Source organism: Papaver somniferum, chromosome 5 (genome assembly GCF_003573695.1).
Source record: "Papaver somniferum cultivar HN1 chromosome 5, ASM357369v1, whole genome shotgun sequence".
Classification (NCBI taxonomy): domain Eukaryota; kingdom Viridiplantae; phylum Streptophyta; class Magnoliopsida; order Ranunculales; family Papaveraceae; genus Papaver; species Papaver somniferum.
This window is the reverse complement of record NC_039362.1, coordinates 215,099,353-215,171,223: the sequence shown is the minus strand read 5'-3', so window position 1 is coordinate 215,171,223 and position 71,871 is coordinate 215,099,353. Positions and strand designations below refer to the sequence as shown.

Genomic DNA, 71,871 nt, shown 5'->3' with positions numbered 1-71,871 from the left:
ATCCAAGAGGAGTTAAGTGTTCTCTCAAAGGTGAGCTTAAATCTGTAATTCATTTACGTCCTTAATTTTTATAGTTAGGGATTATAATTTTTTTAATCAACTATTGAATTGAATGGGTTGGTTTTGGTTTATAGGATGTTTTCAGTTTCATGGCAAGCCAACAGAACAATGCCAATTGTCAAAGCAGAGCAAAAGTCCCTGATATCCATTATCCCGTCGTTCAACCTGGCGCTGCTGCTAATACTATACCTGCTGAAGGAGAGCCTCAAGTTCGTCATGTTAACAGAAAAAGGGAGACAGTCGCAACAGGTTATGTGGTTACCGTCTTGCATGGAGAAATATGTCACGGGGTGAGTGTTAATCGTGACGAGAGGAAGGTATGGATTGAGGTTGTTCTTGATGGGCACTATCATGTACACGATGCTCCTCAAGGCCCGGAAAAATGCTTCACATTGGATGATTATGTTATAGGTGGATTTTTAATCTGGCCTACAAACCGGTTGGTCTTGCAACTGGTAGATTAAGCAGTTTGGAACTTATCTTTTGGTGCAGCTTTCCTTACTTTTTATACATATGCTGCTCCTTATATTATGTTGTGTTATTTTGATTTAGTCACTCTTTAGTTAGAGTGCAACCTCTGAAATCTTCTTAGTCTTGCCTGCAAACTGGTTGTTCCTGCAAGATCTAGACTAAGCAGTTTGAAACATAGTTTTTTGTGCATCTTTCCTTACACTAACATATACATACTGCTTCTTATATTTTGTGGAGTCTTTTTCACCCTCTAGCTAGAGTGTACCCCAGAAAAGTTCCTTTCATTTTTCTGTCACTTTAAACATTTCTTAAAAATTTACTTTTCCGAGTGTATCGCGTTATACTCCTTTGTTTGTATATATATATGGATGTTTTTTATTTACTTGATTTTATTCCCCCCCTCCTTTTTAACTCCGCCATTTTAAATGTCGGTCCCTAGCCCGGGTAAAGGAGGAGGGAAGAGTGGCAACCTTGTATCCTCTTCTGATATTTCATATCGTTTTTTTATCTGTTTTCAGGAACTTTGGTGTGGACAAGAATGTTGATACATAAGTTATCAGTTGTGTTTCTTTCATATATGCAAATCCCATGAGCATGGGATACCGCAGGTCGCCTTTTTAATCTCAGGTTTGTTACCCATACCTATTATGATCTCTTCAAATATGTCATTTTCTTATTCAGATGCCATGCATCTGACCGATGATTATTTTTTTTTCAAGGTTTCATGGATTCTAACACCCGAATCTGGAGATTACCTACTATAGAGAAAGTTGGCAAGCTTTTTTAATATCAGGTTTGTTTCATTACCTATTATGATCTATTCAAGCTACATCTATTCATTCTTTTGAAGTATGTGTCTTACATGATTTCTGCCAAAAAGTACAACTTACTACCATCGAGTTTTCAGAGTGGAGATGTTATGGTCGTTAGGTTTGCTGTAATTGAAAGAGATTAATGCAGCTAACCTGACGAGCAAAACATTCTCCTCTCTAATTTTACTGGTGACTGAACTATTATAATTATTAGTTTCCTTTTTATCATTCGCTACCTCCGGTTGATACACTTACATGCTACAATTATATTTTTGTTTGGTGAGGTTTTACTGATGCTAACACCTGAAGCTGGAGAATACCTACTGCAGAGAGTTGACAAGTCATTGTAATCTCAGGTTTGTTTGCTTTACCTATTGTGATCCCTTTGAGTATGTGTTTCACATGATTCCTGCCAAAAAGTTACAACTTACCACCGTAATTACAGTTGGTGGGTAAACTCTTGACACACTAGAGTTCCTTGCATTACTTACTTAAAATTTGGTTGAATGATGGTACCATTATCTTTGTTTTTCGAGAATCATTGATGCGAACACCTGAAGCGGATCAGTCCCACTGTGTGGGGGTCAATCATGAAGCTGGTTAAACAAGCGAGACAGTATTGGCCTTGTAAAGTTGTACCAAGCGAGGGAAAGAACTTGTACCAAGCGAGACATTCTTTTCTCTAATTCTATTAATTGGTGAGTAAAGTCTTGCTATATCAGTGCATTGTTTGTTGTCATCTTAATTTAACATATGGAACCATGTATATAAATTCCCAGTGACAAGTCTGTCAAATATAAACTTTTGATGCTTAGGTCGCCATGTTCATATAAAAACAGTGAGAATGTATGCATTAGAAACTTGCTTACATTGGAATTTGCTGAAACACACAACCTTGTCATTTTCTTATAACATAAGGAACCATGTATGTTTTTTTCCTCAAGTAGTTGTTTCACTCACATATACTTAGGTATCTGAATGAATGATGAGACAAATCTTGGTTCAATTGGTTGGTCTATAATGAGAATGCATGTATTGCAAAATGACAATGAACATGTAAGTGAATTTCCGAAATTACTGAATGGATCTTTCTCTCCTACGAGAGTTGTTTCTAATTTGAGTTTATGTTTCATTTTTGTTGTTTTGTCAGGATACTGGAGTCGATGGAAATAGTTGATGCCATGAGCTGGTAAAGGCTACTCTGATGTCAAAGGAAGACTTCTATTGGCTGATAAAAACTTTTTTTCAGCCAAGGTATAATGCAGAACAACACTTTTATATTTAGAAACTGCTGAAAAACACAACTTTTGTCATTTGATTATAACCATGTAGGGAACCATGTATTTTTTTAGGATTAAGCAGTTCTTTCAATGTAAGTATAACAATTGTATATACTCGCGTTTGTGAATGAATTAGGAGACAAACCTTGGTCCAATTGGTTGTTATATGGATTTGTGAATGAATGAATTCCTTATTCTGCTAGAATGATAATGTATGTACTGTGAAAGGGGAAATGAATTATGGGTTTCAGATTCAGTACTGCAGGTTCATAAATGAATTGCAATGCATCTTCAGAAACTAATTGTATTGCAGCTTCAAAAATGGATTGCATTGCATTGCACGGTCCAATTATGGGAGCTTATTTATAACAGTAATTTTTTTTTTTTTAAAACTATTTTTTTTACCAACGTCGAATCAACATTATAATATCTGTTAGTAATTAGCACACCTGGAAAATTCATTACCGTTACAATGAAATGTTAACGTCTAAAGCCGTTAGTCTATATGTTACAAGAGATAGACACGTGGCAGACGACAAATGTTACAGCCAGCTGTTACGAATCGAATCGTTACAGCAAGCTGTTATATCCAAAATGTTACAATTAATCATCAATGATTGAAGCCGTTACTTTAAACGTTAAAATAGATTGACACGTGTCGTACGACAGCCGTTACACTAAGCTATCACGGTAGGGAATCGTCACAATAACTCTTAAACCCAATTTGTTACAATTAACCAAACAATGATTAAAATCGTTGTTGTATCTGTTACAAGGAAGGATAGTTGGAAATAAGTCAACCGCTACGCACAAAGTCGCCGTTACAGTATCTGTTACACCGAACTGTTACAGGCCAACCGTTACGATCTGCACAATAAAGACTATCTGTTACAACAAAATGATATCAGACAAATCTTGTGCTGACTATATAACCGTTGGTGTATTTATTCCAACGAATTAAACCGTTATTTAATAAAATTTTATTGTAACGAAATGAACCGTTGATAAAATATTGTAACACTAATAATAACGACACATTTCCAACATTTTTTTGACGTTATAATATATATATACTAACGTTTTCTCAACATTACAAATTCCCTGATTTCGTGTAGTGTGCGAAGTCAATGCAGATCCTTATCCTTTTGTCTTTCTTCGGCACTATTACCATGTTTGCAATCCACTTCGGATATTTCACTGGTCGTATAATTTCCGACTTTTTAAGTTCCTTTTCTATTTTCTCATGGTAGGTGGTTGTTATATTGCGTATTCTTTGCCTTATCAATTTAACCGCAGGATTCCGATCTAGCTTATGGCACGCTACCAACGGATCGATCCCTGGTACCTCCTCCATACTCCACGCAAATACACCGTGATATTCCCTTAATAGATTAATCATCTTTGCTTCCTCATCCGCCTCCATTCTCGTCCCTATCTTTATAAATTTTGGTTCTTCGTCCGTTCCTAAATTTACTTCCTTCGTCAGTTATACTGCTGCGAAATTCATAATTGGTTCGCCGAGTGGAGTGGGCTCCTTAAGCTGCCGTACTGGGTCACCCTCCTTCTCAGGAATTTCACTAGGTATAGACCACCCTTCTTTTGCTTTGGTCATGTACACCATCAATTCTTTTTCCTTTTTTTCTTCTAGCGCTTTTTTCTTCCGTTCCTTCTTCTTTCCCAACCTTCCTTCGTAATTGACGTATTTCTCGTTGCAATCCCTTGCCTCCTTCAAATCTCCTTTTATTTCGCCGATTCCGCTTTGCATGAGGAACCGTACTGCTTGATGGAAAGTTGAGGCTATACCTTTTATCCCATGTATCCATGGTCTTCCTATAAGGGAATGATAAGGTGAATCCACCTCCACCACGCAGACAGTAACTTCCGTCTCCAATTCTCCCGCGAAGATCTTTACGACTAATTGACCTTTCTGTTTTGATGCAACTCCATTGAATACATATATATCGTATATTGAGGGTACGAGGTTGAAGTCTTCATATCCAATATCCTTGAACGCGTGGTAGAAGAGTATATCAACTAAACTTCCCATATCTACTAAGATCTTGTCAACCTCCCAGAGCTTCCTTCCTTTGATTAGGTCGTCTTCCCCTTTTGAGCGCTTTTCAAAGGTTAATGTCACAACCAACGGGTCCGTATGTGAGTATCCTTATTTGGGTGCGTCCAGGGCTGAGAATGAGATCACCTTATTTTTCCACTCCTTTAAGAGTTCCTTCTTCGCGACGCTGAATATTTCGTTCCCGTCAAAGTCTCTCTTATGTGCCCTATTAATCACGTTATCATGAAAGTCCTGGATGTTCTTAGCCAAATGTGTTACAGAATTACAATTCAACCTCTGTACTCCTCGGTTTATTTCTATTTGGTACACCTGTATTTGACCTTGGTTATTACCATTCGGCGGAGGTGGTGGCGGTGGTGCTTGGTTCTCCAGAAAGTATGAGAGCTTTCCTTGTTATATCAAGCGAAGTATTATTCTCCGAATATTCCTGCAGTTTTTCGTGTGATGTCCGTAAAAGCGATGATACTTGCAAAACTCGTCACCCCTGCTCCCCGGGGTTGGTTTTTTCCCTTTATTCAATGGTAAAGAGATATCTTCCGTCAATATGATTGTCTCCCATATATCCTCCATAGTCGCATTGAACCTAGGAAGCTTCATATTATTAGATATTGATGAACTTTCCCTTCGTTCCTTGAATCTTCCGTTGTCCTTTTGTTGGTATCCGTCGTGATTATCTCGCGGCTTTTTGTTTCTTCGCTTTGATACTTCGCACTTTGAATTCTGGCCAAATTGCTCCCGATCTCTGTCTGATATCGTTACTAACTTCGCAGGAACCAAAAAATAAATTGTTTTTAGCATATGTGTTTCTGTTTGTCGTAGCCCTCCTCTTTCTTGCAAGTTGTCTATCGGCTCCCTCATACTTCGTAGCTCATTCAGGATCATTCGACTCAGATCCTCTTCTCTCTCCTCGTGGGTTCTTCTTCTCTCTTCTTCACGCTTCCTTTCATTTTCGCGTCCCATTTCTTCCTTGTATCTCTTTTTTTTTATCCTCGCATCTCATTTCTACTCGCACTCTCCTCAGAATCCTTTCTTCGCTACTTTCGCTTCGTTGCCTCTTTCTTCGTTCCTCACTTATCCTTTCTTCATATTCGTTATCCTCATATGCATTGTCCCTTTAAGTTACTTCTTCCTGGTGAAGCCATTCTTACTCTTGAGTCTGTATCTCCTCCTTGTGAATCGTTATTCACCCTTTCTTCATTAAGTTGACGGTTTTGCAACATTAGCGTGACGTTTTTTCTTGCTAATCTAGTGTTTTGTCCCACTAAATCTCTTTCTCGTTCTCTGTATTGACGAAGTATCTCTCTCAGCTGTTCTGACGTCACGTTCTCCTCATCGATGTTTTCTTTCCTCTCCCTGTTGGCTGGTTCTTCTCTTATGACAGCCTCGGCATTTGAGATATGGACAGTTCCCTCTTTAAAGTTGTTTTCGTCAGTATGACCGTCCTGCTGCCGATTTACTCCATGCCTTTCCCCTGAAACTGGCATTTCTCCCCTTTCCGTTATTCCTCATCTCTTTTCCTCCAAGCGTTTGCTCCTTCTTACCGCCATCACACGTTTCGTCCGATCTGGTACTCTTGCCATTAACCAATCCTGATTCGATATCTTCAAGTCGACTCTCCCTTCAGATCTTAATGAACTTTTGAAAGCAGTGTTCACTGATTATTGTACTCTTCAGGTTTCCACTATGAACTAATTGTTTTAAGACTCATGAAATCATACTCAACTCGTTTGAATTTCTAGACAACAATAATTCAGGAACAACCTCAACCTTTTCTTCAAGATCTTAGATGAGAACGAATTCTCAATCTAAGTTCCCTGTTTCTGGACGCTAAAATGTAACTACCGGAAATCCAGTAGTACACCCAAGTATGAATATTATCAATCTAAGACATAGATCTAGTTAATGAAATAGAAGTTTCTTTCTTATTTATTTAATCCGAATAAAGATGTTAATACACTATAAATTCAACCCACAGCCCTAGCTCTCACTTTCCACATGAACTCTCTAAATACTAAAAATCCAACCCCCTTTACAATGAATCAAGGTCTCTATATATTGGAAGAATCATGTAGTGGGATACAACTCATTTTACTTCGCTCGGATTCACGCTCTTCACATGAACTTGTTTTATATTTCGCCCCAGCCATTTTCAATAAAGTTATTCCTTTCTTTTCACTGATAACTTATGTAGCCTGTCGGGATAGCTGTCTCATTTCTTGCTCAGCAATTCATGTACCTCGCTAGTTATCTTCTCGTCCAAGTAATCTCGTTTCGCGGGTTAGATGTTCTTGTTCAGATTTGCACATCGCAAATCTAATATTTGTAAAAGTAACTCTGACGATTGATTTGATTTGTCACTGACATCTTCCTCGGGGTTAGTAGGAGATCTTCTGTTTCAAGATTTACTTTGTACATTTCGTCCAATCCTATTTTAATCACGTGGCGAGTAGGATTTCAGTACCTACAAAATTCTTTATTGATTAAGATAAAAAAAATATCCTTGCGTATTCAGGTTTAATGCTTTTGTGTTCATAAGTCTAGTACCTTAATAACTCATAGGTTAAGTAAGCCACAAATTACCGATTTAAGTAAGCCATTTGTATGTTACTTGATTATTATTATTATTAGGTTATGGTTATGTAAGGGCATAATTATAGATCTGAAATCCAATTATGAATCTCCAAAGTATTTATATTTTACCTGGAGAGATTGGGCTACACCCAGATTAATTGGGGTATACCCAGATTTATATGGACATAGTGCCCTTACTAAGAGGAGGCCAAATATGGGTGTAGTTAAAATACTACCCTTACCCTATATAATTTCAAGTACCCTAAATCAGTTTTATTCTTTTCATTCCATCTTCCTTCTTCTTTTGTTCTTCTCCTCCACACCATACCGACCTCCCCCACCACCAACATCAAAACTCGACGATTAAATCGACTGGATCATCGATTCAAAAATTCCGATTAATCTTCAAAAATGGATCCGCCGCGACCTCGGGGTAGTCGTATGAAAGGAGAAAATAGAAAACCCAATGAATATAACCCTGAATTTGCAAAATTAGTTCAAAGAAAAGTGAAGAAAAAAACCGTCGAAGAAGAAGAGATCAATGCCGCTGAAACCGAAGAAATTATGCGATTAAGAAAGTAAGGGCCTACTTAAACTCACTCCAGTACTTCAGTTTCATGTTTGCATGTCAAATTAGGTCAGAAAATTCGAATTTGTGAATTTGCAGTTATTTAGCCGGCAAGGTGTTTGTTCCACGACCTTGCCGACTTTTCATGTTTAGGGTCAGTGGGCAAGCTCTTAGGTTGAAGATCTTGCCGGCTGTTTAGTATATGTAACCGCTACTTGCAGAGTTGGCAAGGTATTCAACCTAGGACCCTGCAAGCGTCAGTTTTTTTTTAGCCGGGTTGGTTATAAATTTTTACCTTGCCGGCTGTATTTCAAGTTTTTTGTGTCTCCTGATGGCTTTAAAAATTAAAAGTCAGAATGGTATTTGGATAGAACCATGTCGAATGTTTGTTAGCCGGCAATGTGTGGGTAATGGACCTTGCCGACTGGTTTTGTGGAAAATCCTTGTATCTGTTGTGTTCATATTTGTTATAAACCGGCAGGTTATGTGAATAATACCCTGCCGGCTGTTGTTTAGACGTCATGCATTATTTAGTCGACGCTTCCGACTTTTGTGTAGCCGGCAAAGTTATATTTGTCGACCCTGCCGACTTATGATTTTTTTTCTTAATTGTTCTTTTTCAGGTTGCAAAAGGCAAAGAAGAAAGATTTGAAAGCTCTTAGTCCTCCTTCAAGACCTCCTCGTGTTGGTGAAAAACTCTTGACTTCAACACATTGAGGGGAATACGTTGTGTCGGGAACGCTCAAGATCCGTGTACCGAAAGATTCTGAACCACCATCAGAACCCAATGATTCAGACAAGACTCCAGATGAAGACCAAGAAATTTCATCTGGTAGAAGAGGTGACGATGTTGATGAAAGAACTCCGGCTGCTGGAGGAGATAACAATGATGATGATGGTGATCAGGACATGCGTAATATTGGAGGAGGTAATGATGATGATAATGATGATGATAATGATGATGGTAATGGAGATAAAGATAAGTATATCGAAGAAGAATGTGTTGAAGAGGCAGTGGAAGAAGAAGAAGAAGAAGAACGAGATAGAGAACAAACTCTAGCTATTGTTCAACAAACCCAAGCTTCAACTTCAACTGAAACCGGAAGACCGAAGAGGGTTATCACTAAACCAGTTGATTCACACATGCCTCCCCGTCACTTGATGGTTAGACTAAAACCATGTGAGACCCCAAAAGATGGTGAAAATGTTCTTTTTGGATAAAAAGACTCATGGGCATGTACGATCCATAATACTATCGTAAGTAATCTCAATCCGTCTTTGTTTTTTATTCAAGTGTGCATCTATCTTAAATTTGCGTCAAGTGTTTGTATTTCTTTTCATTTTTTTATTTTTTTTTGGTATTTAGGATCACAAGCATGTCATCCGTATCATGAGGCGCCAAGCTTCACGTTCAGTGACTAAGAATTGGGATCCTGAGGATGAATGTGAGGAGGTGAAAGTGATTGTAAAGAACTCCGGGTTGTGGCCTGTGGTGGAGAGTTCGAATTTTGAGCATGATAGAGTTACAATATATGTATTTTGTGAGAGGTTCTACAGAGAGAATTATATAATGTTATTCTCATTTGGTGAGATGGCGATAACTCCCGATGATGCTCATCAAATTCTAGGCCTCGAGGTTGAGGGAAAAGAAATCAGTGACGGGTTCTATAGTAAACTTTCTTGGGAGAAGATTTACAACTTGGCCAAATATTTGTTCGGTTGGAATCAGGTTGACACGGAGTCTATGCTTGTAATGAAGGATGGTCGTCTAAGCAAGAAGTTTAATCTGAGGAAGTTGAGGGACACATTATCTGGGACCAAGAAAAACTTTGATAAGGAAGGAAGGGTGAAATAAGTGCGAATCAATGCTACCGTGTCAGCTTATTTGTTATACGTCCTGGGCAAATGTATCTTCCCCGACAGCTCCGGAAGCTTGGTCGACGCCAGTTATATGCAACTATTGGATCCCTTAGATAAGATGCATGAATATTCTTGGGGTACTGCGGTGGTCGCCTTCTTGAACAATGAGTTGACAAAGGGTTATAGGGTACTCACTGCGCAAGTTAACGGGATTATATGTGTCTTCCATGTAATTTTATTGTCTAAATCTTTTATATTTGCAAAATTCTCGTAAAATAAGATTCTTACTAAACTTTGTGTTTGCATAGGTTTGGATATATTTACACTTCCCTAACTTGTTCAAAGGAAACTCCTACATCAAAGTGGATGAGAATGTTGCAATTGATAAGCCAAGAGCGCAAAGATACAGTTTTAAGGGTGGTCAAGATAAGGAAATGCCGCAACATCTTATCAAACTCCGAATCACCATTGACAATTTGACTGCGGATGAGGTAACATTTGATCTGTATCGAGATGCTAGAAATCAAGGTTTGATCCAAAGGAGAGATGATGTTGCATTATACTACGGTCCCTTGATGATCACCTATGGATATTATATGTACGATCCACATCGGGTAATGCGACAGTTGGGTTACGTCCAAGAAGAACCTCATTTCGATGAAGATCGGCCGTTCTTTAATTTGTTAAGGAATGACTGAAGAACGTCCCAAAAAAGTATTGTAGTCGCTTACGTTCCAGCGCCAGCTCTAAAACATTGGGACGATAGACGTGGTTGTAACATCGATGTGAGTCTTTTGGACGAGGTGACCAAAGGTCATGAAGCTAGTGAGAGATACATGTCGTGGTACTTGGTTTGGGCTCGTCCTATTGTGATTAGGAAATGACTGCTGAAGATTTGGCTCGTAAGAAGAAGATGGCAGCGAAAGACTCGGCAAACAGTCTTAAGTTCTTTGTAAGTATTTTAGAGTTGCTCTTACTGTTTTAAGATTACATTATCGAATCATTCTATTAATTGTTTGTTGTTTAATTGAAAATAGAAGGAGCATTTGAAGACCTTTGTGAAGGTGTTGTGTTGTGCGAAAGATAGAGGAGAGCCTTTGTCGATTAAGGAGCAAAGCAAGCACATTAACTATGCTTGAAATATTGACAATGAGGATTCCTATGAATTTTTCAAGAAAGCTGATGTTGAAGTAAAGAGGGAAGAAAAATCCAGGAGGGAAGCACAAGCCAAGATGAATGCTGACATAAAGTGGGATCGTAGTGGTCGTGGTGGTGAAGGTAGTAGTAGTGGTGGTGCTCCTAAACGGGGTCGTGGTGGTGAATGAATGCAGTCTCTATTTTATTTCTTTATGTTGTGTTGGACAAATGTTAAGGTTAACGGTTGAACAAATGTTTACTTTTTAAGGTTTATGGGACATGTTTTCGTATTTTGGACAACAAGTGTTGGATTTTTAGTTGTTGAATGAATGGTTTGTTTATCTATGTAAAGTTTCAATACTTATGCCGGCATGCTTTTTTTAAGTTACAGTGCTGACCACACCAGGGCCGGCAAGGTTTTGAACTGTCAGACTTCCGGCCCTGACACCTGAAATTATTTGCATACCATAGTCGGCAGGGTAATCAGATCAATACCTAGCTGGCTGTTACGAAGCCGGAGGGGTATTATATATCGACCCTGCCGGCTATGTGTTGCATCAAATACCTTCTCCTGATGCCTAAAATCATCATAAGGTCGGTAGGTTATAAATTATGTTCCTTGCCGACCATATCATAGCCGGCATGCTAGTGACCAAGTACCGTTCCGACGGTTAAACAGAAAAAAATGAACTCCTGATGCCTAAAAGTCATAAGGTCGGCATGGTAAGAAAATTTAGACACTGTCGACTATATCATAGATGGCATGCTAATGACCAAATACATTTCCGGCGCATACACAGAAGAAAATGTTCTCTTGATGCCTAAAATCATCATAAGGTCTGCATGGTAACAAAATTCCGACCCGGCCGGCCAGACGTAGTCGGCATACTAGGGAAACAGAAACCTCGCCGGTGTTCAACATTCAAATTTTTGCAAGTACAATTGCATTGATTGACTTGTACTTGGGCACTATAACGGCCAAATTTGGCCACCATCCTATAAATACACTACTTATCTCTACAAAACAACACACAACTATTTACATATACTCTCCAAAACTCATATCATCATACACTCCATCTAACTCACCCGGTAGCTCTCTACATACAACAATGGCATCATTTGATTCAAATGAAGATTTGGCAATCACCAAGGCATGGTACGCGGAAACGCGGGTTAGACACGAGTCCTCCACAAGGGTGGATGTCATAACCTTTTGGGCTAGGGTACATAAAAAATTTAGGCAAGAGTTTGGGAATCTTAATGGAAGAAGTGTTCAACAAGTCCATGATAGTCACCTAGTCATCGAAAATGCGATACTCGCTTTTTTAGCTCTCCAACCCCGGATTTTCGACGCTACCAACTTCAACTTGTCCATTGAACCATTTGTAAGTATGTTTGTGGTTTATTTTACGTGATCCATGTTGTTTGGTCTTCCTACTAAACGCCACTAACAAAGTAAGTTTGTGTTTTGTTTTTGTAGCATGAAGTTGTCAAAGCGCGCTACTTGGAGGAAAAGGGGGAAGCATTCGCATTCGATGCAAGCTATGAATTCATGGTCTCCAAAATCCCGGAGTATGCCCCGGACTTCATGCAGGACGGAGATGAATGGGATTCCTCCAACGAAGATTGATGGTTTTAGTGTAGGTTTTGTGGGCAGATCTCTATGTAAACCCTCACGAGCCTATAACTCATCCACTAGGGTCTCGTAGGGGTTCAAAGGCTTGATGCACATGCTAAGTGCATTTGTTTTTCCGTCGACAAGGAGTTGTATTTTATGTTTCAATCAATGTAGTAACCAAAATTGCATGAATAAAGTGAATTGCATCTATTAGAATTCAGTTTTTTTTTTTTGGATAACCAAAGTCGGGAAGGTTGTAAGATTACTATAGTGCCGACTAAATGCTAGCCGGCAAGGTAAGAAAGTTAATAAATGCCGACTACATAAAGCCGGCAAGGTAATCAATCAATACCATGCCGACTACCAACGCATTTATAACATTCTCCTGTGTGTCAAAAAAATAATAAAGCCGGCATATTCTTCATTCATATACCTTGTCGGCCATATTAAGTCGGCACTTACTTCATTCGTATACCTTGCCGGCCTAAAATGGCCGGCGTGATCTTCATTAGTCGACCTTGACGACCTTTCATACTTTCAGAACTGAAAGCGTTGATTTCTTCTTTGATTTTGAGTATGATTTAATACAACAGATTTGCAATCCCCTTTTTAGAAGTGTTTCGGTTGTGTGCTTCATTTTCGTTGCAAGAGATATTCTCAAAAAAAAAAAATCTCATCAAAAATCATCCCACAAAAGTTCAATCAAAAACAAAATTTCATAACTTAAATTCCTAAGTTTTAATCTATTCAATCAATCTAAACTCAATTAATTAACCTAATCAGAATTTTTTGTGTTAATTAAACAAGGGCATATTAGCCATTTAGAAAATACAAGGTTAAGAGGTGGCTTCTTTTACTTCAAAATGTCTTGAGTTTTGTCTCATTAAGTATATACCCAATTAATCTGGGTATACCCCAATCTCGCCGGGATATTTTATTTGTATTTGTATAAACAAAAAAATTCCATTCCAAATTCTGACGCTAGCTTTAGGTTCAAACATGTGTCTCCTACCGATGTCCCGATTAAGTAAACACCAGTAAGGAAAAAAATAATCACCACAAGTAGCAGTGGACTGGTGGTCCAATTGGGGTTTGCAGGGTGCAGAAATTCTGATGATGGAGATGCTTTTCCTTTCGATTGTTAACCGTGAATTCGTTTTTAAAAAACAATACAAACTGTACTTTGAGAATTTCTTAGACATGTAAATTAAACAAGCTTCTTTCTAATTTACGTGTGCTTGTTAAGATGTTGTATTTTATTTTATTTTGTTCCTTTTACGTATGATAATAACCAAAAGAAAAAAAAGAATGATAATGTTAAGAACTTAGAACAGTGTGTTGCTGCCTTAAACGGAGTCCGAGTCTCTGTGAAGTACATTATGATACCGGGCATGTGTGAGTTGAGTAAATCACTACCTATTTGGGTGATCAGCGAAAGGATGTGAGCTTCTTTTGCCAATATGTCAGCTTCTACTGCATATATTAGGACACAAATAGTAATCCATTATCCATGATCAGGAAGCGAAAATGATGTATGAAAAAATTTGCCAGTATCATCAGTATTTCACCATACTGATCGATGCATTTTACCCATGATCAGTACTATATCAGGAGTTACTCCACGTATTTCTTGACGTAAAACGGTAATTCTCTGTCTTTTGTTGAATAGTTTCAGGGCTCGATAGATAATTTGATACCGATACGATAAACCATGATTCTAAGGCTTGTTTTTGTCAAAGAGTGTATCTAGTTACTACTTCTTCTCACGTCTATTACATCATTAAACCATAGAATTGTAGAAAGATTGATACTTAGCCAATTATTTTTTTTTTTTTTGATCGATAGACATTTACCAATTATAGAAAGCCACCACTTGAGTATCAGATTTATTTTATATCTATATAAGTTAGCGCGTAACTGTAGATTCGTAACCTGCTTTGAATCTCCGAGATTCTCAAAAATCTGTTTTCTTTAATAAATAACTTCTTATGCCAGCTACATTCAAAGCCGTCTCTTGTACCCAGGATCGAATCTGTCTCTTCTGCCTATGACCGAATCTTTTCTCGACTCTTCTAAGTAAACAACATATCCACCACAACCTTAAGGATAACGGCAAAATTCTACCACCAAGATAAGCTTAAACTTTAGTTTTCTAGAATAGAGCAAAGTTGTCACAGGAGTTATCAAATTCAAACGGAAGATTACAAGCACCAACTAAGTAAAAATGACCTTTCAATCATGAGGAATTTGGTAATCCTCCGTACCAGAGATACGCTAAAAGTATGATGTATCTGATGATGTTTCAAGCTACTACCAGACACCAGTGATGGGGATGCTTGGTGGAGTTAAAATCACATTGGGAGAAGGGAAATGAGGGAACGGGGTGCGTGTGAAAGGGGGTGGCATGGAGCGTCATCTCAAGTGGGAAACAAGTGCAGGTTATACTGCCAATGTTCGACAATATTCAACTTCATGACCTATACTTTTTTGGGGATAGACATCAACATTTCATCAACATCACCAAAGCCAGCCAGGACAGACTTGCCAATTCGAGTAAGCCACTTGTGTATGTCAGATTAGTAATTAGCTACTTAATTTAATTATGTTATCGCACGATTGTAGATCTAAAATCATATTATGAATCTCATTTTAGATTCCAAAGTCTTTGTTTTCTTTCCTCTTGTAAACAAATTCCAAATTTGTGACGCCAGCTTGGGTTCAAAGCTGTCTCCTCAACCAATGACCGAGTAGGGTTTCATTATTTTTTATACGTTCTGATTTAAGTAAACACTTGGTGACAACCCAAGGGAAAAAAATAATACCAGTAGTAGCAATGGTGGTCCAATTATCTTCTGATGGAGATTCGTTTCTTTTCAGTTTATGACCGTGAATTTGTTTTCCAAAAAGATATACAAACTATACTTTGAGCATTTCTTGGACAGAAGAAAAAAATATAAATATATACAAAGTGTACTTAGAGAACCATGTTCACGAAAAGGCTTAATTATATTGCAGTGGAAAATTTCCAACAGTTTTAGACATAATTGTAATCGCAGGAGTTTACATAGTGGGGACAGCTAATAAATCCCTTATTTTCGGATCCGATGTGCGTCAAAATCGCTTGGACATTTATATTGTCGCACGGATTCTTCACTGACGTATAGATCTTCACGCTTTCATCGTGACTTAGTGACATCATCAAATTCGTCATCCTGGATATAACGAAATATATTAATTCGCGTAACTAATGAGTGTGCAGTATTTTGCATCACACGAATCAAAAAGATAACAATTTCAAATTTACAACAACTAGTAACGCCTTGCTCAGTGTGGATCTATGGGTTTGGCGTCAATGTTCTTCTTGGGCTTGAATGGACAACACAGTTTTGCCATTTCCATGTTAGAGTTTGACAGTTTGCTCTGATTCTAAACAAGTTCCCTTGATTTTGTGGACTTAATTGCTAATGACAGTGGAGAGGGATCATGCATGTCTTTGTCTTAAGCTTTTGTTAGTCAATTATGTAGGCTGGTGGGTTACCATCATTGCTTACTTCAGGGTAAAAAAATTATGTCATGCATTGCACTCTATTAAAAGGCTTGATGACGTATTGTTGCGGTTGAACTAAAGATTCCTCCTGGTCATTGGAGCAAATGTAAATGCATTCTTGTTTATGGACCAAAGATTTCGAATGGTGTAACCAAGCAATTAGATTTGATTGGCGCTTTACATTTAACAAGGTAGGCAGAAAGTGATTCCTATATGCACTTGCAAGGTAAGGTAGGCGTAAAGAAAGTGAATAAAACATGTAAAATAATATACCTTTGATTCATATATACTTTACATTCTACATTTGATACAAGTTAGCTCTGACGGCCAAGTCATGCCATCACATTTGTTTTCTTTAACTAGTATAGAGTGACAAGTCCATGGCATGACATATCGTTTGTGTTAAGTGTTCAGGTTTAATGTTTTCGGTGTTCCGAGTTTCAGTTATACGAATCCATTTTTGTGCACCCTCCTCTAAAAAGTGTTACTTAATTTGATATGTTCATTTGATACATGAAGCAGACAATGGATGGTTCAACTACTATAGTCGTGCTAAGAATCTTGTTCCTTCTTTCCTAATTCACAAAATTAAGTTAAATTTTGAGACGGAAATGTCACACGCACACAGACTCCGGTAGAGAGCGAGCACATAGGCAAGACTCATCACTCGTAGCTTAAATTTTAGTAAGCCACTTGTAAGTTGTATACACTACCTTATTATTGTTTATGTAAGCAAACAATTATAGATCTGAAATCTAATATTGAACTCCAAAGCCTTTGTTCTTTTCCTCTTTATAAACAAATTCCAAATTTGTGACGCCAGCTTAGGTTCAAAGCTGTCACCCTGCCAATGCCCGAAGTGAATAAAAATATATAATCACCGGAAGTAGCAGCGGTGGTCCAATTGGGGACCAGGTTGAATGAGGTTCAACGTGAATTTGTTCTTAAAATCAATAGAAAAACTGTACTTAGAGAATTTCTTGGACTTGTTAATTTAACAAGGTTATTTATAAGTCTAACCACTCTAGATCGTAGTGTATCTGTTTGTTCAAGATATTTTTTGTTTTATGAATCGACGAAAGTGATGAAAGAAATAGAAAGCATTCATTATGGCGCTGGTCAGGAGGAGGTGATTTTTTTTTTGCTTTTTATTCTTATAAAGAATTTGGTCTTCACTTTCATGACTAATCCGAAATCTTGGATATACTTACTCATGAAATGATCCACATTCTGCATCACTAATGTTACCATTGCAACGAGGTAATTAATTCCGGGGGATTACAGGGTCCATTAGGTGTAAGACAAGTGATGCATTGGTTGATCTCGCAGAGACCAAATGACACACATTTAGTAGGCAACTGACATTGAATATCTGATTTGTAAGTTACCTCCCATGAGATTAGTGTTACTCATAGCTTCATGCACGGTGTTAGAATCGACTCCCATGAGATTGTTATTTATGAATAGGCAGGATATGGCCTTGTACAGAATGACGAAGAAGTCTTCTATATCAAGTGAACAATGAATTGATAAAACTTAAAGCCCGTTTTCATGGTTGGTGAGATGATCGGATGCCCCATTTCGTTGACTCAGATAATAACAAAAAAGTGATGTGATATCTGTAGGGAAACGGCGGTTTTCTACCGTATTAAGATGGGATACCTAAATTGACCATGTATGGTTTCCTAGTATGATTCGGTTTCCTAATCCAAGGACTTGGGAACCAAGTTTGTGACTCATATATAAGGAGATCTAGACTAAGTGTTTTAGTCATGAAATACTCAATGTAAATCAGTGATGGAACCACGCCCGGACTAGGACTGGCTCAAGCCAGCCCTAGCCAAAAAAAAATTTCTTACTTAGTAGTAAAAGTCAAGCCCAATTTGAAGCAAGTCCGATCCAAGCCAGTCCTAGTCTTTATCAAAAAAAAAAAAATCACGGGAAAAATTTTCTGTGTGAGCAAGCGGGAGAAAGACTGAAAGAGGGAACTGGAAAAGCCGTAAAGGAAAATCCTAGGCTAGGTAATAAGATGAAATTTGATGTTATATTATTGGGTTATTAGATGAAATTCTATCAACTTATTTGCTTGAATGTAGTATGAGTTTTTGTTAATTTGCTATCACTAGGGTTTCTTGGCTGGTAAATTGTAATTTTTTGTAATTAAAAAGATGAATGTTTTCAGTTTAATCTTTGATGTTAAATTGTTATCTACTGTTCTACTTGATTGAATTGTTGTTTAACCTAATTTTGTTGATGCTTTGGATTTTCTGATTTGGGGATTTTATTTGGATTTGTAAGGAATGTTTGTTTTAGGATTTTCGATGGTACTTTAGATTACTTGATTGTATGAGTGTTTATGAGAATTGGGGCTCAATTGATGTATACCAATAACAAATTAAATAAATTACCAGTACTAGCTTGGATTTATCAGTACGAGCTTGGATTTGTTTTGTCAAATGTATGCATACAACATCAAGTGGAGAATTAAAGAGTCATTCGCCAGAAACTAGTTGTGTGGTGTGTGGACCTTAGACGGTCAAGTATAATCCTGGTTACTTATGCGACTTAAGAGTTATATTTCAGTGATGCATAGCAATTGAATCAAATTCATCAAGTGGAGAATTAAAGAGTCATTCGCCAGAAACTAGTTGTGTGGTGTGTGGACCTTAGACGGTCAAGTATAATCCTGGTTACTTATGCGACTTAAGAGTTATATTTCAGTGATGCATAGCAATTGAATCAAATTTTGTTATTGTGTTACAGGAAACTTCTGTTATAGGTTGATAATATATGACGCCGACTCATCGTATACCAAGCAAACGAGGAAGATTAAAAGCATATTACAACCTTATACCCGGAGTAAATGGATCAGAAAGTGTTGTTGTTGTGCCAAATGTTGAACTCAATGAAGTAGTTGTTGATGCAGATGCAGTTGAACCCGAAGAATTGCACACCCGAAGAACTGGAATAGTAGAAGACAGACCTGAAGGGATGGAAGTTACTCCATTAGAACGTGATCTGGGGTTACGAATTCCAGTAATGCAACATCCTGTTAACAAGCGTGATGAAGTTCGGAGAACATATTTTTTGTTGGGACCTTATCCCCGCTCTAAATTCGGAACGCAAAATCGTGGGTTTAATTTTAGTTGGTTCGCGCAACATCCTTGGTTGGAGTATTCACCTTCTAAAGATGCTGCATATTATTTTGATTGTTTTCTTTTTGAATCAGATCCACCGAAACACTCAGCATTCACCAGTGAAGGTTTCAAAAGATGGTAACAAGTGCAGGCTACTATATCGTTAGCAATGGCAAGGCTAAGCATTTTAATCGGGTAAATCGTTGAAATATCATGTATGTTGATTAGGCAATTATTATAATTCATTTGCTAGTCGTGTTGTCTTCATTGAATTGTTTCCCAGGAGGCAAGAAAACAACCAGAAATACATTAGGGAGCCACTGCGCCAGGTCAGGTGGAAGCAAAACTCAATTGCCCTAAAATTAAGGTAATTTTTTCTCTTTTCTTTACTTGTGCGCAGAAAAAAATAATTTAAGCCACCCCTAGTCTCTAATCCTAGTTCCGCAACTGATGTAAATCTCGTAGAGATGTGAGGGATTCATCCCACCTATTGAGGTGGTTATATGAGAGACCTAATGGTGGAAGGAATACATCATTATGGTGTTTATGGGATACTTATCGATGTTGGAAGATATGTTGTTACGGAGTATTCATATGGAGATGTTAGTAAGACATCTTGTTAAGGAGAAGATCATCTTGGTGGTGCTAGATTAGATTATTGGTGTTGAGCTGAAGGCGTCCATGATAATCTATATCAGGGTGTGCAGAGAAGATCGTCTCGTTGTGGTAGATAATGTGGTAAACATTATCTCGTATGGGTGAAGATGCTACTTTGGATCTTATAGGGTGCTTGTGAGAGTTCTTATATTCGGTCACGTTGTGGTGAGTCGATGGATTGATTTAGTCAATCAGTTGTGTAATTCTCAGTGGTGATTCTATAATGAATAAAGAGGTCGTAGTTGTTTGGTGGATGTAGACAATATTACACACATTGTGTATATTGTTGAACCATGTTAAATCCGTGAGTACTTTACTTCTTGTTGCTTTGTTTATGGCTTGCATCTATGTGGTTCTCTTTCTCTTCTTCTTATCCTAGATCATAGTAAGGTTCATGAAGCAATCCGAGAGATCAAGTGTTTCTTGTTAGCTAATATGTTTCCACAAGATTAGCACGTAGATGGCTCTGAATATCAACAATATCAGAGCATTAGGTTAGATACCAATTGCCCCAACAATTGGTATCACAACTATAGGTTGGGTAGAAGATTTGAAGAGAAAGTTTTGGATTTTCTGGTTGGAAGAAAATTTTGAAGACGAAGGATTCGGTTTCATCAAGTATGTGAGGATTTTATGTTAAAGCTTCTGAAGATGCAGAGTTTGATGTTATCAAGGATGTGTAGGATTTGATTTCATCAGTTTTGGGAATAAAGTAAAATAAAGTGTACCTCTAAAGGAATGTGATTATATTAGATGATCTGCATTCGACATGGTCAAGATTTATGGTCTTGATGTTTATGGTGCTCTACATTGGAGATTTGACATTGATACTTATTGGAGCGTAAACCCTATGCATGGATTCAAGTAAGTTTATTTATTCTCTATACTTCGTACTATTCTTGGAACTGTTTGAAAGACCTGCATAGATTGGTTTTCAATTAATCGGTGTTTGCTTGGAAAGATACAAGAAGGCAAGAATATCGTGGTTGGGATACAAATATTGATTTGTATGTTTGTGGAAGTAAAGACGGAATATAAGCATGTCAAAGTCTCATTATTGTTCCAAACCAAGAAAACAATAATTTGGTTATCAATCGTCATCAATTGGATTATGTTGCTGCTTGTATTTAACCCGAAGTTGAAGAATGTGAAGATGGATTCATACTCGTTCTGCCTTAGTTGTTTGTTACAATAAGGATATGGGAAAATCTCGTTGTAGGTTTCGTTTTGGAAGTATTGTCCGTTGGCCAGGGTTTGATATGTTCCAGTTGTGAAGAGTTTGATTTCAGTCTAAGTATTTGAAGCGTGTGGTTACAAATAAGCTGCATGACATTGATCGTTGGATGAGATGTGATATTGGTTGTGGTGGAGCTATAGATTCTTCTTATTGTATAAGAAGCAGTTTGTCGACACAGTTTGTTAGGGTTTGTAAGGGTTTGTTTGTCTCTGTTGAAGTTTGACATTGTTTCGGGTAGAACAATATTTTGGAGTTTCTCTCGTACTGTTTCCGATGGATAAGCTAGATAGTTTGTGATCTTTTGATTCTTGTCGATGAAGTTCAGTCGAAGAGTTATTTTTGGTTGTACACCATTTGAAGTCGATCGAAGTTGGTTGAAGTGCAAGACCATTGTGAGAAACAGGTTGGTCTATTGTATTGCGGATACGTTCCTATTTTGGTAAAGACTCATTGTGAGGAATTAAAAAGGTATCGCTTGGACACTTCAAGAGTTTAAAGAATAAAGATACAATACTACAATGTGTATGGTGGTGTGGCTACGGGAGCTAGCGCATACTACTTGGAGAAAACACGGTGCATGAATTCGAGTGGGCTAAAATTTCGGCGTGTTTTTCCATCAACCTTTTATTATGCATTGGCTATTTGATTTCCCGATGATCAATGTGAGACTTTCTATTGGAGAGAGCAACATTATAGCAATGATAATATTTGGGGGTTTGCTCATCTGATATAGTTATTGAAATTGATTTCAATAGTGACAGAGCCTGTAGAGATGAAGGTAGAAATTTCTATTGAGAAATTTTGTTTAGCAACGATATAGTTTCCGTCAAGTTATAAAAACAACAGCGTCTTGAATTTCTTGGAGATTGAGGAAGTTACTGAAGGTTTCAGATTATGGCTGGGTGTGATTGGGTCTTTGTGTGAGGTTATCAGATTTCGAATGTTGGTGTACGTTTTTTGAAAAAGATTGGAAAAGGGATATGCATAAGACAGAATGTGTGACTTTATGCATTGTTACGAGGGTAACAGTGAATTCTTCGACGATGGTCACAGTTATATCCGAGTCCGATTTTGTTGTGGTTTGACTGTCATGAAGTCGAAACTACATGCTTGCTTAAGAAATTGATAAAAGACTATCTTGACAATTATGCATGTAAAAGGACATTGTTGTCAAATCCCGTTGAAGTTGCTGAGATGATGTAGAAAATGATGGTGTGTCAGTTGTTGAAGTATTTGTGAAGCTGGACACGTGTTTGGTATGTATGCAATGGTTGAAGATATGATGAGTGTTTTTTTAAAGGAGTAAAACTCAATGGGGGAAATATGGTCGTAAAATCATGATCCAATCGAAGATAGGCTTGTAAGGCAAGATTCATAGAGATGAGCTCGAGATTGGCACGCAAAGGCAATGATCTATAGATTGGTTGTATTTGGTGCGCAATTAGAATCATGCTCAATATGCTTTGGTACATACAAGATAGTTAGTTTCCTGGAAGCTAACATGGAGGCTGGTTTATTATAAACTAACCTGAAGTATCTCGTTAACTCGCTTTCGTGGACATGCTCGTGGAAAGGAGAAAGTGTGTGATCAGTTGTTTGAAGAAGCAATTGGCTTAGCTGGAGTTTGGAGACGAAGTTGGAGACTATAGTTCTGCTAAGGTAATGCTTAGGCAGACGCATGGATGCTACTGTGGTAGTTTTATTTGGTTATCGAGTAGTTATGGATGTAAACCCTAATGGATGTTGTGCGTAACCTGGAGTTAGTAGAATAGAAGAGCAGAATATTAACTCAGGTGGATCAAGGAAGGACAATACCTAGCTGTGTTCGTAGTATGGAACAAGTTCGAAGGTCAAAAGGCTCAAGGGCGCATAATGCCTATAACTAAGTTCGATGGAAGCATATAAATAATGATCGTGTATGGTATGATTGAGTTGGCATGCAATACACCTAGAATGATGCCAATCAATGTGGAGTTGTGAACATAAAGGAGTAAGGTGTTTCTAAAGATGTTGCATAATGGATGATCATATGATGATAGTTGTAAGATGGTCAAGATTTTTCGCTGTAGTGGAGATTTGTACAATCACAGATAGGTTGGATTGTTAAGTCTGAGTTGGTGACGTTCAAGTTTGGTTTGCTCTCTTCTGGTGGAGGTTCTATGGAACAATTTGGATGAACTACATTTCGGTTTGATTCCTATTGAGGATATGTAGGCAACCAGTGATGGTGTAATCGATGTTCAGAAGATGGAGGGATAACAGTTGATCGTCTCATGCATGAATGCATGATCCGAGGTGGAGAATTGTAGGGAAACGGTGGTTTCCTAGTTTAAGTTAAATTCTTAGTTTGAGTTAATTACCATATTAAGATGGGATACCTAAATTGACCATGGTTTCCTAGTATGATTCGGTTTCCTAATCCAAGAAGGCCAAGACTTGGGAACCAAGTTTGTGACTCCTATATAAGGAGGTCTAGGCTAAGTGTTTTAGTCATGGAATCCTCAATGTAAATCTCGTAGAGATGTGAGGGATTCATCCCACCTATTGAGGTGGTTATATGAGAGACCTAATGGTGGAAGGAATACATCATTATGGTGTTTATGAGATACTTATCGATATTGGAAGATATGTCGTTATGGAGTATTCATATGGAGATGTTAGTAAGACATCTTGTTAAGGAGAAGATCATCTTGGTGGTGCTGGATTAGATTATTGGTGTTGAGCTGAAGGCGTCCATGATAATCTATATCAGGGTGTGCAGAGAAGATCGTATCGTTGTGGTAGATAATGTGGTAAACATTATCTCGTATGGTGAAGATGCTACTTTGGATCTTATAGGGTGCTTGTGAGAGTTCTTATGTTCGTTCATGTTGTGGTGAGTCGATGGATTGATTTACTCAATCAGTTGTGTAATTCTCAGTGGTGATTCTATAATGAATAGGGAGGTCGTAGCCGTTTGGTGGATGTAGATAATATTACACACATTGTGTATATTGTTGAACCACGTTAAATCCGTGAGTACTTTACTTCTTGTTGCTTTTTTTATGGCTTGCATCTATGTGGTTCTCTTTTTCTTCTTCTTATCCTAGATCATAGTAAGGTTCATGGAGCAATCCGAGAGATCAAGTGTTTCTTGTTAGCTAATATGTTTCCGCAAGATTAGGACGTAGATGGCTTTGTACCCCAACGATATCCATCGAGATATGTTTTCTCGTGTTAGCGCAACACCCAAGTTTCAATCGATGGATAGTTTTGAGCGTGAGACATAGGTGAAATCTGTTACGCAACCGGGATTCACTATTAGGCCTATTCCTATGTACAAGGTTAAAAAAGAAATTTGTTTGACATACTAGGTGGCATTTTAAATGAGTTGCGCCATTATGGGAGAACAACTGAGCGATAGAGTTACTATCGAAAGTTATTTATTACAGCGTTGGCGATATTATGAACATCGCTGGCGTCGTTGTCCCCATCGCTCGTTCATGATAATATCGCTCGTCGGATACTATATCGATCAACAGCTATTTTTTAACGATTATTTCCCCTGCCTAGTTCCTTTATATACATCCTTGAATTTCTTCAAATTACCCATACCTACTTCTGCATATATTTTTACCAATTTCTTTATCTGTATTCTCAATTTCAAATTTCATAATCATCAACGGCGAGATTCAATGAAGAGAGCAATGTTATTATGAACCGGTTAAGATTACAGCAAGAAATGCATCGACAGAGGTTGCAAAAACTTGATGATGAGGAAGCTGAAGATAAACAACTAATCGACACTTTGGTGCTCGTAGATTCGAGGCAAATACCTAGAGATCCATAGCTAAAAGAAGTATTCTCAAGAAGATATACGGATCGAGGGAGGGAATTTTACCACCAGAAGCTGATGCACGATTATTTTCTTCTCAATTATGTGTATTCTGATCAAGACTTCCAAGTTGATTCCGCATTGCCCCGATACCTGGTGAAAAACATTATTGATGAGATTTGTCGAGTAGAACCTCAATTTAATTATCAGTTTGATGCACTTAAATATTAGAGGTCATAGTCCTGAACAAAAAGTTATTTCGTCTCTAAGGATTCTAGGTTATGGCAAACCCGATGATGAGAACGGTGAGTACCTTCGTATGGGCAAAACAACTTCATTCACTTATCTTACATTGTTTTGCGAAGTTACAATTAATCATTTTGGTCCTACATATTTACAAAAGCCAACTGAGGAAGATGTTAGACAAATATTAATTATGGGAGAATGAGGATATAGGGGAATCCCAAAAATGCTAGGTAGTCTTAACTGTATGCATTGGGTATGGCAGGAATGCGTTGTTTATTGGGTCGGTCAATATAAGGGTCACTACCCCGAAACCAGCCGTCATCCTTGAAGCTGCTTCTTCTTATGATTGTTGGATATGGCACGTTTTTTTTGTCTTCTGGGTTCACAAAATGATATTACTGTTTTGCACAAGTCGCCTTTGTTTAAAGATCTAAAGTATGGGATTTGCCCCAATATTCTTTTCACAATCAACGGGCATCAATACACACATGGTTATTATCTTGCGGATGGTATCTATCCAAACTGGTCAACCTTGGTTCAATGTTACCGTCAGCCCCATGCCGACACATCAGGTAATTCATACCGATATTTTAACGAACGCCAAATGGAGTTGAGAAAGGATGTGGAACGGGCTTTTGAAATTTTGAAGAGAAAGTTCTCTATCATTTTTGGGTCATATCATGGTTTAAGTCCTAGTGAAATGCACAAGACTATGCTCACTTTCATAATTCTACATAACCTGGTAATTCAGGAAAACCGTCGCGATAATGAGTGGACTAACTATCAAGATGAAGATCTGAGGCATGAGATTCAACCACAAAGAGACGTTCCTGCAAGAACTATGGGTAAATGACTGATTACATTCAGAAACAGAATCTGTGGGACAGTTTAAGAGAAGATCTGAGAGTGAATCTTTGGGAAGAGTATGGAAGAGCCGGTGGGCGTAGTTATTAAATTTTCTTTTTGTATTTTTAATTGTTAATTTGTTTGTAGTTTGTTTATTCAATATTAAGTTAATGATTAGGTGTAGATGCAACAGAATTTCAAATTAAGCAATTTTTCATTTCAAATTAATATTGATATTAAGTAGAATGCAAGAAAATTTAAAATTAAAATTCAACATTTCAAATTAAAACTAAAATTAATACATCAATTATTTAGAGGTACTACTACATAAAACTCATCATCCGCATCATCATCACCAGCTTGGTTGTTATTAAATCCATCATGTTGTTCAAACTGTGCTTGAAACCTGTCAAATTCGATTTTCCACCCATGTTTTTGATGGGGGTTCATAATTGAAGTATCAACTTAAAGGATGTGATACTTTTCATAGTCATTCACAAACTTTTCTTGAGAAATACGACTTTTTATAGTCACCCGGTTTGAAATTTACTGTCAACCACTCTTTGCTTCTTGACAGTCTTCTGATGTTCCATAAACTCCGCCATGTTAAATCCATCGGAGCTTCTTCCTTCTTGATCTAATTTTCTAGCCAGTCTTGCATTGTTTCTCCCTAGTAATTTTCTCTTACAGTCATTGAGAACTAAGTTGGAATTTAGGTTTATCGCGATATCTGATGAAGAATTTGGATTTGAGGGACCTGCTGAGAATGGTGACGAATTTGGTGTTGAGGGAGAAAAATAGTATGATGACCTTTCAGGTACTTGTTGATTAGCTGCTAAGATATCTGGCTTATATTTTTTCAACACCTTCAAAATATGATAACAACTTTCGAATTGGAAAATTTGCAAATTTTGCGCTCCCATTCTATACGAACCTGTCTGCAAAATATGGACATTCTATCGCTCGTTGGAAACTCGATCGTGTATGCCTATCTGGTATAATGATACAACAGTTTCTTCAATGTGAAAAAGGTATAAGGATGGTGCTTCTCGACCAAAACATCGATAAAGCGACGTAATCGCTTGTGTTCTTCATAAATAATGACTACAAATAATTTTCTACTCGTTAACTCATCAGTTTCAAATATCTAATGAAAACTAGTACAAAATAAAATAAGCTTACAAGAAACTAGTTCGAACCCTAGCAACAAGTTGGCTCAAACACCTTTCTGTATGACTACCCTAATATGTGAGAAAAAAATCTTCAGTTGTTTCGGACGATCGGGCTTAAGAAATTCTTCTCCCTCAAAATTTCCCTGATGTTTCTTTTATCGTGATCAAAATAGTTTGACTACCATACATATATGCCTTATATTTCAATCCGATTAAACCTGAAAATACATGTGTGTATAAAATTTTAACGCATGAAAATTATTGTTGGTGTGTAGAAACTTTTGTCAATTAAAATATGGGTCTGTAACCATTAACCTATGAAAATTATTGCATGTGTGTAGAATTTTATTTTATTATCATCATGCCCTCTCTCATTTTATATGTTTGTAGGAAGAAGCTAGAGGTGAATCAACGTTGACAAAGACTGAAGATTTAAAGTTTTTTTTTTTACTATAAACAATTCTTGTTATCAATCGATTTAGTTGTGTAGGTACTCTGAAAACTGAAGATTTAATAATCAGAAGATTTACTTTTTGCGGTATTCTGATATTTGTGATAACTTTGTGCACACTTGATTTACTGGCATCCGACAAGCTCATTTATCTTGATATATATTTTATAGCTTGTTGAATAGATCGAAAATCTCTCTTTGGGTGTTTTTAATTGAGATCTACTTTGATGGTTTTGTGGACTAATATTGATCATTTCGGTAATCTCGATGTTAGTTTGTCTAGCCGACACAAAAAGTTTATATTAGTTACGCGGAAGAAGCTTTCTAACTCAACTGCATCTCTGATTAACTTGTTGATCTGGGAGGTTGATAGAGCGCTTACTAATATAGATTAGTCCCTTACTGTTTTGGAATACGATATAAAGAAGTTGAATGATAGAATTCTTCATAGTGAGTGAAGCGGCTTAAGATAGTGGAATCTGTCTTAAGAATCACGTGCGTGTACCAGATTGGTAGTAGGCATAGAGATACTGAAAACACTGGGGGTAACAAAATACACTACCAACTTTTTCGTAGGCAATTAATTTATATGGACAAACTCAACACATTCGGAGAGTAGAAACTCAATCAAGGAAAGTGTCTAGAGTTATATTTCTCTCTCTTTCTTGTTGTTAGAACGTTTACAGAATTGAAGCCATGAACCTAACTACAAAGAGAGTTCTTGACGGTACCAAAGACTAATATCCAAGGATCAATCAAGTCTTATCCAACAAACAAGGTTGAACCTAGCTACTGTGATTGATCAACACACAACCTGTGATATTTCAATTATAAAGATAAACAATATAATGCGGAAAAATAAATAACACGGACACTAGAAATTTTGTTAACGAGGAAACCGCAAATGTAGAAAAACCCCGAGACCTAGTCTAGATTGAACACCAAACAGTATTAAGGAGCTACAAACACTATCCTACTACCAATTAACTTCGGTCTGGAATGTACAGTTGATCCCGAACTCAGTCTCCCACTGATTCAGGCATATTAGCGCTCCTTAAACCTCTTGAATCCCAGCAGGACTCCGCGTAATTGATTCCCTTAGACGGTCTCACAGCAACTAAGAGTTTCTTCAACTCAATTGAAGATTTTAAACCAAATCTTCCTCCCAAAGATAAGCCCATGATTGATTTCCTGATTTACGATCTAAACGGATGATCGTATCAAATGAAAGATCTAGGTGATGGAAATCGATAAAAACTTGACAAAAGTCTGGTTACCCTCAAAATTCGGACTTATATATGCAACCCGAAGTGCATCCTAGATTATTATTCACGTCACAAGTATAAAACTTGTGGAATCAACAAAGCATGAGTCGAAGATACTTTGTTGATTACTATTTATCTTGATTGATGGAGCAAGGCTCAACAAACAATCAAGATCAGGATACTCGAGTTATCAAGATAAAAGATAACTGGACCTGGCTTCACGAATCTCAATGAAGTCTTTGTATTCGCTAAACCCTAAAAAGGTTTCTGGAGAGGAAGACTCTACATAAAACCAGGACACACCAGAAAGTAGTGTCAGGATTCAAAGATCCCAGTTTCTAAGGGTTCCCCTTATATCGACTTCAAAGCCTAGGTTGCTTTAGGTTTAAGCTAAGATAGCTTCGGAACCAAGCAATCAATATTCACCGTTAGATGAAAGCTTTGAATTTTATCACATATACATGATATACACTATGGTTAGGTAAACTGTAACAGAACCGTGTATAAAGACTATGTCCAACATAGTTAGACGAAACTAGCCGATTTGAACTTTAAAAGCTTAACACTCGTTTTCATGTTCATCAAGACATTAACATTGAGTCACAATAATGTAATCAAATGAGTCTAGTGTTAATTATAGAATTGATCAAATGAAAATCACTTCATAGAAATAATTTAATTACACTTGAATCATAATCGACATAGTTGGTAAATGTACAAAGTACAATTACTTGAACCGTTCGTGAATCGGACAAGTCACAGTACACGAACCGGTTTTCAAACTTATATGCAATGGTCGAGTTCCGGAGTTGACTAACATTTGCATCTCACATACCAGTTTGCAAACTTTGGTCTAACGAAAGTTCCGGAGTCGACATACCTTTTTCAGTTCACGTACCGGTTTGCAAACTTAAGACTTTTCAACCGATTCCGGAGTTCACAGAAATTTTTCAGTTCACGTACCGGTTTGGGTACTAAATCGGTTCTAGAACATAGAACTATTTTGGCTCGCATACCGGTTTGATTATTTTAATCTGGTTCCCTTACCACAGTTCCAGAATGGTTTGTATACGAATATGCTTACCTATCTGGATCACGAAACAAGCATATTTTCCCATGATGTACATACAAATATATAAACCACACAAATCTAAAAAAGTCGGTATATAGCTACTCTGCTACATGCACGAATACATGTGACACGACTTCAGACATATAACAGTTTTCTCAGTTTGTAAGACTGATAACACTTTCTTGTATTCTGAATATAATTGTTCTATATTTCTCTAAATCAATTCGAAACATTCATGAATAACATCAATGACACATATCACCGTTCCAGGATATTTTCAAATGATAGACTGAATCATGATTTGGTTCCGCACAATAAATATTTCTCCACCGAAATTTGATCAAGTATGAACAAATGTCCACGAAGCTTAGTCGTTATATTTCGAGAAATTCGTAAACTAAATAAATAGTTCTCAACTCGACATTCTTGTCTATGCAAGCTAGTTTAATTAGTTACGCGACAACCGTCTCAAGGATAGGAAGGTGAATATAACTTGAGAAATAGGTGGTTCAGTCTGCACTTAACTTTTGTTAATGATGTTCTCCAAAAGCTTCGGTTGATCTTCGCCTTCAGACGGTAGAACGCAAATGATGATTGTCTCGTTTCTCAACTACCTCTATCCTAGACCGAGACTTAACTAATTGTAGACTAGAAATCAAGATATAGTTTTGACAATTAAATTTGACAACAATCTTGATATAGCAACACTTGTGAGTTCGACCGAGCAATGCTCTAACAATCTCCCCCTTTGTCAATTTTAATGACAACTATTTAATACATATGGATAACAAATATAAAGTTTGAAAAACTCCTCGATCCATCATGCCTTGATTTCCTTGGTTTCTTCAACTCTCCTTGGACTCTTCATTGTTCCAAGTTGCAATGATTCTGAACGTGTTCAACTCAACATCGTTGTTGTTGAAGAACCGATTCCACAGCGATAACAACTTTGAAAATAATATTCTCAATTGTTGTTATACAGAAACATAATACCACTGAAAAACTACATATTCATGACTCCCAAACCTCCAAGGTTCTTAGGTTTGCAAATAGAAGTCCAAGCCTTAAGATAGACACCTTTTGGTTAATCAGGATCTTTCCCCCAGATAAAGTCCCTTTGAATTTTATTGAGTTCATTTCAAATGTATTTCAGAAATTTAAAACAATTCATTTGATAGATACTGCATGTGGAGTTAACATTGGTTACCATACTAGCTATTCCACAAGAATTATTTTTCTTATTGGTAAAAAATTTGATGCCGATGAGTTTCGAAATCTGGTAAATGACGAGGCAAACTCAACAACTCCAATCCAATACCCCATCCATTTGTCAATATCACACTCCCCGTACGTACGCATCGTATCTCGCACACTTATTCAGAAATGTAAAAGACAAATAAAAATAAAATTATTCCCACAGTCATTTTCTTTTGATTTCTCTCCTAAAATTTCTCCCAAAAAAAATTTAATAAAAATAAAAAATCCCCCCTTTGTTGAAGAAGAAGAAAGAAAAGAAAAAAAACGGTCTCTGTTAATGACGACCATACTCTTCTTGAGCTCTCTCTGCATCACAGCAGAGATCTCAATTCCCAACCCTAATTTTTTTAGGTAAGCAAAAATAATTTCTTTCATTCTCCCAAATTTCAATTTCATTTTGATTTAGATCGAGATTTACAGTTGGGTTTTGTCCGATTTATAGATCTTTTGATTCATTTCTGATTTGGGTTTTTGTTGTTGTAGATGATTAGAGAGTGAAAATCAAGAAGGGGTTTTCTTATTATGTCTGATATTATTGAGGGAGGAAAAGAATCAACAAAAGAAAATAATAATAATAAACAATGGGGTTGTGGAGGAAAGTCTGGTACTATTGTCAATTTACAACGTGTGAGTTCGATCGTCAAAGATATTGGAGAGCCTTGTCTTCATCAATCTCCCACAAAAGTAAGTTCCTTTTTTCCTGACTATCCGTAATTCATTTCTCCAAGAAAATGGGGATTTTTTTGTTTGTTTGTTTCAGATTTCTTGCTTGTGAATTGAGATTTTAGTTCAGATGTGTTGGAATTTAGTGTAATGTGTTGTGCGAGACACTGCACGGTGGTCATTTCGATGTAATGTTTTACTGTAAAATGTGTTAGCTTCACAAGAATCGATATGTTTTCAACTTAGTAAAACATTCAAAATGTATGATTATGGGGGAAATGAGAGTTTTGTTTTAGATACTAGGAGACAGACCTGTAAAATGGTGTTGTCCTTGTTGTTCTTAGATACGAAATAGGAAAACAGTGATTGGTGGTGATGCTATTTTCATTAGTTTGCCTAGAACTACAACAAGATAGGTTTGTTTGAGGATTTATAGTGTCTTTTGAATGGATATGCCGTTGCTACTTCATTCTTGATAGGAAGTGTGGCTCTGAGACATTACACTTTTTCTATCAGATTGTTCGGTCAAAGCAAAGGACCATTCAACGGGACATCAAGTGTTCTTTTGGACAGTTGAATTATTTGAAGAATCGGTTGAGGAAGCTAAAGATTTTTGCCTCAAGTTGCTTACCCTGTCGTAGTCGTATCATGGTAGGACCAACAAAAGAGTCTGTGTGTCTTACAGTTCACACTAGTAATCATTTGATGCATCTCCATTCATTTCCTTTATACTGGCTTAATAAAGCGTCGAATATGTATGAATGTGGGCCATGCCATTCATCTTATATCAAGTGTTAGTAAATTTTTGTACTTATGATACCGCTTAAAAGTGATTGATACTCATGGAAATTGGATTAAGCTAGTGGATTGGTTGACAATCTCACCTTTCCGAGAAGGAGATACCGATATAACAGCTAAATTTACTGGAAAAAGAACAAAATGGGATGTGAAAGGTGAACAGTTTGTATAGCATCTGTGTGATCCATTTTTAATGTGGAGTGGAGCCTTTATTTTACTAAGAATTATTGGAGTCTGGTTTTAAGTATCTCCTTGCAAGAAGATGCTCTTTAAGTGTTGACAGAAAGAGAATCCTCATGTTTTTTATTTCATGTTCTTCATTAGGTTCCATATGATCTTCTATATATATATTTTTTTTTTAAATTTACATGTACCATGAAAATAGATCACATAACAGTGTGCCTTGAAACACTGCAGTTAGGGAATTAGAACCGGAACTTGCAACAGTATAAACGGAAAAGTCACTTAACATCCTATTGTAGCTCAATGTATCCCACACCAGAGTCTGCCCTGCTTTTGACTTCAACTAGTTTTTTTTAGCACTTTGTTCATTCTGTATTCTGTTTGAAGTTAATAACTAGCTCTCTTGTCTCAATTGTGCAGAGTAGCAAGATGCTCAGGCCAGATAAGTGGCGAGCCACATTTGATAGTGATGGGAAGGTTTTCGGATTCCGGAAGGCTCTTAAGTTGATTGTCTTGGGGGTAAGCTGTTTCACAGTTAAATTATTGTTACTTTAGAAAAGTTCTTAGTTGACATGCTTAGGTTTGGTGCTGGTATTGGTAGTGTCTTTCCACAATTAGTGAGGTCAGAATGCTACCTTCTACGGAGTACAATTATTAATTACTTATGCATTTCCATTTGCTAAATATGTTTTTCCTTGCTCTCTGGATGTTCTCCGGCATTTGGGAGGGTAATGTGAATATATATTCTTTAGTAGCAATACCTTTGCGTTTTGTGTTTGAAATCTATCTTGAGATTTTCGAGACTCACATGTAGCAGGTAAACCCTGTGATGAAAGAGATGATCTTAAATACAAAGATGTCACAACCCTTGATCAAAATAATGTTCTAAAGTTACCACTAGATATTCTGATACGCTGAAGCCTAGTAAGTAGGTCTTTTGTCGATGTTTATGTCCCATCTCATTAATCTAGTGTATACGAGGTCATCCACGGATGACGGATGGTAACTTTATAATGGCAGACTTGTAACATATGTTTTATTTTTAAAAACCCTGAAATTTTGTATTATTTTAAAATCGTGTTCATTGGTATCATGTTATCGTTTTCTATTGCTTTTCCGTTGATGTTAAAGAATTCTATATACTTGGCAACTGAATTTTAAAAACCTTTATATCTGGTGAAAGGTCTAATAGATATGCCTTACTTTTTGCACTATCAGGGTGTGGATCCATCAATACGGGCCGAAGTATGGGAATTTCTTCTTGGTTGTTATGCGTTGAGCAGTACATCTGAGCACCGAAGGCAGCTGAGAATGGCCAGGAGGTTAGTAGCGTTTCCTCTTCTGAACATAGCATCAGAGCCCGATAATTTGCTTATATGTAAATTAGTTCTGATCGTTAACAATCTTTCTTGGAATATTCTAAAAGAACTGTTTTGGATGTATCTTGCAGGGAGAAATACAAAGATTTAATCAAGCAATGCCAAAAGATGCATTCAAGCATTGGAACTGGTTCTCTTGCTTATGTTGTAGGTTCCAAGGTGATGGATGTCAGGACTTTGTCCAAAGACAGTGGTACAAGGGAAGCAGAACCTGAAAGTATATCAGCTTCTCATGATGCTGCAAATGTGGCAGAGACTTCGGATCAGAATAATAATTGTACAAGTACGTCACATGTCTGTCAAAGGGAAAGCTCTATTAATTCAGCCGAGCTGTTGAGCGTTAGAGGAAGCAAAGATAGCGCTGCATATGATTCTTCACGAGCTATGGGTTCTTTGGATCCACCCAATTGTGTTTCCCCAAAAGCTGGGAGAGAAGTTCATGTGTCACATGATGATACTGACAGTTATTTTGATTTTCCTCATTTACCTGTCACAGATTTATTTGATAGAAGTGACAGTGATAAGAACGAGTTTAGAGGAAATGATGATGATAGATTATCTTCCGAAGAAAAACTAGACTTGGTGGACGAAAACATGCACAGTTTTCAAATTAACAACAATGTAGAACTGTTTTTGGAATCAAGTGGTCTACACTCTGATGATGTCTCACATGCAAGTGAGTCTGAGCACGGATCTTTTGGTTCGGATTCTCACAAACAAGTAATACAGTCAAGAAACTTCGAACATGAAAGTGAAATAAATAGGTTGAGAATATCTGATGTGCCTGAAACAGCAGTGATGAGTTCAACAACGTCTGCAGGAGAGCGTGCCAGTGAAGAAAGAGTTTCTGAATGGCTTTGGACGCTTCACCGAATAGGTAATTCACTTATTTTGTTTGTTGAAATACTGATGCAGGGTAGAATTGCATATCTAGGTATGCTAATTGTAAAGTGTTTTTTTAGCAAGTCTTACGGTTTCACCTAGATGATACATTTCCAGTTGTTGATGTTGTAAGGACGGATAGCCATCTTGAATTTTACGAGGATGCCAAAAATATGGCCAGGATGTCAGACATTCTTGCTGTATATGCATGGGTTGATCCTGGTACTGGATACTGCCAAGGTTGAATTTCTGAGTTCCTTTCTTCTTCTGTTTTCCTGTTTATGCTCTTATTTCATTTATTCTCAAATTAATCACTCATTTTCTCTCTTTTATATATTAATTTTTGACAATGTAATGCAATTTGATTATATAGGTATGAGCGACTTGCTCTCGCCTTTTGTTGTGTTGTATGATGATAATGCGGATGCTTTTTGGTGCTTTGAGATGCTTCTTAGAAGAATGGTACTCTTGGACCCCAATCATTATATGTCATTATGTTATGTTGGGTTCTGTTACTATGTTCATGAGATATTTACATTTATTTGATTTTTCTGCAGCGTGAAAATTTTCAGATGGAAGGACCAACTGGAGTGATGAAGCAGTTAGAATCTTTGTGGCGAATCTTGGAACTGACAGATAAGGAAACATTTTCCCACCTGTCACTAATAGGTGCTGAAAGCTTGCATTTTGCTTTTCGGATGCTTCTGGTGCTTTTTCGTCGGGAGTTATCCTTTAATGAGGCTCTTTGTATGTGGGAGGTTGGTTCTCCTAGCTCATCAAGCTTTTTATAAGTTATATTTGGTTAAACCCTCAAGTGGTCTTACAATACATCTATGACACCAAGATTTTCTCATTAGGCATACACTATGTTCCATAGTTTTAACATAGTGACTGTCGCTTTGGTCCCTACATTCCGGAAGGAACTCTTTTATAATCTTATGAAACTGCCTGGCTTGTGGTTAGGGTTAGACCACTTTTGGTTGCTTTAGCAACGACCTAGGGAAGATGCATTTTTCTTTTCCTTTGCTTGACCTTGTAGTGGTAGTTATAAGTTTCAACTTGTAGCCTTTGGTTTAGAAATTATGAGGTTTAAGCGCATTCTCGTTTCACGTGTACGATATTTTCTTAGTTTTTAACCCATTTTGTTTCTTTGTCTTGTTTGCACTTCTGCAGATGATGTGGGCTGCTGACTTTGATGAATCAGTAGCTCGAGACTTGGAGGAAAACTGTCTCGAACCATTAATTGTACAGCTTCCAAGGTATTCCAGTTCAGAAACAGCAGAAGCAAGTGTAAAGAGTAATGGAAGTTCAAAAACCGCAGAAGAAAGTGTAAAGAGTATTGGAAGTTCAAAGGGAGATCGCCCACAACCAATAACTGGGTCTGTTGAACATTCAGTCTCTAATGACAGTGGAATGAAAGCGGAAGCTAGTTATCCTTTTTGTGGCTTGACTAGGAGTTTTTGGTCAAAGAACGACCGCATGCAAAACTGTACTATAATTAGTTCAACACGGAATGGCGACGATGAATTACCTGTCTTTTGCGCAGCAGCAATTCTTGTTATCAATCGCCACAAGATCATCAAAGAAACTCGTTCAATTGATGATTTGATAAAGGCAGGTGCATTTCTTTAGTTTGAATTTCAGATGTTTTTTTGTTGACTGCTCATATCTAGATTACAATCACTGGATTTTTCTCCTGTTTGAAAATATTCAAATAGTTTTGTCATATCGTTCAAACGGTTACGCAACAAGTATCCTTGTCTAATAGTTGAATGAAGTTTTTGTTAACCAATTAGGAGATAAAATCATATTTAATTCTGTTGCAGATATTCAATGATAACTTGCTGGATATAAACGTTACAAGATGTGTACGTACGGCCATCAAACTCCGAAAGAAGTATTTTTACAAGGTAAATATATGTTTTATCGTGTAATTATAAATTTATACTATTATACGGAAGGAGTACGTGATATGCCAAATTTCTAATTACCCAAAATAAGAACTGTATTTTTACATGAAACAGCAGTTTTTGCCGCATTTTGATTTAGGTAGAAGAATAAAGCTTGGTGTAACTGATTGACACCTCTCTTTCCATACATCTTTGCACATATGCGATGCATAAACTAGTTACCAGTGTTACAAGAAAGTTGATTATCTTTGAGAATTCCATCTGTCATTTCTATTCCAAGGACTTGAATAATTGCCAACTCAATTGTTCATTGGTTGGTTAACCTTGGCAATGAGAAACAGTAATATTATTCTTGATTTAGTGATTTGTTATCTGAAAGCATGTTAGAAACTAGAACATTTTTTCTCTTCTAGTATACGAAAAAGTTCTGTATTCAATCCAGATACTTAGCTCATATCTGAAAAGTTAATGAAAGTCCTTTGAAAACTCTGAAAGTATCATCCTGCTGAAAAAATCCCGGTATTAGCTTTTTCAAGTGCTATTTTTTTTTAATATAAATTTAAGCAATGTTTGTTTTTTAGATAATCAGGCACAAAAGAACAGGCAGTAACCCAGAGAATATATAGCTGTTATAGAATTTCCAATTGTTCACTACATGGAAGAGTCAACCGTTGCCCCCATGTTTCGTGTATTTGCTATGGTGGCATTCTGAGTTGTAAATTGATCCGCATTTCCATCGAGTTCGACGTGACAGAACTGTCATTTGTCGCTTTTATTGAGAAGTTTCAGAAGCAGGAAGAATAATCAGCCATTTTGAAGATTCATCCAGTTGTTTATACTACTAGTTCGTCTTACATCTTTTTTCCAAGGTAAATTACGTACTCTGTTATGTTCCATTATCCTAATCTTAAGTTTGGGTGAATGACTAAATAATGCGATTGCCTTCAATTTTGTGATGGATGCTGATTTTTTCCCATTTGGTTATTTGAAATCAACGAAGGAACTATGCGGAAATGAAGCCTTCTATTTAGTTGCAGAGAAGTCCGATTTACAGAGCTGCTACCATTTGACAGATAGTATTGTTGGTAAGTGGCCAAAAACACGACATATTCTTTTTCCTTTCTTTGTAAAAGGAACATGTATCACTTGTCATTTCTTCTTGCTTCTTGTATATGTGAATATGTTCAAAAATTTTGTATCCTGGAAAAAAAAATCATTGGGTAGATTCCAAACTGTAACTATGTTTTAGCATTTATAATATAGAGCACTTTTTGAAGGATATCTATTCTCATTACACTTTTCGTGCACCCAAATATTTTTCCTTGTCTGTGTAAAAATTAGAAACAGCTTACTACTCTCTTTAGTATGCTGAAAATTTCCGAGACTTCTCTTAACATTACAAACAAATGGTAAATCATCATCTTTATTCAGTTATGATCCACTTTTGGTATTGGCAATGCACGGATCAGAAGAATATCTGCATTAGTTATCTATATTGGTTTGGGGTGTCTTTGATGCACCAGGTTTATCCGCAGTTGATTAATAACTGCTGGATAACTGTAATCAAGAACCAGAATGTTCTCAGTAAAACAGTTTCAGTCAACCTAACCTGGTATACTGTAATCGGGTTGGTTTGGCTGAACTGTGAAAGTCTGAAATATACCAGGGTTGTTCTGTCATTGAAGCATTAAAGAGGAATAAAATCCCAACTTGCGCAGAAGTTTTGTACTGTTCTCCTGTGTCTGAATTTTTTGTTGTTGTAACCCAATGTTTTTGTTGGGATCCTAGTCCCACATTGGTTAGATGGGCTTAATTGGTAGTTTATAAGTCAATGAGTTCCCTCGTCTAGTCAACCGATTTTCGAGTTGAGTTCTACTCATGGATTTATGACGAGTTTAGGGTCGGTAGTTTTGTTAGCAGAACCATACTATTATAAACCTTGCACAGTACTTGGAATGGCAGGCCAGTGCAATGTTGAACTCCGTACGTAACCAACTACACAATCTTGAAGTTTGAATTATTGGGTACGTCTCCGAATACAACTTGTACACAAATACGTCGCCGTACAGTCCAGTCGTTTTCTGATGCTGATATGTTATTTTATTGTGTGGAGTTTCGATAGAGTTATCGACTCATCATCGTATGGTACCAAGGATAAGTATCCCAAGCAAAAAATAACAAATCAAGTGTACTATTATTCGAATATCAAAAACTAGATTCTTTATAAAACAAATAACAATACAAGCACAGAATCCGACAATGCACCATTTCTTCATTGCTTTGAAAATCTCGTGTGTGAGCCAAGTCAGCCAAATGTCAAAAAAATAATAATCTGACTCGCACCGAGTCAGACATTAAATCAGATTGCGAGTCAATGAGTTGGTCCCATAAGGCATACGGAGCAAGTTTGAATTAAATTGCAAGTCAGATCTGACACAAACTAAGGATCATGTTTGTTTTCTTCTGACTCACACAACTCAACTGGATCTGACTGAAATCACATGACTCATCTAGATCTGATTCGATACGTTTGTTTTTTGAATTAGATCTGACTCATTTAACTTAAAAATATGAGTTAGTAGCTTGTTCACATGAATCAGTGGTATTTTATTACCTGACTCAAATTGGTCCGAGTCAGAGACTAGGTCTGACTCAAATCTCAAGTCAGATCTGGCATCTGACTCGAAAACGAATCAGGTACCAAGTCAGAAGAAAACCAACATAGTCGGAATCGGATCGAGACAAGCAAGGGTGTCGTCGTTTAGAGTTGGAGTAGTAAAAATACAAAAACACACGTAACCGAATCGAATCATTATTCAAACCGATCCATTACAACTCAGCTGAGTTTCTCGTGAGTATTTTAATTATTTTTCCCGATTCGTTCATCTCAAAAAATCCCAGAGAGATTCTAGTCAATACGTCTTTCCCTCAAGGACAAAATCGTAACTTGTACTACCTCCCTTTTCTTCCTGAGCAATTTCTCATTTATATAAACACTTCTCAATTTTTCCATTAACAGAAAAAAAGAGATTTAAAGCAACTAAAATTTCTCCTTTCTTGGTTCCGTACAAATCTTTCCCTCTCAGACAAAGCCTCTTCTGTGGAGCTCCCTTCAGTCTAAAATTCCCCAAATTCATCCTCTGTTTTTTTACAAAATTTCTTTCTTTCTTTCTTTTTCTTCAGTCTCTGGGTTTGAATTATGAGTTTCTAGGGTTTGGGTTTTTACGAGAGTTAAAGAAAGCAGACAAATTTGGCGGGAATTATTGAGATTTGGTAGACAATTCTGAAATTTGGGGTTTTTTGGGTTTTCTTTTTCAGTTGATTTTTGGTTACAATTATGGCTGCAAGTGCAAACCCATCTGGGAATCAAGAAGCTGGTGGTGGTGGTGGAAACAACCCTAGTAATGGTCATAATCATAATTCTAATGGAGCTGTGAATGGTGGTGGTGTTGGAAACCCTAATAATACTAATGGAAATTCAGCTGTTCCGGTTGATAGTGAAGATTATATCCGTATGTTAAAAGGGCTAAAACATGCTCCTGTTCCTGGTTTAGCTTTAAAATGGACACCTGAGGAGCTCACAATCTTTGAAGATGGTCTTACCAAGTAAGTACTACTCCAAGTCCAAGATTACTTCCAAATTATTCAATTTTTGATAAGATTTTGTTGAATTACTCCTGTTGAATCTTGGATTTGGTTGTTTATCATGGTTTTTGACATTGGATAAGTTGTATGCTCACTTATGCATTAGCTTTTTATGGTAACCTAACTTACTGGGAGATGTCTTACATTTTATTGCAATTATCAGGTATGCCGCGGACACGTTTCTAGTGCGTTGTGCAAAGATTGCAATGGAATTGCCAGATAAGACGGCGCGTGACATTGCACTTCGTTGCAGATGGATGACCGTGAGTTCTTCCACTTAGTTACCTGCTTATTATTTGTAGTAACTTTGATTTCTAACAAAGAAGTCACTTGCATGTTATTTCCATTTCGTGTTAAGTTTTGTTGTATCAAGGATACTTCTGTTTTCCAGAAAAAGGAGAATGGCAAGAGAAGGAAAGACGACCATAATCCATCGAGGAAGAGCAAAGACCGAAAGGTAAGATGCATTGTTTTATTTTTTGCTATGTGCGGGGTATTTATGTGTATGTACTCATGCTTGTGCTTCTGAGGTGACTGTAAAGTGAGTATGGATGTAGTAGCAGCAGAGATTGACATTCATAGTTGCCGTCCAGTGAGCTGCTTAGGGATTTTCACTTCCTGTACAAGAGATTGATTCTCTAACTTATGCAAGAGAAAGTGATATCTAAGTGCTCTGAAGTATGTAAATGTGTGAATTTTGAGTCCTCGCATATGCAAACTTTGGCAGCAATAGGTGCTCAAAAATTTGGCTTTATAGTTTCCAAAAGACCGACTAAAGCATCTGAGACTTTCCTACATCAGCCAATTCCAACTTTCAGTGGTTCTTAATTGAGATATCCTTTTCCACTCATCAAAACGAATCTTTATCAATGGACATGTAGGAAAAAATTGCTGATCCCTCAACAAAGTCAGCATCTCACCTAGCAGTTCGACCCAATGTTCCTCCATATGCGATGCCCATGATGCCCATGGACAACGACGATGGCATTTCCTTTAAAGGTATGTTCATGGATTTGATGACAGTTCTTCTATTGTGAAAGAATATAAACATGGCCAGTTGATAAGGGAAAGGTATATTTGGATTGTACGCATCACTGACAAAATGTGTTTATTTATTGCCTCCAGCCATTGGTGGCGCAACAGGACAGCTGCTTGAGCAGAATGCACAGGTCTTCAATCAAATATCTGCAAATTTTGCGTCTTATCAGGTAAGCTCATTTTTGCTGTGGCTGAATTATTTTTTTGGGTTTGAGGAGATTCTGGATTGCAGGTAAGAATTCATCGAATTGTTGAATGAATTAGCCGAAATGATACCCTGAGCTTATCTTTTATCTTTCTGTTTACTGCAGTATCAGGAAAACATCAATCTGTTTTGCCAAACTCGGGACAACATTCTTAGCATCTTGAATGAGTATGTTGCTGTTTCTTTTCTTTCTTCATTATCTTATGCTTTTGTTCTGTCTTTCTGGGACCCGAGGATGTGAACCTGGGTTGGCATTAATTAACAAATAAATTATTATCGTACATACAAGGGTGGAATCTGTCTAGGTTCTTTCTCTCGTTTAGTACCAGACAAACGGAAAATTGAATTAAGCCAAATTTTAAAACTGACATAGATCCTGGTTTTCTCTTGCTATTCATCACTGAGTTCGATTAGACCAAACTCAGTGGAGTTGCTCTCGAGGGTGCCATTTTATTGGGACTTCAGGAGTTATATTGTCTAACGTTTTGTCCAACTTTAAGTTCCGAAGAGTTGTTGAACTTCCTTTTTTTTGTTGTTACTTACATGACCAGTCTATTACCCTACGGTTCACCCCTTCGCCTTACATTTAAGTTCCTAACTATACTCTATCACAGTTGCGTTGCTGATATTTAGTTATCTGTCTAAGTAGCAACCAGCACGTGATCAAGGATGATGTTGAATTCGAGATTCAAAATCTCAGACTTATTATTAAGATGGTCCTCTCGGTTCTATTTTGACATGTGTTTTAACTTTCATCCCATTTGCATGTTGTACAGCTTGAACAACATGCCAGGAATAATGAAGCAGATGCCACCACTTCCAGTGAAGATGAATGAAGAGCTAGCCAACTCCATACTCCCAAGGTCGTCCTTGTCCATGCATCAATAACAATAACCGCAAGACATCATATCCCTTTCTCTCCCCAACTGACGCTTTCCAGCACAAAGAACCTAAGGGAGTTTGTAGCTGATGTACAACAGTTCACGTTTCACATTAGAGCAGGACTGTAACACCACATCAAAGCCCCGCCCTCACCATCATAAAAAATTTCACTGTTCGATAGAGGTGAGTTATCCATTAGGTCTCCTTACTGTCAGTCTCTCTGTTGAAAGTAATAAAGTAGTAGTTCAATTGCCCACTCAACGTTTCCAGAAAAGTCTTTTTTTTTCCTGCTCTTTAAAACCATGGTTTACTGCATTTTGGTGGTTCTGGGGTATATATATAAATGTGGAATGGATGCTTAGCAACTGTTAAGAACAAACTATACAGAACTGATGAAATAGAATAAATTAGTCTTTCATTGTACCTGTTCTACTACCGTTTTAGGTTATTTTTCTTTCCGTATGTTGTGTCTTGGACCCTTGGTGGCTCTGGCTTACAGTGCGAGTCTTTTTATGAGACGTTTTAACGCCCTACTATGTTAGGACTTGGCTCTCACTTGGGCATGAACTTTATGTCTTCAGACTCTGGAACTGTAAACCCCCAGTCAGGCTCAAGGGATTTTATGTTCTATACCTTGGCTCCAGTCGGGCTTGGGAGATTTCGAGCTTAGCAACTGTTAGTTTTTTTTTGCTACTAAAAAGCTCTAAATTATGATAATGTTTTCTATAAAGATGGAGGGGTATTCAAGCCTGAATTTGTTTCTCATAATTGATGTTTTGAGATGCAATACAACAGCTAAGAAAATACAGGAAAAACATAAATATCTAGTCGATGTTGTAGCAAATTTGCTCGAAGAGCGCGAGCTGTTGCTGGAACAAAGTTACATGCACATCTATGCTTCTATCACCTGTAACGGAACCAACCAGGTATATTTGACCCTCCCAAGGATCAAATGAAGGCATTACAGTGAACGGCTTGCCCGTGCCGAAATCCAAATCATTGAATGGAAAGCCAAGCCAGCTTTGGACTTCCACATTGGGCCATACGGATGGCACTGTCATGTGGTCAGTTTTCAGTGGCATCAGACTATCATCGTGCAGATTTTCATTTGCAAAGTCGATAAAAGATTTGAAGTAATCATCATTCACCTTCGTCACTGCTTCGTGTATCAACTCTGTTGTTTGGCTCAAACATTCATCCAAAAGGTTCTTCCCTAAATTGCCAATGTACTCATCGGGAACTCGAGGGCTCAACCCACTCCTCCCGTTCACTGAGATCTTCACATATGTTTTCTGAGAATCAGGAAGTCCTCGAACCCTTGTAATCACCCTCCATAAATGAGCAACCAAGCACTCAAAGGTGCTATAGGCTGCCGTAAGGCCACCACCATTATCATCTGCAAAAGGTGATGAAGCCTTGCTCTTTAGTTTGGCTATAAACTCCGGTGTGCAGTGAAGAACTTGGTGTATCAAATCATCTTGTGTAATGAGGCATCATAAAATCATTACTGAGCTTCCTCTTTGCTATCTCAAAACTTGTATGATCGAACTTGATATTGTACGGGTTTCGAGGAACAAATATGTTTCTGTCATGCAGAGGACGTGGGTGGATCTCGATTCCACGACAAGCTTGTGCCCAAGCAGTCATGAACTTGCTCATAAGTAATCCATCACCCACAATATGGTTCGACGAGAAACTCAAAACTAAGGACCCACAGGTGAATCTTGTGACCTGAACTAGAGCCAATTCCTTCAGTCCCTCGAAGCTTAGGCTAAGCTTTTGAAAGGTGGGAACTGTAAAAGGCATAGCCTGATCAAGGGTGCAGTCAGCTGATGCTTCAATGAACCTCAAACCTTCATCACTGAGTAAAATTATAGTCCGGCCATTATCATCTTCACCGAACCTACCAGTCCATTCTCGGTACTCCGATAACGCCTTCTGAGGTCCTCGTTCTAACACTGTGATGGGTTTGGTGGTTTATAAGCATATAGTGACGGTACATATTGGTCGTATGCTAGCCTATCAAAGATAGTAAGAGGGACGTGCATTGTGGTTGAAATTGGCTGATCATCACTGTAAATTGGTTGCAAAAGCTTTGAACTCACTTGTTCGATCATCACAGGCGACACCATATCTGCTAAACACGTGCGCTCTCCACAACAATATCGAGCCGAGTGAAAGCCTAGATAGTACCTCCTGATCAGAGGCTGAAATGTCTTCAGCTCTTGTCATCAGCTACCTGTATATGTAAAGAAAACTTCAAAGTTTGACAACAACCTTTCAACCGTACAGCAATTTTCCGGAACAATAGATGGATAATAGTAACAACATCTACGTTTCTCATCAGTTCAAAAGAAAGGTGGATGTTAATTTAGGAGTTCCGTACAACTATGGTTCTGCACTTGTACTGAAAAATCAACCATTCCCACCATCTTTTCTTTCCTTTTTTGGCTAAAAAGGTAAAAAGATAGGAAAACAACAAGCACTGAAGATTATCAGCCAATTTCAAGCACCTGAAATAAGGGAATGGACAGGTCAGTAGAAGACAGTGCACATTTATATTAGTCCTGTTCATCATGTTTAGTAACTGACCATGAGATACATGTGCAGACTAGACTGGTGATCCGATGTGCAGAGCATAGCTGCTCAAGCACAATTGAGGAGTTAGACGAGCAGATTCTTCGGGTAAAAGATAACTTTGATATCCCTCGTTGTGAAACGATGTGTGTAACGGTCTACCTTTAAAGGTCAGACTAACTGCTCATGCAAATAGGAAGGATTATAGAAAGGAAGAAAAGAAAACTATTGATGCGAGATAGTACCCACTTCAGGAAATGAAGCAAGAGATGGTATCAAAAAAAAAATTCGAAAGATTTACCTTGAGCCAAATGAACTTGACCTTGACATCAATCCAGGAAAACTGTACATGGATGAGCATCGTGGCCTAATAATACAAACCCTACATAAATCAATATTAGACGCATCTTTCAACAAGGAGATGAAATCATATGACTTCAACATTGAACAAAGTCATAGAAGTGGTGAGATGAATCAACATGGCACCAAAAAAAAAATCACCAAGACCAGATCCAGCAGAACCTGATCCTCTTGCCAAGGAAAGTTGGCTCTATAAGGTTTGTTTGGACTGAGTAGATTTTCTGTATATGCATGCGGCGACGAGGTTAGAATTAGAAAATGGACACTGAAAAGTAGAGAACCACTCGAATCATTTTATTAATCATAAGTCCCTTTCTGAACTTTACTAAAAAAACACGGAAAAAAAGATTCAGAGTACTCTATAGAAGACATAGAACTTAAAAAGGGGAAATCAACATAATGAACATCTAGAACAAGCAAATGATTTTCCCTGTGAATTGTTGTTCTTCCCAATCACTTCATGTCGTTAAGATCGTATAGTTCATATGCCAACTATGTATTGCATCTCAAACCAAATTTTCTGCAACATAAAAAGGGAAAAGATACGTTAAAAAAAGAGGTTTTAAAATTAAAAGGGAAGGACTGAGCATGTAAGAAGGCTAAAAGTGAGCTACTAAGCGATTTATATAGCTAAGAGAAGCTAAAACCAAGAACCACTGGGGAATCCAGACGTCTATTCACACACCATCAGAAGAAGAAAACTATTGATGACAGATAGTACCAAAAATCAAAAGGCTTATGAAAGGGAAAGAAATATTTCTTCATGTCTGCACATGTGATTCCTTAGACTACAATATAAATATTTTATAATTTGCATGCAGAATCGAAGAAAACCGAAATACAAAGACAGTTGATCAGGTTATTATATCTATTCACCCGAGTGTATTTATCTGATCGACTTTTATTACTAATACAGTCTTTTTTCTTCTTTTCTCATTCAAATTAGTTTAACTATTTGGTTGCTGTACAAAGATTTCACACACTTGCAGGCTGTATGTATGACGCCATGGCTCCAGTTAATCATGCTATTCAACACATTCCACTATATCCCCAATCTATAAATCTATGACCATAAGGCATTCTTTCTAGTTTAATGAAACAATAGAACAAAGTAACGCAAGTAGGAATAATAACACGGGGGAGAATAGAGATACCATTTCGAGCCACGGTCGGAGAGAATCCTTTTCTTCATTCCACCTAATACAGCAACCAATCCATCTAAACACAAAACAAAACCCAGCATGGAAACAAATAATCAGAATGAGAATAAGAGCTTCTATCCCTCACACACGCATACAGGCACACACACAAAAAAAAGACAAAAAAAAGAGAAGGTAATTCTTTATCTTTGACCTGTCTTAAGAGCACCACTCTCGTGCATTTTGAAACATTCGCAGCCACGGGCTAGGGCCTTTCTTCTCCACGTCCCAGTGCTTCGGATACCATGGAAACTGCCACATTAGGAAACATCGCTCTGGATGAGGCATCATCGCAAGGTGCCTTCCATCTTTAGAACATATTGCCGCCACTCCCAAGGGAGACCCATTAGGATTAAAAGGGTAAACCTCTGTTACCCTCCCACTATCATCACAATATCTCACTGGAGCTAGGTTAGAGTTAAGGACATGATCCTGAATTCCGACGTCAGGGAAATAAGCTCTCCCCTCACCATGAGCAGCCCACACACCCAATGTGCTACCCTCCATTCCTTTGAACATTATTGCAGGTGAATCCCCAATTGTCACATTTGTGAAACGACATTCAAATCGACCTGATTCATTGTGGATGAACCTCGGCTGTGATGGGTCACCACCCTCACCAAGGACGCCACCAACTTGGGCTCCTGGAACCCATCCCAGTAGGGCCATGAGTTGACATCCATTGCAAATTCCAAGGCTGAATGTGTCAGGCCTATTGTAGAACTCTTGGAATTGGGTTAAAAGAGGTTGATTAAACCGTATAGAGGCTGACCAACCTTTCGCTGAGTCCAATACATCTGCATAACTGAAACCTCCAACAAACACAATCCCCCGGAACTCATCAAGGGAGATGGCTCCACTAAGGAGATCCGACATAGTGATGTCCCAAGGCTCAAAGCCAGAAGCATAAAATGCAGCAGACATTTCCCGATCTCCATTACTCCCTTCTTCTCTAATCACAGCCACCTTTGGTTTAGATTTCACAGCCAGCCATTTCTTATCTGTAAAAGCTGGAGTGAAGGATAAATTCCATGAAGGTTCATGCCTACTTTTCAATCCTGTTTTTTCCAACTCAACACATGAAGCCAGTCTTTGGAACCCCTCAAGCTGAAAACTAGTTTCCTCCCACATGTCCCTTAGGTGAGATGTCTCCTGTTCCAACTGAGTTACCCCATCTACAGATAGATTTATCATGGGTGATCCAGTTACTTGCCCTATGACTTCAGCAGTAATATGGGCCTCGCGAAGCCTTCCTCTAACTGTATCCAAGTTCTTCTTGCTAACTTCAAGGACAAGACCAAGCTCTTCTGCAAAGAGAGTTTGGAAGAGGCTCGTACCGTGTGAATTCAGGTCAAGATGCAACCCACAGTTTCCAGCAAATGCCATCTCAAGAACACACACAATCAAACCACCATCACTAATATCATGACCTGCAGATATCAATCCATCTGTAAGCAGCTGCTGTACAACTTCGAAGGCTCTTTTGAGGTGCGGAAATCATCAATGTCAGGGCATCATCACCAACTTGGTCGAACACTTGTGCAAGAGCGGAACCTCCTAACCGGCGTTTTCCCTTGCCCAAATCAATGTGTATCAGGACACCATCATCTGCAAGCTTCAAATCCGGTGTCACTGTCAATGTTATATCTGGGCAAGTGGTGTATACACTGATGACAAGATTTCCAGGAGCCTTTACGACTTCGTCAGAAGCATGGGCAGCCATGGACAAACTGTCCTTTCCTCCGTCTATCGCTATACCAAGTTCAATCATCGCTTCTGCCAGAGCGTTAGCAGCATCAAACATCGCTGCTCCTTCCCCATCAAGCTTGGCCGCATACATCCAGTTCCCACTAGCCTTAACATCAGAAAGAGAAGTAATCTTAGCCCAAACAAGATTTGTAAGTGCTTCCCCAACAGCTAATCTAGCCATAGCAGTTGGGTCTAGCAAACCCTTGATTGGTTGCTCCCCGATAGCACATGCACCACCAGTATGCCCAGTATATGACTGAGCAATGACTGCAACATCAGCAAGAGTAAGTTGCAACGGCCCAACCGTTTGCTGCTGTGCTACAAGACCCGTTACACATCTGTCAACTTTTGTTGTCAAGAAACGTTTCGAACACACAGAAGGAAGTCGCAATACCCTCTTCAATGAATCCATTAACGTCGTCCCTGGGGCAATATCAAGTGGCTCTCTTATAGGATCAACCCTAGTAAACTCGAAGGATTTCTGAGGCATGTCTCCAAGCACCTTTTCTAACTCAAGATCCACAGCAGGAGGGGGAGGAGGCAGTCCAAGCGAACGACACCTATCTGTAGCAAAGCTGTCTACTAGTGTCACTCGTCCTTCACCACTGATAGTTCCAAGAACAGCCATAGACACCCTTTCCCTTTTACAAATTGATTGCAATAAATCACGACTTTCAGGCTTCACCAGTATGCATCTTGCTCTTGATACTCAGCACCCCATATCTCTAGAACTGACATAGTATGGTCACCAACAACAATCGCCCGGATATCAATCTCGGCACCCTTTGGGTAAATAATTTCCTTAACAACATTACAATTTCCACCAGCACCCTGATCGTGGATACTGATAATTGGGTTTTTCTCCCCCATCTCAATACAAGCACGAACAACTCGGTACAACTTCTGTGCCATCTCTGCATCTCCTCGTTGTACAGCATTAAAATCCAGGTCCGCGTCATTTTGCCCACTAACCATGCTAGATGCAGCACCACCTCCCATCCCAATTCGATATGCTGGACCCCCAATCTTCACAACTAGCATTCCAATATCAGGCTCTCCTTTAGTTATGTGGGTGTGATCAATCTGCCCAATACCTGCACTGAACATAATTGGCTTTAACCATTCCCGCCTCTCCCCGTTAGGAAGTCTCATACCAAAGGTTCTCGTGTACCCCTGAATCATGGGCTCACCAAATTTGTTCCCATAATCTGATGCACCATTACTTGCGTCAATAAGAATCTGCAGTGGCGAAGCCAAGTTTGATGGGTACTTGAACGCCGTATCCTCCCATGGGGCATATGAACCTTCAATGTGAAGATTTCCAACACAATAACCAGCAGTGGAGGCCACGACATAAGAACCCCTTCCTGTTGCATGGGTATCTCTAATCCTACCTCCTGCCCCTGTCTCAGCCCCAGGATACGGTGCTACAGCACATGGGAAGTTGTGGGTTTCTGCAGTAAATAAAATATCAAGGTCTCGAGCACTTGTGTCTAAAGGACAAGTCAAACCAGGCAGAGTCGGGCGCAGTTGGTTCACCAGGAAACCTCTAATCGCACTTGAGTTGTCTTTGAATCCAATAACAGAGTTGTTGGGGTTAGCCTTCAAAGTGCTCTTCACAATCTGGAATAGTGTGCTACTCATGGGTTTCCCATCTATAACAAGATTCCCATTGAAAAACCAGTGTCTACTATGCTCACTGTTGGATTGCGCGATATCAAAGAGTTCTACGGTTGTTGGATTTCTTTTTATGTCTTCCCTGAAAAGCCTAGTGTAGTACTGTAAGTCTTGCTCATCAAATGCTAAACCCATCTTCTCATTAATCTCTTCTAAAGCTTCCCGTCCTCTCTCCATAACATGGATGTACTGAACTTCTTCTGGCTTGACACTTGTCTTGAATGATATTAGCTTCTCAGGATAGATACACTCTGTCATTCTATCATGAACGATTGCAGCAAACTCAGCAACCTGTTGCTCCTCTAGCCCACTGCTTCCGGGACCAAAAGTTAATATGTACCGTCTGGATCTCTCCAAGCGGGTAACCTCCGTCAAGCCACATGCTCTGCAAATTGATACAGCATTAGCAGACCATGCAGTTGTAAAAGACAAACGAGGTCCAACCTCGACAACCATAGAAGAAATACTTTTCCGGTTTTCCTTATCAAGAAAACTCTCACTCCCTAAACTTTGAGGCTCGTACGTCTCTCCCAAAAGCCATTTAAGCACTTCCAGTTTTTCATTTGAGAGCTCTGCACTTATTCCAATATTAAAGCACTGTTCAGTTTTCAAACCCATGATCTGACTTGAGATCTTTGTCTGAACTGATTTAAGAAGCTCCGCAGTTGCACTCTCTTGAAGAAATGGGATCCGGAAAAAATGTATGACTTTGTCAATCGACTGTTCAGTCTCAACAGAGTCTGCATCCGTATAACTGCCCACATTTCCTGAAACCACTGCTCTGGGCTTTAGGAGAGGCAGGGTCCTTGATGATGATAGAAGACTTCTATTGATTATCCCTTTTGAAGGGCTTTGTCTTTGTAACGAACCCCAAAGCAGCTGGCATCTTCGTTTACGGAGACTTTGTTGCAAAAAAATATTTTGCCTCTGTGAACCCTGTAGAAGAAAAATCAATTAATTGACAGAAGGTTATATGTATATACTCCAAATACTTGTAGAAAAAGAGAATATAACTGATCATACCTGCAAGAACTGCCCAACTGTAATCTCCCCCGCAACAGCCATTGGGTTAACTGAACTGAATCAAAAATTAAAACTTTCAATACAGACCTTTCAAACAGTTAGCTCTGTGAAACAAAGAAAGATCCAATCATTTGTGCTGAACTATAAAAAGAATTTGGGACCCCTAATAAAAATACACCAACGGTTATCTACTGTCTGAATACTCTAGAGACCTGCGCATTATATAATTGGCAATACGTGGTTTGGTGAGTGGTGGCTACTGGCCTAAACCAGAATACCCAAAAAAGGCTTTAAGTAGGTGGGTTTCAAACGATTCGGAAACAGGCCAAGCCTTGGTGCCCATAACTCTCAATGGCAAGACGTAACTCACAAGAGTCACAACCTTCATAAAGTTCTTCCATGTTTTATGCTCTAAGCATCTAACTACAACCTTCTCATTCTACAATGAGGCTAAACCCCGATCTCCAATAAAAAAAGCAGTCAGACAAATAAGGTTATTAAATTATATTAACACATAATCATTCTGTATAGAAATGTCTTCCGGTGGTTTTCAACTTCGATGAAACATTCCAGTGTGTTACTACCATTGAAAATGTTGGCTTTGAATGGAGGGACTATATCATAGCGTTTAGCGCAATCTTTTAAAGTTAAAAGGTGTTAGTACATGAGTCATTTAGAACATGTGGAGACAAGTACCTGAGATTTGGCATGCACTAAGACAATCCCTCTGGGGATGTTGATTACGAAATTTCTTGCCAGCTACGATAGTTAGAATGAAATCAATTAGAGGCAAATGTTCCTGAAAAGAGAAAACCATTCCAAAGGTCATAACCTTGAATAATTAAAAAAAAAAAAAATATTATTGAGTCACAACCAAGCTTCTTTTGATGTTTGAACTTAACCTCCAAATGAACTCAATTTCTCAAATTGCATTCAGAATTAAATGATGTTATTAGGAAAATTAGCAAATAGAAATAAGTCTTAATACAGTTACCATAATTCAGAACTAACAAGCAACCAAATTCCATGGTACTGATTGATAAAAAGCAGATATATAGAAGATGGAGCCAACAAAGAAGATGGAGCTAAGATACTGATAGGCTAGAAACAATCTGGGTACGTTAACCTAAACATCATAAACAAAGAAGGCATAGATTTACATGCATCTGTATGATTCTGATGAAACCTATTCAGTATAAAAATAGCAGACGTGATAACTGATAAGCAAAATTAATGATAAGTAAAATAGTCATTCTAAAATTTGATTCTGCATGGAACAACTTTAATTTTCTATGAATATCGAAGAGTCTTGAGAAGCTAGATTATGAAATGTGCACTCAACAAAAGGCCCAGAATGTAATTTAACCTTGCCTTATGAAATCAAAATAAAAAAATGAATTTCCAGTAATGCTGTATAATGTTTGATGAACCAGTCGCAGTTTGTCTGTTTTGAGCAGTTTAGGTCACATATTCTCTATCAAATCACATGTTACTAGTAAGTCCTCTTTTATTTTGTTTAGGCCACATTTGAAGTTAAAATCAGCAAATTGAACCTTACTTATATTCAAATGTGATTAATGGGTGTGACTTGAATGGTAACCTGGACACTTCGGCTAGACGATAATCACTTGCAATGAACTATCTACAACTTAACAAGTCTCTAATCTAGATAATCTCCAAACATCATAGGAAATCACCCACACTTTCTGCTAGACAATCGCTTGCAACGATTTGATTTACTTCGGGTAGACAACCATTAGCAATAAACTATCTAATCGATTTAATTTCATACCATATTCGATCTTAAACAGGCTCATAGCAAAATCAGAAATTAGCATCCAATACTACTTTTTCTTCTTGTTTTTTCAGATTAAAGTAAAATCAGAATCCTGGGAAATCAAATAGCCAAGACGAAATAGAAACTGACAGAGAGAGAGAAGATACCTTGTTGCAGAGAAAGAAGCACTTCACTTCTTCTTCTTCATGCAGCAGCAGCTACCTGTCTGTACTCTTTTTGGAAATGAGATTTTGTTAGGGTTTACTGAGAAAAGAAAACAGTATAAAACGAAATTTTTTAACGTTTTTCTGTTTTCGGAAATAAAAAGTTATCAAAAAAAAAACGGATTTAGAAAACACCTGCACCAAACACGTTATTGTCACCTTCTTTTTCTTTGTTTTTAACGTTTTTGGAAATTAAAAGAACAAAAAACGGTCCTTAGATCCTTAACCAAACAGATTTTCCGTTTTATTTATGCGAATTTCACGTTATGATGCCCATTATGAAAGTAACACTTTTTTCCAGAAACAGATGGAGTATCATTTTTTTTAAGCTTAGAAATGAAAGTGATAACAACTCTTATTTAGAAATGGATTACTGTTTATCACCGGTTTCAAACCCGCTTGAAAGAAATGACATTGGAGTGTTGGTAAGTGATAAGCACGTAAGTGCTACATTTTACACTCATATTTATATTCGCTAGGATTTAATATTTTGGCTAATGATATTGTTTTATTGCTTTTGTAGAAAGTGCTAGCGAAACCAACCAAGGAAGTAAAAACTGTTTAATCAGAAGTTAATTATCGTTTGCGATGAAAATGGAAAAATATAGCTGGCCTGGTATCATCACTATATATCAGCAGCATGAGGTCACACGACCAGAGAATCAGTACGTGAGCTGCACAAGTCGGCAGGGAGACGTGGAACTTTATTACCACGTTTTCTTTTAATGAATTGAGTACGATGGAAACTGCATGGAAAGTTGGTGCTGTTGATAGAATCAAATGGAAGATCAGAACAAGGCTGCGGAGTGAAAAATGACATGGAATCGCTGCTCAACAGTACAACAACATCCAATGGAGGAGATTTAATAGCAGGCACTGGTAGCTGGTGGTGATATCATCATGGTTATGGCAGCAAAACGCAGGAGAATATGAGGACAACAAAAGCGAAACTGGTGGTGGACGTATATACATGGAAGACAAACTAAAGCTGCTGCCATTATTGTATTGCTGGGCAGCTAAGACGAAGGTCCGAGATGATGATTTCGTGGAAATATACAGATGATGAGGAAAGCAAATCCGATGGCGTGGTCTCGTTGGCTAAATAATTGCAGGCGGCAGTGGAGTTCATATTCGAAAGCTGTTAGCGATGACAATGTGAGAAGTTAATGAAAGGTGCAGTTCTCAATTGTTTGATGCGAACAACAGCGTTGATGGAGACTAAACCGGCAGTACACAAGTTACTTGCGTTTCTGGTGTTGGACAAGGTCGAGACGGAATTGAAGATATCTATGGAGAATGAATGGGAAGCAAACCAGTTACATGAGATGCTGGTGTTGTCTCGAGAGTTATGTTCAGGGAGGAATGTAAGAAATGAAGGAGAATGGAGTTGCTGTTGTGGTCATTGCTGGCAGAGATGGGGTGATTAGATGAGGTGTTTGGTCGAGATGTTGATTGTACTAGATGGTTGTAAACGACGGGTTTGAGAAGAATTTGAAGGGTCGGAAGCTAAGAACATACAGAGTCAGTGGAGGCGTCTCGATTGCCACAGTGGGATTTCTGTGAAACTGATGTTGGCTGCCGTTGTGGAAGCACAGATGAGTGTTTGGTCGATGGGTTTGTTCGGTGATGAAGAACTTCAGATGACCAGAGTATCAGACGTTCATGAAACAGTAGTTGGCTGAAGTTGAGTGCTGCTGCCAGGGTTGATCGTGTGCGAGAGGATAAAGGTTAACTGGTCAGAGATGGTCGACGTGGTTATCAGCTGAATGAGTTTTGCCTAATTGCAGCAACGAGTTAACTGGCGTTAGTAATGATGGTCTGGGTTAGTGATATTGAAGAACTAAAGACAAGTAATGACTGCTCGACCAGTTGAAGAAGATGGTACTGCCAGTGATTGTAGCCCTGTACAGATGGTCTGAATTGGGATTAATGGAAGGCAGTGATGGGGGTGTTGGCTGAGTTGATAGCTCGGTACTCCGTTCAGAGAAGAAGAAAAGACAGCTGCGAAGGAAGAAGATGAGTTTCAAATGCAGAGTCAGTGGGCTAATGGTGGTTATCGAATGGAGCAGCAAAGCTAGGTGATGCATGTGTGAATTTAATGGAAGTGGTGATGGTGGCCGTCTGGCAGTTTTTATCATAATAACAGGGAGATGCGGATATACAAGGAGCTGTAGAAGTTCAGTTGTATCTCGGCTAGGAAATGATTAGAAACAACAAAGTACAGGCAATGATGCATGGTTCACGTACAGATTTCTGGGGGGTATTTCCTGTCGAAATCAGAGCAGTTCTTGGAAGAAGCTTTGACTGAATGGAAATGGAATGATTATTCTCGGACTGGTGTTGATTTGGTGGCTGCATAGAGAGCTCGAGGTGGAGAATGAACTGAATTCTGTGCCGGAAAGTCAGACACGAGACTCGATTTGCTGTCATTAATAGAGGAGTATATACTGATCGTGTTTGCATGAATGGAGATGGGAATGAGACCAATTCTAAGTGGTATTACGGGGTTCAAGTTGAGCTGGTTCTGAGAAGCAAGTTGGTGGTGCGTTTCAGGTGAATAAGTTTAGACGGACAGAGATGACTTGGCCTGACTAGTCGCTGTAAATAAGTTTAGACGAACAAGGAATAGAATGATGTGGCCTGAGTTTGCACGGATTTGGGAATTTGGCTGAAGCGTTTGTTGCTGCGACCAGTTATGCCGGGGATGATCGAAGTGAGCTTTCGTTGCTGCTATGACCCTAACGAGATTCAGATGGCAGGAGCAGGAGAAGGGTGAAGACACTTATCCGGGCAAACTGGGTTGGGGTCTCAAACTCTCAATCGGTGACGCAGTTTAATAGTTCAGGCATCACTCATCAGAGTGGTGCTGCTGACTTCGGAAGAGAGTTTGTTAGTGGACTGGGCCTTGGCAGACAAATATTTGATGGGTTTTATTTTGGATTCTTTCGCAGTACCTTAGGCAGTAGGTATAAATCAACAAAACGAAGAGAAACAGAGGGAGGCGGTTTTGGGAGACAAAAAGGAAGAGGCCGACGGCCAGAGATAGAGAAGGGGGAGGCGCGGCTAGACGGCTGTTTCGCAGTCTAGGGTTTGAAGTTTTTCTTCTCCATTTTTGCTTAGCTATTTGATTTTAATCTTTTTACGGTTTTTTGTGAAAGCCATGGCTAGCTAAAGCTATGTTAGGGTCTAGGTAGAACCCAATTTTATTATGAAAACTCTATATTTATATGCTTAATAATGAGTTGATTGATTAATAGTTTTTTTTCATTTGGCTTGGTATTCTATTGTTGATGTGATTCTCTAGATTATTTATGATTTTGAATTGATACTGCGTACTTCGATTAAATCCCTTTACGTGGTATGCAAGGATAGATAAGTAATGCTTTAGAATCACTACTCATGAAGCGAAGACAACTATAGCGGAGAAACAGTATTTGGAAAAGCATGAAATATGCTTTTAAAGATTAGTAGAGTTTGCATAATTAATTGGTGGAAACCCAAAATCCTAATAACCCACACTCGTTGTTTTGTTTATCTCTAAATTATTTATCATTTCATTTTGTTCCGAATTTTTAAAAATCCTTAAAACATTAACTTGTTGATTATTTAATTTTTGGTATTAGTTGGTAGAGTATTTCACACTCTTTGTGGGAACGAACCGCATTTGCTATATATATTACTATTGACCTGTGCGCTTGCGGATATAACAGGGTTTCATTGAATCATTATTTGGTTATCTAAAATTCCAGTAAGCCATTTGTAACATCTTTGAGATTGCAGTAAGATTAAGAATTGTACATATAAATATAATGGCATAACTGTGCTCTGTCTGGAAATCAATTGGGGACAACCAGTGTAAGACGAAGCATAACACTTCAAAACCTCCCCAGGTTTCTAAAACTTCTAATGCGCAAAACTCAAGCAAATCGAATCGGACGCCTAGGACCGGGAGTTGAACGTAGCAGTGCAGTCTTCCAAGGTCATGAATTATCTTCCCAGTGCCAAGCAAATTCTGCAAACCAATAATGGGCTTGACACTGGGCCAGTTCAGTGTTAATTCTCAAAATATAACTTTCAGTGTTAGTCCTAGTCACTTGTGAACACGTTAACAGGATTATCGTTCAGGAGGAAGGAGCCTGAGCACATTACTGAACCAGAAACCACAAAAAAGCAGGCTAACTTGGCAGAAAGTGCGACTACGAGCCTGTCCAAAGATTCAGTAGTTTTTAGGCACTGCGACATAACCTATCAAAGTCATCTTAGCGACCAGTGCCATATATATAATATATATGGGTGCAGTTGAAACCTCAAGGGCAACCTGGCCAACCTGAGTGCTTAATATCTATGTTCTTGATATTTCCGTGAATAAATACTCTGGGTTCCTTCACCTGCAACAATGCAGTCGTAACAAGAACAAGCATAATGAGTTGTGGTTGTCGTGTAATTTTTATAAACTAGACGAAGGGGTTTACGCTGTTACCAGTATGACTGGTGGGAAGCCTTTTTGCAAACGAAGCCTCGAGAAGCCATCTACGACATGTAAGCATTTGAATCCATCAATGCTAGAATGTTCACTGTCATAGAAGTACAAAGTAGAGATCAGCGAGGTCTAGTTTTTGGTTGATTCGCCTGTACATACCACTATCATAATGTGGCGCCTCAAGTTGGCAATTAAGTAAAGACCGTGGGTTCACAAAAACCCAAAACGGATAATGAAAATACTCACTTCAAAAGGTAAGTAAAATTTCGATGCTGAAACTCCGTAATGGGAATCTGCTCTTCTTTGGAATACCTGCTTCCATATTACAGTTCCCCATTATTAAAATCAACTCTTAACACATGGAATCATGATTATTTTGACATATTCAGAGTAGTAACTTATATTCTCATGAAAACAATGTGCATAGTAACGAAGGCCAAAATGAGAATAGTAGTTGCTCTTGTATCTCTCATCAAATGTGGAAACTAAGTGGTTGATATTGGAAGTTTCCTGCAATATCATGCCGGTACCTAGCGATGGCTATACCAGACCCGATAACTTGCCTATTAACCTGCTGATTTACAGGATTTACATAACTGCACCAATTCAGGATACCATCATAGTAAAACGAGCATACCTCCATGGTGGGCTATTCTCACAAAAACGAGAAATTCCATTCATTGCTGATAATGTGTCAATGTGGACCATTTGATCTTTCAAACTGTTGTCGTCGGGTGCTGTTAAAACATACATCAGAACATCAACCGAAGTTCAAGCATCAATCCTTCTCGCTAAAGAAGAATATAGTGCCATTCATGGGTGGACAAGGATAACAGAATTAAAAACCCTTAGGGTAGAAGATAATGAGGAGACTTTTATTTGGGCAAACTCCAGCATAAAACTGCCAAGTTAAAAGTGTCCAACTCTAGGGCCAAGAGCTTCAGCTGAGTTTATGCTGACCATAATTTGATCCCAAATCTTGTCTACAATCTACATGCATGTTCCAGAATCAACACTATGGACTAAGCTGAAGGGTAAAAGGGTGCAATACTTGCATCAGCTCAGATTGGAAAAAGTTTCTAACGAGATTCGGTATCCATATTGTAATACAATGTTTCTTAACGATTAGATAAGGTTGTAAATAGATCTCACCCATCCGATGTAAAGCTTTTAGAGCATAACCACTTGGGTAGTTTTCATAGGATGCCATGAACATTACAAGACTGCATCCTACACTGGAAAAACAAAACGAGACATGAGTGTGTAACAATATTTTATGTGTTACCAATGATGATCGTTAACAACACCAATTACTCAACCCACCTCATCAGAAGAGATCCAAAGACAGCAAAATTAAACCACTTCCAAACGCCCTTATTCCTGTTGTTGTATCTGGAGAGAAAAAATAGACAACTTTATATATCTTGTTCTTTTCCTTAAAGCAAGAAATGACAACTTTAATTATGTTAACTCCACATATGCCATCTCTCTAACATATTGCAGGTGAAAATTTATGAAAAATGTAAAAGACATAATAAATCCTACTTCAGCCTAAGAAAATTGATATCATAGAAAACTCAAACGCTTACAGTCTGCTAGCAGCGACGGCTGCTGACAAGTTGAATATAGGAACTGCGCCGATGATGAAACGAAGCTCCTGTAGGATAACAATAGAAGTTAAAATACAAGCACGCTTGAAAAGGAGTTGGATTACATCAGATTTACGAAAATGATGTTAAAAGCTTAAGTGCGTTACTTTATGAGGAAGCTTTGAGTAAAGTAGAATAAATGAGAAAACTGGAAGAATATACCGCAGCATCCGTCTTTCAAGCACTAAACCAAGCTGCAACAAGAGAGAACAAAAATGTTAAGTAATTTATGGTCCTTGTTCATTCATGACTCCGTGAACTTCATTATCATTACTTATTCCAAACTCACCAAACCCAGAGGATATGCCGCAAGTAATGAGCGTGGAAGAGCTGAAGTGAAGTACCAATGGAAAGCATGTGTCTGAGAGGCGGCAATGTTAAAGAATATCCAAAATAAAATTTGTATATCTTACGCTTAACAAAAAGCTATATGTTTAATTGCATTAGGCAAATTCATATGCAAGAGATAATCTAGCTAGGGCTGCTGAAAAAACTGGGGAGTCTCTATAGCTAATACAGAAACAAAGGAAAGAACTTGCACAGCTTTTAGGGCTGTCGTAGTATGAGCAAATTTCTGAATAATGAAGGATACACCCCACTCCGAACTCCGGTTCAAAACCGAGTTAAACCAGAACACTTCAAATTCAGGCCACAAGAAATGCTGCCACATAACTGTATCAACCAACATAGTGAAACCTGTATGGAAAAGAATATCATCAGGACATGCTCCTAATATTTTTTTTCCATACTCGTTGATCAAGGGACTTAAACACCCAAAGTTCAATTTGCTGTGAACCTACCTATGCACAATAGAGTAAAGCAGATGCAGCATTTAAATGCTTCCCAAATTGATATTGATCTTGACTGCATGGTTAAAGTAAATACTCAAAAAAATTGAAGTTCATTCTAGTCATGCAAACAAACATCGAATAATATATTTATAAGCAGAAAAAGCAATTTTCCCTGTTTTGGCAGGTTTGAAAAGAGATCTCCAATTTGCTGTTTTGTGATAAAACTGCTGTTGATATAAAATAAATAAAAAGCTGGTCGTACTCCTAGTGTAGATGCTCATTATAGTCTAAATCCTGTTTCCAATGCTGCATCCTACATCTACATAGTTAGCGGAGCTACAGAATATATTTATTGTAATGCTACGCTTTGAATCCAGTGAATAGTTGCATGACGAAAATGTGAAAAAGTTACTTAATTTTGCTTATGTGGGATTCTGATTGCAACTTGCATTCAGCCTCCAATATAAGAGGTTAATAAATTGTGTTTATCCAGATCACTTCAAGAGCTACAAATCACAATGCTATGCATCCACATTTGAGTGCAGACTCTACATTAAAATCAAAACTTAACATCGATACCCACAGAAAGCATTTTCTGACATTTGCAACAGATTATTATTCAATGGATACAAAACAGACTACTTTTTACAGCCCCAAAACTATGTACAAAGCCCTTATAAGCCTAACCACTACTAGCTAAGAAACGAAGCAGGCAACAAAAAGCTCAATGTATAGTAACCAAGTATTTAAACAGTAATTACTATCTAGTATCCCTTGCATGACGTATTTACACAAGGATCCGGAATCTAAGATACTAATTACACAAAATTCATTATTCATTCACTTGAAGGGAACTGCATAATTGTGTGATTAAATTTGATGCAGGTTGTTGTGGGATTTGGATGTGTAGTTCAATCACAGCGTGACATGTGCAGTTAGTCAATTATCAAACAAAATCTGTAATAGATATCAATTCGAGTATTTACTTTAACCATTTCTAAGTTTTGTTTCCTTTGAAAATATCTATTGCAGATATTGTTTCATATTAACTAACTTGTATCCCATGTCACATCGTGGTTGGACCCACACACAGACATCAAATACAGAACACGTTGACGATTTATAGTTTGATGAAGGAAATCATAAGATCTAAACTAAAATTTGTACAATAAAAATGCAGTACGAAGACGTACCAGCAATAGCTCTAGGCCAATAGGACCAAGAAGCAAAACCATATCACACCTAAAGATAATTGCAGCAAAAATCTGAAATTTGAAGATGAAACACGAGGTAAGATATCAGTAAGTTAACCCAGGAAAATAATAAAGACAGTCGAGTCAACAGAGAAGCTGAGCAAATTAACCCAGGAACAACAAATTCTAAGCTTGAAGTCTAGTGACCCCATGATACAGAGCTAGAGAAAACTCATAGACATAAGTTTACTTAAAATAAAAGTTAAAAAGTTGGGATTCTGGATGCAAAGGAATTAATACGCAGCAATAATATCCACAAAAGGCTACATCTGAAACTTTTTTACATCTGATAAAAAAAAATTCACACGGTAAAGCATTTTAGGCCATGATTCCATGTCAAGTTAAAAAAAAAAATTAGACCATAGCAGTATAGCATTAACCTCAGGTATTTGAAAGGATATTTCCTAGACTTCAGTACCAGGAAACTCACAGACTACTCATGAAAAATTGAATGTTTTGGCACATCTCTATGTGGACCATGCCCAGAAAATATATAAGATATTAATGTTAAGTGATATAACCATGTTGCCTCTACTGCTTGCAGAAGAATAAGAAAAGGTACATGTAAATGAGCTCCAAAGTAATCATTTAAAAAATCCCACACTTGGGAGCTTATCGTGGAATGAGGATAGGAAGTTCATAAGTATGAGTCAGCTTACCAAACATCTTAAAGTTTGACGAGAAGAACCCTTCAACCATAAGCCATAAGCCAAGTTAACTGCAAAAATACCATTCACGAGCATCAGTTGCATCTACGGAAATAAGTTAACCAATGTTGCATGTTTGATAGGGATAACAGATGTCTTTATTAGCACAAAACAACTTTCTCAAGGTAAAGCCATTTCCCTGTACGAAAAATAAAAACCATCTCCCACATCAACAATGTACTAAAAATTCAGTGTTCAATGCATATGAAGTACCAAAGATTCATGTCTTTTTGCTTTATTTTTGCCTTTGGGGTCTTTTCATCATTTTGGGAAGAAAAAAGTTTTGGCATGTTGGTGCATTGAGGCATGTTAATTTCAAGCCAGACACTGTTAACATCTTGAAATGAAATTGAGCAGCCAAGTGACTAAATTTACAGCTGAAACACAACATAATGAACTGATATGCTGGGAAAAGTTGATCACCTAAACCGGAAGCTAGTATGTTAGGAAGAGGTCGTGTACAATAGAACAACATGTGAAACTGACAAGCTGTTATTAGAGCAAAGAAAGCTTCAACTTGGTAACCAAAGATCCTTCTAACCTGCAGTAAGACAACTTCATATGATTCTTTGCTTTCAAAACAAATAAATGCTGATAAACTTTCTCGGAACATGCATTAAGTACCTGGATCCGGAAGAACCGCAATGTAGACAATATGACACACCCGAGAACCATTCGAACTAGAGGAATACAACCAAAAATAAAATGCATTATTGAATCGACCAGTCGATCTAAATATTTTGTCACAGATGAAAAATGAAATACCTGATGGAGTATACATTATTGAGAAAAGAAATATGTACTATCTCGTAAAGGAACAAACCTGCAAAAAGACTATAGAGCTTTGGCAAGTTTAATAAATGCATTGCTAAGGTAACTGGTGAAGTTAAAAGCGATATTAGCAAGGCACCTACAAGACAAAACCAATGTTTAACATGCCGTACATATTGATAAGCATGTCTCATATATCACTACTATCAGTAACAAAGAACTGAAAAATAAAACCAGTTATTGAGAACCTCCAAGTGAAGAAAAATAAAACCATATCAATATTGAAATGAAAGAATTCAGAAACAAGTTTAAACCCTCAAATGGATCATAATCCACAATCTGAGAAACGATTACCTATGAAGGTACGAGGAACAACTCCGGGAAACTCCAAATGGTCATACTGTTACATATATAATAAACATTGACAGATTCAGTGAATTTCTCAACATTTTGTACAGAGATCAATACGGCGAATAAATGTGATGGAAATGGACAAACTTACCCTCTGTATATGAAGTCGGTGATACAGTATATCATGCATTGCCTACATCAACAACAACAGAACCAGAACAAGAACACAGTGTGAGTGAAACATGGCTGAAGACGAATCTTTAACCAAAACCAAAAGTTAAAACATATGGAGAACATCAAATACTAGCAAAAGCAACATCAAATACTAGTAAAAGCATTACCAAATTGAACACGTGAGTGAAGAATAAAACGGGTTTCACTCACCCATAGATTTCACGAAGTAAGCTTATATACAAAATGGGTTCCGCTCACCCAAAGCAGTTCACAAAGTAAGTTCCTATCCAATAAAACGCTGAAAACGTGGCAAAAACAGAGCATCCAAGCTCACTTTTCGTATCCAACAATAGAACAAATAATGCTCATACAAAAATAATCCCTTTATGATGTCCCTCAGTTCACACTAAAAAATGGCTGTTGGTTATTTGAGTTAATTAGTATGAAGATTTAAGAATGATTTGATATTGAAAAGTGGGATAACTCTGGTTTTCTTCTCACTATTTTCTATTGATTCCAAGAGTTTTCCCACTTCTCAATATCAAATCATTCTTAAATCTTCATACTAATTAAATCAAATAGCCAACAATTGGTATCAGAGCTTACATCAAGTAAATCTGATCCTAGGGGAGCAAAAATTTCAACAATAACTAATGATAAAACGACTCATTAATTATATCCTTAGCGCGATGATCACCTCCGAAACACCTAGACATGAGCACCAACAAATTGCTCTTTGAGGCATGCTAGGGTGCAGGTCAGTCTCATGAAATTATGACGTAACGCCAGTCCACACACCCTAAATCCTCAGGATAGTGCACTCTTTGGGGTGAATGACATAATACAAAGGTTCATAGGGGGCCACGTCAACATCCACAAGTTTCGTGCACCCTAACATTTATACATTATAAAAGAGATGATGAAATATTACAAATACAAGATAACAGAAAGTCTATGTCGCTTCAACAAAATACCTGAACATTGAAGCTCTCTTCAACCTTAGTGTACGGAACCATCAAGACATAAAACATAGCAATGAATCCCAATAGTAAATCCCAACCTAATTCATATTCACATTGTCAGAAATTCTTCAAGAGCATTAAACAAACAAATCGAATAAAAAGATATAAGCAAAGACGAAGAAAACCCTTACCATATGATTGAAGAATTTGCCATGACTTATTTTTATCTGTTGACGACATTGTTCTGACTCCTTTTTGTTATCAGTTACAAACATGAGCAAAACTCAATACTGCATATCAACACCCAAACTCTTCAATATTAGATTTCCTACATTATTCTTCCTCACATTACTCCATATTGTTCACACTAATATACTTAACAAGCTAAAATCAAACCAAAATATTTGATCTGAAAGCTGTTCAGTAATACTGGAGATGTTTTATCTTTGAGCAACATTCGGTACTAACTCAATTTAAAAAACCCTAACAACAAATTTCCCCAACATTTTGAAACCCTTGGTTTCAATTTTGTGAAAATGCAAGAAAAATTGAACATTAAGAAGCACATCGAAGAGCAATGCATACCTTATTAAGTAATTATCACCAATTTCACCAGCTGCTCATTGATTTTGAGCAAAACTAATAAGAAAATTTATCAAAAAAATCGCTTTTGTCAATGAGCTTGTGATGATGGCGCTTGTACTCTTAGAGGTAGCAGAGGATGAAGAAGAATGACAAGAAGGTGGTGCCGGTGATGGACGAGAGGAGGTGATGCTACTACTGTGACTATGAAGAAGAAGACTCGAAAAAAACCTCTAGTCTACTGCGGAAAATTATAAACTTGTTGTCTGGGTCCGAGTCGTCCGACTCACATCTGAATCTGACTCGGATCATCGTTTGTTTTTTCATTTTCTGACGGCTGACTCGAGATCCGACTCCGCTCCTACATCTAATTTCGAAGCTATAAATTATACTACCTATGACTCGGAAATTATAAATTGTTCCTAATTTATGGGGTACATAAATTAAAAAATTTCTATAACTGTACTATCTGATAATTTTTGAGTCAGATGTAATGAATCAGATTCAAACAATTCAAATAAGTGGAAAAAAACAAAACAACCCGTTAGATTAATCAGTGTACAGAGGACCGAATCTAAAATAAGACTTGGATTATTCAATTTGATGGTCCACCAAAACCGAACGAGGATCTAACGATTTACATAATATAAAAATTATTTCAAGATAAATGGTTCGATTCATTTTGGTTATGTAGTAGTGATGTTCTTATGTTTCCTTATCATTTACTCCCTCCGTCCCACTATTAAGTGATCTATTTACTTTTAGATTTTGTCCCACTATTAAGTGACCTATATCACTAAACAAGAAGATATTTATTAAATTATCCTTTTAATTGATTATAAGAAATATATGAAATAGCATAATTTGATAGGCATATTTGTATTCGTTACGTAAGTGTTTTAAAATGATTTTCAATGGTATAAAGTTTGCGAACATCCGTGGTGTAGTTTGAGAGATAAATCATTTCAAAATTTCACTGATTATTATCCATAAGGGTATAATTGTAAAATATGCTTAAAAATACTCTTTTCCCCGTTGCTTGCCTTAAAAATTGTGCAAACTTGAACTAGGTCACTTAATAGTGGGACGGAGGGAGTAGTTTTTTTTCCTGTTAGGCTTCTTTTGCTTTAGGATTTTCTTAAGTTGTAACCTCCTCCATAGGGCTTACGTGTTCATCAATTTATAATCTTTGTTGTGGATGGAAAAAAAATAGAAAAAATATGTTTGGTTTATTGCGGATTTAAGGATTGAAAAGGATTTTGTGCATCCTTCGTGGTATACTACTTGAGTAATTGCTATCTTAAGAACTATGAAGGTATGCTGTGAGAATTGATATGAAATTTTCTATTTGGGATGGATCCGGCTTCCCATTCTGGCTAAATGTAGGAGTGTGAATTAGGTTGGGCCAGACCAAGAAGTCTAACCTGTTTGGTTATCGAAGCCAGGCCAGACGGGTGTTACATTGAGCTACCCGAAAAGCTCGCTAGACAAGGCAAGCCAGATACAAACACTTATTTTGAGACGCGAAGCCATTCTGTTAACAAACCCAGGCCAAACATGCTAAGCATTTTTTTATACTTTTAAAGTCTTGTAATAGTCGACTTAATTCCTATTTGGAATTTGGAGATTGAATGAACGATAGTTTAAAACAATCCTAAGTAATTAATCTTCTAAATGTAAATGTAGAAATAGAATAAAAACATAAATAAAATTTTTAATCCAAATTATAATCAAAACTCATAACACTTCACTCTAACATAAAAATAAAAATCTTAAGAAAACTCAAATGGGTAATAGGTCGAGTTGTTTGGGCAGGTACTAGGCCAGGATATTAAATTAGGGAAGACTGAGTCCCCCTCCCCCACCCATTTGAACTAACCCGTCTAGGTGTTACATGCCCCTTTTGCGTCCTAAAATTTTCCATTGGACATGACCGGCAATACTCTGTGGTTCAGTAAATCAAGTTCACCTTCAAGTACTCAACCTTGCACATCTGCATCAAAGTATGCATCTTCACTCTTACGGCTTTACGCAACGGAAGTCTTTCTTCTTTTCTCTCCAACTCGTTATGCCCCCATGAGCATGAGAGGTTTTCCGCGCATAATCCATTTGACAATCTCACAAAATCAGCAACATCATAAACGCAAATACATAATGAAACAAACCCATTTTATTGCATCAAAGGAAGATAAACAAAATTTGTCCATACCCGGACTACAATTTCAGCACCATTGAGGACTTTAACTCTTTCGAAACCTAGCCTTTTCCTAGCCTTTCATCTCCTCTCTGTAAGCCTACTGATTTACAATGCCTCACGCTATTTATACAATAGTTACATAGCCAAAAACCGTGCATAACCGAATGCACAAGACTTGGAGATCCAAGTATAAGTAGTAGTTTCCATAACCGCCTTAAGTTGTGCATAACTGACCACCTTCTCTAACTTTAGCCAATTCATTCCACATCTGTCCCAAACGGTTGTGGACACTCTAATATGGTTATAATCTCACTTTACAAACGTTCCAACTTATCTCGCATCATTGGCATGCTCGCAAAGTCAATAACCAACTTTTAACCATCTCTTGAGCCGTAATGCACCATTGTTGCACATTACTGAACTTGGTCTTGCGTCAATACTCAGCCAACATGGCCGTGCAATCTTATTGGTCTAGGACAATTTACGTCCAACATTGTGCTACAATCATCTTGGCCATATTCTCAGCTCATTCTGGTTATTCATACGTCCTATGCTTCACTTAACCAACTTGCTCGACAATAACAATGCCTATTCTTGCATTACTAGCTTGCTTGCACTATCCGAGCTTTGGCCAGCCTTAAACTAATGCATGGGACGACTCTTGGTCTATTCTATACTCTTGCACCATCTTTGAGTTTGGTCCAACTCAATTCCATGGATATGCACCAATGACAACATTGCATGTTGCATTTGTAATATGGCCTTGCCTTGTCTACTTCAATGAAGCTTCATTGTATCGGTCAATAAGATTCACCACTTGGCCAGCGAGTTTACAGTATATCGATATCCTGCGCTTTACTGACCTTGCAGGGTTCCGTTATCTTAGCGCTTCATGGTCTATGCAGTGTAGCGCCATCATGGTTGAACGGTAACTAGGACGGTTATGCTATAACACGCCATTATTGCGCTTCACTAGCCAGACCTGTAATATTCGATGCATGCACTCTCAAAACCATTTCTTAAATTCAGCAATCTTTGCTAGCTTTTGCAAAACACCCTTAGCCAACTTCCGTGTTTTAGCGTCAGCATCACTTAGCTTTAATGCCTTGCCATCGATCCTATTAACTTGAACTTTGTTGTTGCGCTGCGCACACGTTCTAACTCTACTTCAAATATTATATCAATACTCAAATGCAAACTGAAATTCTTCTTTCCAATTCCCTAAATTAGGCTTGAATTTCGCATAAATTATTTCCGCCCAAGTGTATGCAAGAAATTATTTTTTCCAACTGATCACTATGATCATTTCCATAGTCTTATGCCTTCACTTTACGACTTTAGTTGCACCACACAACATAACAGGATTGTAATACAATACTTGGCTTTATTCTTTAATCATGTTGCGCCTATGCCATTTGCATACCAAATAACCAACATATTGTTGTTCTTTGATTGAATTGTCGCAACACTATGATTGAAATGTATGACTTTGGTACAGTCATGACTTAAGACAACCTGAGACATCCCACCGTCACTTTGGAAAAGGTATCCTCTTCACACGCCTTTGAAACTAACAGGCCCCACTATTCCTTCAAACTTCTACGCTTAATTAATGTAATGAAAAAACAACATGTTCTTCTAAGCCATGAGTCAATCTTAACTCATTTTACTTGATGGGAGTAATTCTACATTCTTGCTACGTTACTCCATGTCGTCGTTGCCAATATGCCGTCGCATTTCCATGTAACTCTCAACATCAAATTCGTCTACGCCACCAACTCTATTTGTTTCTTTCACTTTCAGTGTCTTCTATTGCATATTTTGGTTGAGTATGCTATGTAGCATCTTCCACGAACTAGTTTTACTTTGAACGAAAGAGATAAGAACTCTCGTCTCAAATACCCTCATTCGCTACTACCTTACATATAGAGACTTCATTCCACACCAAGGTCCACACGATCCAAAACCGAAAGTATACTCAAACTTAAGAATATACTCATACCAACTGATTGCAACTTGTAAGACCTAACAAGTCTTGCAATACTAACTTCATCTTCGTTTCTAAGCAACAAACAAGGAAGCGAGACATCACCTACTGTCTCCAATGTTGCAATTCACTTTTCCACATGCATTATTCTAACTATCAACGTTCTTATGCAACTCTCATAACGAAGCACAATATAATTGACACTTAGTTGAATACTCCTTCAAACTGAGGCTTTCATGCTTTCATGAATATCTCTTCAAGAATGACCTGATGCCATCCTTATGCATCACTATTACTTTGTCCTTCCTTCTCCATGGATTCACAATTCGGGCTATAACTTGCATCTCTAGATGCATTATGCATCTTGGGCATGCCCAAACCTATTTGGCGCATGCTAATGTTGCATATCTGTCATATGCTTGTTAACACCCAAACTTTGACACAAACTTGTGCACCTTTGCACAACTAGATTAGAATAAATTGGTAAATATTAGCATCACCATAGATCTCAGTAAAGTCATATCCATCAATGACTTTTGTGGATAAATTCCTTTGTACAATCTCAAACAAGGGTACAATCCTTGCAAATGAGGCACCCACTTCCTACGATCATCGAAGAGAGTCGCATTCTTCTTCAGTTTGGAACTCATTTTTATTGTCCATGCACATCTATTTACTCTTGTCTTTCCCCTTCTTCAAAATCAGCTTAGTAGCAATACTGATCTGTAGTCGACAAGAACATCCGCTTGTAGTGATGATAGAATGCAAGTATTTGGACACCCTTGTCCAAGCATATCTATCCCACTCTTATAAAGCAAACACACTCCTTTTGCATATCTAGCATCAATGCGGAGTTCTTTGCAAACGCAAGATCGTGGTATCTAGGTTTTTCCCTAACTTACGTTCATTTTTTCAGCCTTTCCATAAGCTTTATGATAGACAAGAATTGGTCATCCAATTCTTCTTCCATGGCATCACATTGCCACGAAAATGCTAATTCATAACCAGACTTCGCATTACCACCAAGGTATATGCATCGAGAGAGATAATTTTAATCTTCCATCAAACTGGCTACAATGAGACACCTCCAATTCTATTGCATAGTCATATGTTTTCAATTCTCTTTGCCATTGCAAAGGCCAATATCATCGTTGAGTTCAGGAATTTTCGCAAAATTCCCATTACAGTTTGTAATGTACATGGTACTGATAACACTACGAAGATCTTCATTCCTAATGCATAATATTCGCATACTTGTGAGGAACATGTACTTTAAACAACTGACTTGCACCATAGAAGTCAGCATACTCTTTAGTTTTATCATGTAATCACTTGAAAAAAACGTTTTCCAAAGATCACATGTTCGTCTAACACTTAGGGCAGGAATTTTGACACCTTTGTCCATACCCGGAATACAATTGCCTCACCATTGAGGACTTAACTCTCTCGAGTCCTAGCCTTTTGCTAGCCTTTCTTTTTAATCCTACTGATTTACAATGCCTCTCACACTATTTATACAGTAGTTATATAGCCAAAAACCGCGCGTAACCGAATGCACAAGCCTCAGACAGCCAAGCGTCTAAGGGGTAGTTTCCATATCTGGACACCTTCTCTAGCTAACTTTATCCAATTCATGCCACACCTGTCCCAAACGGTTGTGGACACTCTAATATGGTTGTAAACTTACTGTATAACCATTCCAACTTGTCTCGCATCATTTGCATACTGGTAAAGCCAATAACCAACTTGTAACCGTCTCTTGAGCCATAATATCAATGCGCCACTGTTGCGCATTACTGTACTTGGCCTTCCGTCAATACTCAGCCAACATGGCCTTGCAATCTTCTTGGACTAAGCCAATGTATGGCCAACATTGTTCTACAATCATCTTAGGAATATTCTTAGCTCATCTGGTTATTTATGCGTCGTATGCTTCACTTAGCCAACTTGCTCGACAATAACAATGCTTACTCTTGCATTACTAGCTTGCTTACCGTCCAAGCTTTGACCAGCCTTGGACTAATGGATATGCCAATTCTTAACCTATTCTACACGCATCATCCTTGAGTTTGGGCCAACTAAATTCCATGGATATGCATCAATGCCAACATCTCATGTTGCATTTTTCATTTGGCCTTGTCTTGTCTCCTTCAACGAAACTTCATTGTGTTGGCCAATAAGCTTCATCACTTGGCAACTGACTTTACAGTGTAGCGCCATATTTGCACTTTACTGGCCCTGCATGGACCCGCTATCTTAGCGCTTCATGGTCTATCCAGTGCCGAACACTGACTAAGCCGGCTATGTTGTAACACACCATTATTGTGTTTCATTAGCCACACCTGTAATACCAGGCCATGCGGCCCATATCGGGTTGTAACAGGCTTTAGCCTCTGACAGAGCAAGCTCAGGCGGATACAGGCAGGACGAATATTCTCGAGTTTTATTCACATCCCTAGCTAGATGAGTGGGTTTGCCTTTTCTTTTCCGATAATTAATGTTCAGATTATCCAGAGATGAATTTATTTCTATTGCAAGTTACACTATCAGGAATCCTTGATAGTTGCAGTTGGAAGTTGAAGCTTCGAAGGCATTTAAACTTTTACGAGTCTAATCAAATAAAGCCGCATAGGCTATAGAG

General features: G+C 37.9%; 4 protein-coding genes and 1 pseudogene across 6 annotated transcripts; 2 read left to right on the top strand and 3 right to left on the bottom strand.

The window, feature by feature from the left end:
- Positions 1-31,334: 31,334 nt before the first annotated feature.
- On the top strand, positions 31,335-38,064 carry LOC113284619 (small G protein signaling modulator 1-like). 3 transcript variants are annotated; one of them, XM_026534129.1, is made up of 13 exons: positions 31,335-31,506; positions 31,639-31,839; positions 32,335-32,469; positions 33,220-33,318; positions 34,018-34,121; positions 34,250-35,055; positions 35,178-35,300; positions 35,434-35,522; positions 35,618-35,818; positions 36,234-36,674; positions 36,887-36,970; positions 37,552-37,839; positions 37,971-38,064. In XM_026534129.1, exons 2-12 carry the CDS (start codon positions 31,678-31,680, stop codon positions 37,594-37,596), a joined length of 2,289 nt encoding a protein of 762 aa, XP_026389914.1. In that variant the 5' UTR covers positions 31,335-31,506; positions 31,639-31,677; the 3' UTR covers positions 37,597-37,839; positions 37,971-38,064. The 3 variants fall into 3 exon arrangements, with proteins under 3 accessions (XP_026389914.1, XP_026389916.1, XP_026389915.1); XM_026534131.1 differs by lacking the exon at positions 32,335-32,469; XM_026534130.1 differs by lacking the exon at positions 37,971-38,064 and having other exon boundaries at positions 36,234-36,678; positions 37,552-37,616.
- A 1,918-nt stretch (positions 38,065-39,982) lies between these two features.
- On the top strand, positions 39,983-43,163 carry LOC113284618. The gene is made up of 7 exons (XM_026534128.1): positions 39,983-40,576; positions 40,779-40,878; positions 41,007-41,072; positions 41,497-41,614; positions 41,741-41,823; positions 41,965-42,026; positions 42,635-43,163. Exons 1-7 carry the CDS (start codon positions 40,308-40,310, stop codon positions 42,744-42,746), a joined length of 810 nt encoding a protein of 269 aa, XP_026389913.1. The 5' UTR covers positions 39,983-40,307; the 3' UTR covers positions 42,747-43,163.
- Positions 43,164-43,564: 401 nt separating this feature from the next.
- Positions 43,565-44,972, bottom strand: LOC113280799 (agmatine coumaroyltransferase-2-like). The gene is made up of 3 exons (XM_026529378.1): positions 44,846-44,972; positions 44,249-44,698; positions 43,565-44,136 (listed from the first exon to the last, which is right to left on the bottom strand). The coding sequence occupies exons 1-3, from the start codon at positions 44,970-44,972 to the stop codon at positions 43,565-43,567; spliced, it is 1,149 nt and encodes a 382-aa protein (XP_026385163.1).
- Positions 44,973-45,950: 978 nt separating this feature from the next.
- LOC113284617 lies at positions 45,951-53,378 on the bottom strand (annotated as a pseudogene).
- A 3,704-nt stretch (positions 53,379-57,082) lies between these two features.
- Positions 57,083-65,245, bottom strand: LOC113284616 (dol-P-Man:Man(7)GlcNAc(2)-PP-Dol alpha-1,6-mannosyltransferase-like). Its single transcript, XM_026534126.1, has 21 exons — positions 65,050-65,245; positions 64,656-64,754; positions 64,477-64,562; positions 63,480-63,521; positions 63,332-63,377; positions 63,030-63,116; positions 62,831-62,886; positions 62,630-62,747; positions 62,159-62,217; positions 61,440-61,511; positions 60,256-60,319; positions 60,048-60,151; positions 59,745-59,816; positions 59,563-59,649; positions 59,396-59,463; positions 59,130-59,198; positions 58,959-59,041; positions 58,444-58,543; positions 58,053-58,118; positions 57,807-57,900; positions 57,083-57,714 (listed from the first exon to the last, which is right to left on the bottom strand). Exons 2-21 carry the CDS (start codon positions 64,702-64,704, stop codon positions 57,634-57,636), a joined length of 1,503 nt encoding a protein of 500 aa, XP_026389911.1. The 5' UTR covers positions 64,705-64,754; positions 65,050-65,245; the 3' UTR covers positions 57,083-57,633.
- Between the last annotated feature and the right edge of the window lie 6,626 nt (positions 65,246-71,871).

Excerpts from the sequence above, each read along its gene's own strand:
- LOC113284619 (XM_026534129.1), top strand. The coding sequence starts at position 31,678 with ATGTCTGATATTATTGAGGGAGGAAAAGAATCAACAAAAGAAAATAAT. Across the intron at positions 35,301-35,433 it reads TGGTACTGGATACTGCCAAG|GTATGAGCGACTTGCTCTCG; the intron begins GTTGAATTTCTG and ends TTGATTATATAG. Across the intron at positions 35,819-36,233 it reads AGGCTCTTTGTATGTGGGAG|ATGATGTGGGCTGCTGACTT; the intron begins GTTGGTTCTCCT and ends GCACTTCTGCAG.
- LOC113284618 (XM_026534128.1), top strand. The coding sequence starts at position 40,308 with ATGGCTGCAAGTGCAAACCCATCTGGGAATCAAGAAGCTGGTGGTGGT. Across the intron at positions 41,615-41,740 it reads CGATGGCATTTCCTTTAAAG|CCATTGGTGGCGCAACAGGA; the intron begins GTATGTTCATGG and ends TATTGCCTCCAG. Across the intron at positions 42,027-42,634 it reads ATTCTTAGCATCTTGAATGA|CTTGAACAACATGCCAGGAA; the intron begins GTATGTTGCTGT and ends CATGTTGTACAG.
- LOC113280799 (XM_026529378.1), bottom strand. The coding sequence starts at position 44,972 with ATGACAAGAGCTGAAGACATTTCAGCCTCTGATCAGGAGGTACTATCT. Across the intron at positions 44,699-44,845 it reads CGCCTGTGATGATCGAACAA|TGTTAGAACGAGGACCTCAG; the intron begins GTGAGTTCAAAG and ends AACCCATCACAG. Across the intron at positions 44,137-44,248 it reads GATAGCAAAGAGGAAGCTCA|ATGATAATGGTGGTGGCCTT; the intron begins GTAATGATTTTA and ends CACCTTTTGCAG.
- LOC113284616 (XM_026534126.1), bottom strand. The coding sequence starts at position 64,704 with ATGTCGTCAACAGATAAAAATAAGTCATGGCAAATTCTTCAATCATAT. Across the intron at positions 62,748-62,830 it reads TGCGGTTCTTCCGGATCCAG|GTTAGAAGGATCTTTGGTTA; the intron begins GTACTTAATGCA and ends GTCTTACTGCAG. Across the intron at positions 59,042-59,129 it reads TTTGGATCTCTTCTGATGAG|TGTAGGATGCAGTCTTGTAA; the intron begins GTGGGTTGAGTA and ends TTGTTTTTCCAG.